The following is a 72089-nucleotide window of genomic DNA, read 5'->3' on the forward strand; positions in this document are numbered from 1 at the left end:
TGAAATATGTCCCTATCGTAAGTGAAGCACAGTCAGTGACAGGGAGCCAGATAGCATTCGATGATGCAGATATCAAAAAAAATAAAGTGTGTTTCTTGAGATTTCTGGAGCCAGCAGAGTACACCTAACACTGTCCCTGGACGCCAAATGCAGTCTTTCCCTATCGTAAGTGAAGCACAGTGACAGCGAGTCAGAAAGCATTACATGATGTAGATATCAAAAAAATAAAGTGTGTTTCTTGAGATTTCTGGAGCACAGAACACCTAACACTGTCCCTGAACGCCGAATGCAGCAGCCTTCCCCTATCATGAGTGAAGCAGAGTGACAATCTGTGCTGTGTGCCTCTTTCTAATATAGAGGCTGGTCACATGATAGGTCACATGCTACACTGGCCAATGACAGCCATGCCATAAGCAGGCATGGCTCTGATCAGTTCCCAGTCACAGTTGTAAAACGAATGGCGATTGGCTGCCGTGCAGCGCGCCAAAACATACCCGAACTCCGAACCCGGACTTTTTCCAATTATTCTGGTTCGGGTCCGGGTTCGGGAAAAACCCAAAGTCCGTACCGAACCCGAACTTTACAGTTCGGGTTCGCTCAACCCTATACAACATGTATCTCCCACACATCCTATCACACAGATATACTCCCAACACCAAACCTCCACACATTACCTCCGGATCTTCGCCAAGATAATCCAACTGGAGTACACCTACCTTTTCTCCCACTTCCCGGCCTCAGAATAGATTGAATAACCTACTTTCATTGACATACCTCTCGGGTCCCGTGGCCTTATCCCACCCACGAGCAAACAGGTATAGAATACACTCATTAATTATCACTACTTATACACACCAACAGTATAACAACTCCAGACGGGGTACAGTTGTGGTCCACGCTCGCACGTCCCACTCACCCCCAAGAGTACAATTTAGTTCTTAATATTTAAGAAACTACCTAACTCACCACCCTTCGGGTGTGTATTTGAGTACAACTCACCCCTACCCCTACTTTTCACACCTCCCTTAACCTCTTATCCCTCCATCCCCTCTTTTCTTTCTCCCCCCTCCCCCCTCTTACCCACCCCACACCCCTCCCACCTACTACACCTAAGCCCACTTAGAAGGACAAAAATGGCATACGCCTTCTTAGGAAAGTCACCCTCCCTCATATCACACAACATCAATGGGCTGAACATCCCTGAAAAGAGGACAAAAATGCTCAGGGAACTGAAAAAGACCCGCCCCTCCATTGTCTTCCTACAGGAAACCCACTTCAAGGGCCAGAATATACCCAAAATTACAGACAACCTTTTCACAACAGCCTTCCATGCCACCAACTCACTGGCCAAAACTAAGGGAGTGTCAATCTTACTCAACAAGGACGCACCCTTTGTACTACAACACCAGATTTCAGATCCAGAAGGCCGCTATATTTTTTTGAAAGGTACCTGGAGGGGATCCCCCATCACTCTTGCCAATGTCTATTTCCCCAATTCGGCACATATTACATTCTGCCGTAAAATAGTGGACGAGCTTAAATGGTTTGCAGAAGGCTGCATATTACTGGGGGGCGATTTCAATATTTCCCTTTCCCCACTGAAAGACACCTCAAATGGATACACCCATGTTTCCTACAAAATACTAAAACGTATCAAAATTTTACTTCAATCCCTCACATTAGTCGACACATGGAGGGCAATGCACCCTTCAGAGAAAGATTTTACTTTCTACTCAGCGCCCCACAAGAGATACTCTCGACTTGACATGATTTTTATAACTCAGAGGGACTTAGGCAATGTGCTCAGAGCTGAAATTGGCATTACAGTAGGTGTTTGTGATATTGTGCTTTCAGCACGACAGCGTCGCGCTGATACTCGGCGACAGGGTGCCGAGATCTCGCCGACATCTCACACTCACTGGAATAGTGACAGCACATCCCAGCAAGCGCGTCATAGAAGCGACGGGAGATCCGACTTGGATTCCCGCCAATTCTACACGTGTGCGGCGTTTGTTATGAATCCTGAGGGGGAAGTCCCCGCCGGATTTTAAATAAAAATCCGGCATGGGTCCCCCCCTCAGGAGCATACCGGGCCCTTAGGTCTGTTATGGGTTGTAAGGAGAGCCCCCTCTACGCCGAAAAACACGGCGTAGGGGTCCCCCTACAATCCATACCAGACCCGTATCCAAAGCACGCTACCCGGCCAGCCAGGAAGGGAGTGGGGACGAGCGAGCGCCCCCCCCCCTCCTGAGCCGTACCAGGCTGCATGCCCTCAACATGGGGGGGTTGGGTGCTCTGGGGCAGGGGGGCGCACTGCGGCCCCCCCACCTCAGAGCACCCTGTCCCCATGTTTTTTAAAAGCCAGCCCCCCCGGCGGTGGAAGAGAACCAGACGGCGGCCCCCACCCACCCGAAGACGTCAAAGAAGAAGCCCCCCTGGTAAAAGAGCTAATAAAGAAGACAGGGGGCGGCCTCCGGAGCAGACTAATAAAATATTTTAATACACTGTGTGGTTTATTTGTGTTTTTACCACTTTTCTTGCAGGTGAATGGGTAGGGGTACGATGTACCCCATACTCATTCACTTAGGGTGGGGGGCCGGTATCTGGGGGCCCCCTTATTAAAGGGGGCCCCCAGATTCCGATAAGCCTCCCGCCCGCATACCCCGACAACCAACGGCCAGGGTTGTCGGGAAGGGGCCCTGTCCTCATCAACATGGGGACAGGGTGCTCTGAGGTGGGGGGGCCGCAGTGCGCCCCCCTGCCCCAGAGCACCCAACCCCCCCATGTTGAGGGCATGCAGCCTGGTACGGCTCAGGAGGGGGGGGGGGGGCGCTCGCTCGTCCCCACTCCCTTCCTGGCTGGCCGGGTAGCGTGCTTTGGATACGGGTCTGGTATGGATCGTAGGGGGACCCCCTACGCCGTTTTTTTCGGCGTAGGGGGGCTCTCCTTACAACCCATAACAGACCTAAGGGCCCGGTATGCTCCTGAGGGGGGGGGACCCATGCCGGATTTTTATTTAAAATCCGGCGGGGACTTCCCCCTCAGGATTCATAACAAACGCCGCACACGTGTAGAATTGGCGGGAATCCAAGTCGGATCTCCCGTCGCTTCTATGACGGCTCTGTCTCCATCGCGGCAAGCCAGCTCGGCGCTGGCTCCCGCGATGGGGCTCGTAGGTGCTCAATCTCGCCGAGAAAGAGAGCGAGATTGACACAAAATCGGGTTCACCTACTGTATGTCCCTGTCGGACCATGCCCCCACTGCCATTTCCCTTTCACTGAATTCAACCAAGCGTACCGCGTATAACTGGAGGCTTAACGCCTCCTTGCTAACTGATCAGGAGATCAGGGATGACATACACCAGACAATCACAACATACTTCAAAGACAACTTGGACAGTGACACAAATCCCCTAAACAACTGGGAGGCACACAAAACTGCAGTCAGGGGAGAACTAATAAAATGGGGGGCGAGGAAGAAGAGGGAGAGAGAAGGGGAAATAACTTGATTGTCTCAACAAATAGCTAATCTGGAAACCCAACATAAGCAGTCCCTCTCAACTGCAGTGGAAGAGGAGTTGACAAAATGTAGATCCTCCTTAAAACAGACCTTAGACTTAAAAGTTAGGAAGGCACTCTTCTTCAAGAAGAACATCTTCTACGAACAAGGGGATAAAAGTGGGAAACTACTTGCTAAGGCCCTCAGGGACGCACAAACAGCGAACCACGTCCATGCCTTTAAAGATAGGCTGGGGGTACCAAACCATGACCCGGAGAAAATAGCTGAACTTTTCTCAAAGTTCTATGACAAACTCTATAATCTTCCTGAACAACATAAATCCCACTATATCATGGGTTCTAAAAGAGAAGCCATTAGAATTCCTAAAAGACAGTGAACTTCCCACACTGAACCATGAAGACGCGTCCAAATTAGAAGAACCTATTAACTTGACAGAAATACAAGCAGCTATCTTAGACCTGAAGGCCGGGAAAAGCCCAGGTCCCGATGGTTTCACTTCCCAATACTATAAGACCTACACAAATATCTTATGCAAGCCACTTATGTCCGCCTTCAACCATTTAGCCAAGACCAAGCATGACTCCAGCTCCTTCCTACTGGCCCACATTGCAGTGATCCCCAAACCAGACATGGACCACTCAGATTGCGCCAATTTCAGATCTATATCACTATTGAATATTGACTTAAAGCTCCTAGCAAAAATTCTGGCCAACAGACTAAAGCCCCTTCTCAGCAAAATCATAGGCCCTGAGCAGGTGGGTTTCATGCCTGGAAGGGAAGCACGTGATAACATCACGAAAGCACTCAATCTGATCTACTCTGCACAAATTTCTAAAATGAATGGGATGTTACTTTCCACCGATGCCGAAAAGGCCTTTGATAGAATCTCCTGGGACTACATGTTCTCCACCTGCTCACACATAGGGTTGGGGGAGGGCATGTTGTCTTGGCTGTCAGCCTTATACCAACATCCACAAGCGAGAATTAAAGTCAATAACACGCTATCCAACCCGATAAACATAAGAAATGTGACCTGCCAGGGCTTCCCCCCCATTCCCCCATCCTTTTTATTATCTCACTAGAACCCCTGATCAGAGCAGTCAACCTGTCTAAGGACGTGAGAGGTTTTAGGTTAGGCAGGACTGAGTACAAGGTTGCCGCATACGCGGACGACCTCTTGTTCTTCCTTACAAAACCCTTTTTCTCCATCCCCAACCTACAAGAACTATTTGAAACGTTTGGGTACATCTCAAACTTTAAAATAAACAAATCGGAAGCTCTGAACCTGACCCTAACTCATGACCAGGTCGCTCATTTGAAGTCTAACCACTCCTTTCATTGGGTCCCCTCTTCCCTCAAATACCTAGGGATTCGCCTGAAAAACACCATAGACTCCCTCTTCCACGCCAATTACACTCCACTACTCTGCTCAATCTCCACTGACCTCCAGAAATGGTCCCCAAATTATTCTCATGGTTCGGAAGAGCCTCGATACTGAAAATGACAATTCTTCCCAGGCTCTTATACATTTTCAACGCCCTACCAGTAAACATACCAGAATCGTTATTTACCAAACTTCTTAAATTACAGAGGCGATTCCTATGGGCTGATAAGTACCCCAGAATTAACATCAGACTCCTCATCCTACCCAAAAGCAAAGGCGGAATAGGCCTCCCAGACTATAAAAAGTACAACCAAGCATCTCATATCACCAGAATAATAGACTGACACTGCCACAGTAAAGACAAAGATTGGGTCAAATTAGAAAGGCAAATGGCACCACACCACACCCTATTCTCACCCTGGACCACACACTCCAAAACACCCAACTCCACGAGGCATCCCCTGATAGCGAACACACTTAAAATATGGCACAAAATTGCAGCAAAATATGGACTGGCAACAACCCCAGGCCCACTCACTCCTATCTTTGACAATCCTGATTTCCCCCCGGGCACTCAGGGCAGAGGGGTTCTGGACCTTTTAGCCTTTGACTGCATTTCTGGGGGCAAAGTGAAAACATATGCTGAGATGAGGGCAGAGTACGGCGAGACTTTCCCGGGTCTCTGGTTTCATCTTCAACTGCGAAACTTCCTGACACTAGATCTCTCCCCTCATATAGCCATCCCATGACTACCCTGGAAAGATTATGCTACAAACGAGAACAAGTCCCACACACTACCTCACTAGCCTACTCTTTGCTCATCCAGCCACCGCAAACTGATGTTAATGGACATAAACTATGGTGGGAGAGAGACTTGGGTGTTAGCATAGACGATTCACAGTGGGAGAGGGCATGCATTTTTTCGCACAAATGCTCCTTGAGCACCAGATATCAGGAGATCTCCTACAAGATACTCACGCAATAGTACATCACACCACAAAGAACCAAAAAATGGTTCAACAAAGCTTCAGACACTTGTTGGAGTTGTAAAAGAGGAGTAGGCTCCTTCCTACACATATGGTGGGAGTGCCCTGGTATCTGTATCTATTGGCAAAATGTGATTAAATTAGGGATGAGCTTCAAGTTCGAGTCGAACTCATGTTCGACCCGAACATTGCCTGTACGCCTGTTCGGCGAACAACGAACAATTAGGGGTGTTCGCGGCAAATTCGAAAAGCCGCGGAACACCCTGTTAAAGTCTATGGGAGAAATATAAAGTGTTAATTTTAAAGGCTAATATGCAAGTTATTGTCCTAAAAAGTGTTTGGGGACCTGGGTCCTGTCCCAGGAAACATGTACTGTATCAATGCAAAAAAAAGTTTTATTGGACGGATGGATCTTCTCATCGCTGGACTGGACCGCTGATCACCCATTCGTCGCTGGAGAGATCATCCGTCGCAGGATAGAAGACAACTTTGGAGTGGGGCCCGGGCCGAGAGTGGATTCACATCACTGGATTTTTTTTTTTTATTATTAATAAAGGATTTTTTTCTACGGTGTCTGTGTGTTTTTTTTAACTATTTACACTTCCTTCGTGAAATGGTAGAGGTACAGTGTACCCCATTACCAATTCACATAGGGGGGGCCAGGATATGGGGGTCCCCTTTGTTAAAGGGGTCTTCCAGATTCTGATAAGCCCCCCACCCGCAGATCCCCACAACCACCGGGCAAGGGTTGTGGGGATGAAGCCCTTGTCCCCATCAACATGGGGACATCCTCCCCATATTGAGGGCATGTGGCCTGGTGAGGGGGGGCCGCACTCTGTTTGCCCCTCTTTTCTGCGGCCGGCCAGGTTAACGTGCTCGGATAAGGGTCTGGTGTGGATTTTTGGGGGAACTCCACGCCATTTTTTTTTAAATTTGGGGTGGAGTTCCCCTTAAAATCCACACCAGACCTGAAGGGCCTGTTAATGGAATTTGGGGGGACCCCCAGCTTTTTTATTTTTATTTTTTATGAATGAATCATCTCTGTAATTGCCAGAGCCGACAATTCATTAGAGCCGCAAAGCCGGTTTTAAATGCCTTTTTTTCTTTCAGAAATGACACTTTGTGCTTGGACAGTTCTAGGTACGGGAAACATGCGCTTTTTCAGAAGCTGACTTTACACCCCCCCAGGTACGAAATTTAAAGTAATATTACACTTTTATTGTTTCACTTTTAGCATTATTAAATTCACTGCTGCTGAAAAAACGGCAGTTTTTAAAACTTTTTTTGCATTGATACATGTTTCCTGGGAAAGGACCCAGGTCCCCAAACACTTTTTAGGACAATAACTTGCATATTAGACTTTAAAATTAACACTTTAGATTTCAAATGTTTGAGTCCCATAGACTTTAACGGGTTCTAAATTTCACACAAACATTTGGTGTGTTCGCAAGTTCTGATGCGAACCGAACAGGGGGGTGTTCGGCTCATCCTTAGATTAAATGGATACGACATATCACTGAAACAACGATTACACTTGATGCAGCCGCATGCCTACTCCATATAAACCATCTCCCAATAAGTAAATACAAAAAAACCTTTACCAGACATTTACTAAACGCAGCCAAAACCCTCATTCCCCTTCATTGGAAATCAACCCAGGCTCCAGGGATTAGGGACTGGCTAGACAGGGTTGCATACATACACAAAATGGAGGAAATAATTGCCATGAAACACGAGAGAAGCTCTAACTTCAATGACTTATGGCAACCATGGTTCATATTTACCTATTCTGCTGAGTACCAAACACTGTACCAATGATCTTGTTTTGTGCCTTTCTCATGCTTGTAACGAACTCAAATGATTGTCTTTACCATTTACCTGCCTGTTCGAAATTCTGGGTGACGAGTCACATTATATCTAATAAGCTTGGATGACTTTCCTCTCAAGCGTCCTTTCCCCTCCCCCTACCCGCCCCCCTACCCTCTTTCTTTTTCTACACCTTCATTCCTCACCCCCCCCCCACCCTCTCCAATATTTCCCACTCTTGTATTCACAATTGTTCAATATGTGTTTTAAATTGCATATTTAAAGCCCTGTCAGTTCTTACCATGTCTTTGTGTCCGCTGACATATATAGTTATTATGTTTACTTGTTTTGACAGATTTTACACTCTGTTACAGATATGTCTTCTGTATACTTTGCCTAATCTTTAATAAAAACCTTTGATTGAGAAAAATAAAAAAAAGCTTGTACCTGTGATATACCACTATATAGTTACATTATTTGCACAAATGTCATAACAAAAAAGTTGAGATGTAACTGTGACTGTTTTCTGCTGTTGATGTATTTAAGTGTGCAAAAATTTGAAAAATAATTTCTTTCAATTTACAGGTTCATACCACCAAGAGATAAGGGGAACTGCCATGGGAGCTCCATGAGCACCTGCATACGCCTATTTGCACCTGGGCTACTGGGAAGAAGAGGTGGTCTATGCCTCACCTATGTACCTGGGCCAGATTCGGCTGTGGCTCAGGTACATAGATGACGTGTTGATGTTGTGGTTGGGACCAGATGAAGATCTCTTTTTATTTCTGGATGAGCTCAATAACAACTCAGAAATATTAGGTTAACCTATACAGCGGATACACAATTGTTTTCCTTCCTGGACCTGTTGATCCATCTGGAAAATGGCTACCTGAGTACCCAAACATTTAGGAAAAGCATGGCGGCAAATACACTGATCCATGCCAGCAGTCACCGCCCTAAGTCTCTGATACGAGGCATCCCTGTGGGCAAGTTCCAGAGAACGTAACTGCAGCGTAACTGCTCAAATTAACTGGGCTATAGACAGGAAGCCAAAGAAATGTACCAGAGATTTCGAGAGAGAGGATACTTACATCAGAATCTGAGAAGAGCCAAGAAGCTAGCAAGCAGTAAATGTAGAAACAACTTAAAGGGTCACTAAAGGAATTTTTTTTTTTTAGCTAAATAGCTTCCTTTACCTTACTGCAGTCCTGGTTTCGTGTCCTCATTGTTCGCTTTTTGCTCTGATGTTGCTGTAATTCTCCTCTATTCTGAACACTTCCTGGTTGTCTGTTTCCTGATGAAAAAAGTCATGGGAGCTTTCTCTCTGTGGTCACTAATCAAGTAGGTGTAAAAAATAAAAAATACACAGGCGCTGAAACAGGGATAACAAAGTTCCTAATGAAAACAATTACTTGGTTAGTTCATAAATAAGGTGTAGAAAAGATGAACCAGAGCTGCGAAAATAAAGGCACACGAAAGTACCAACACAACAGAAAATACTCCAAAAATCGCGCTCATAGCACTCTAGTGTTCATAGAGACAAGGATTTGAAATGGTTGTATATAATAACATGGTCCATTTATTGTAAGAAAACTCCAGATGTGTCTAAAAACAGTCTGTGGATATATAGCCTCAAGGCTACCTACATATATAATTTTTAATATTTGTTTCATCCATTTGCATTAAGATTTACTCCTCCACTTCTATTTTTGACTTCACCATTTAACATTTTAGCTCAGGACCTACGGTTCACCACCAGAGGGCAGCAACAACTCCGTATGCACTCTGACAGTTTACTTCCACACTGTCAGCCTTGGCTTGTGTTCTGATCCGACAGGAGATCGGAGTCTCAGACGTGCGACGCCACCTCCGACGGATCGAACCAAGCAGCCATACGTCTCCCTCCAGACCCAGTGGTGACACATGACGCCATCCCCGACGGACGGAATGAGCAGCTGTACGCCTCCCTCCAGACCTAGCGGTGACGCCATCCCCCGATGGACGGAACGAGCAGCAGCACGCCTCTCTTTGGATCCAGCCGGGCTGTGGTCCCGATCGGTCCATTCCTCGGATGACTTCGATATCCCCTCCATTCGGGTATCTAACAGCCGTGTGGAACGCTCAGATATAGGTTCCACCTGAGGATCCCACCGCCCTCTCCCCGTCACGGCCACTTCACCATCTGCCTCTAAAGGTATTGTACCAGCTACTTTTACTAGAGGGACTGTTCTCTGGAACTATGAGAGCCTAATCTCTTGAGCTTTAGGATATATGTTGTGGAGCCAGTATTTTTAACTTTTTTATATATCCACAGACTGTTTTTAGACACATCTAGAGTTTTCTTACAATAAATGGACCATGTTATTATATACAACCATTTCAAATCCTTGTCTCTATGAACACTAGAGTGCCATGAGCGCAATCAAGTAGGTGTGATTACTGTGTGTCTAAAACCCCTCAACACCAATCAGTTTCGTTTTACAAACCATCACTGCCCTGTATTGGCTCTGAGTCTCTGTACATCACAGAAGCAGGAAACAGCATGCAAAAACGAAACTGAAACTGTAGGTACATTATATGATTGATTTTTATCTATTTTAATCATTTTTAAAAGGAATCAGTTAACTCTTATGTCTCTATACCCTGTAAACAGTCATTTCAGCAAAAAGAAAAAACGTTTTCCTTTACAACTTCTTTAATAAAGCACCAGAATATACAAAAAACATAATAGAGGAACCTGTAAGGATTCTCACAAAATTTGGTGCACAATGGAACACTCTGAATAAAATACTAAAAGAACATTGACATATCCTTACTACAGTAGTTAATTAATAAACTAATCTGATTTGACTAAGTATTTAATTTTTCCTCCCTCTTCCTCTCCTCTCCCCTCTCTCTACCCAGCTCCTGTATATCTCGTTGCATTCTCTGATGTCTCTCTATCTCAATGGCAATTGATTGAAAGAGTCAGGGATGATGTCTGGTTTTCTCTGTTCGTAAAACTAATTGATATGTCAAAATATCTAGTTACACTGTATTTAGAAATGCTTTCCTTGTCATTTACTAAGTGACCACTAGATGCCTCCATAGAGGCTTTTCCAGATGTGACACTCTGTAATTGGGGATTCCCCAGGCTTTAAAACAGACGTCTGGTTAACGTCTCAATTAGGGATGAGCCGAACACCCCCCCGTTCGGTTCGCATCGGAACCTTCGAACGGACCGACCGTTCGCGCGAACATTTAGAACCCCATTGACGTCTATGGGACTCGAACGTTCTAATTCAAAAGTGCTCATTTTAAAGCCTAATATGCAAGGTATTGCCGTAAAACGTCTTTGAGAGCCCGGGTCTTGCCCCAGGAAACATATATCAATGGATTTTTTTTTTTAAAACTGTTGTTTTTTCTGGAGCAGTGATTTTAATTATGCTTGAATTAAAAAAATTAAATTCCTTTAAATATTGTACCTACTGGGTGTCTATAGTATGCCTGTGAAGTGGCACATGTTTAGAACTGTCCCTGCACAAAATGAGATTACTTAAAAAAAAAAGTAATTTAAAACTGCTTGCGGCTTTAATGTAATGTCTGGTCCCTGCAATATGGATGAAAATCATTGAGAAAAATAGCACAGACACAGACAGTACACACACCACGTAGCTTTAGGTGCACACTGCAGAGGACATGGGAAGTACACACACCACGTAGCTTCAGGTGCACACTGCAGAGGACACGGGCAGTACACACTACGTAGCTTTAGGTGCAAACTGCAGAGGACAAAGGCAGTACACACACTACGTAGCTTTAGGTGCAAACTGCAGAGGACAAAGGCAGTACACACACTACGTAGCTTTAGGTGCAAACCGCAGAGGACACGGGCAGTACACACCAAAAAGCTTTAGGTGCACACTACAGAGGACAAAGGCAGTACACACACCACATAGCTTTATGGTGCACACTTCAGAGGACACAGGCAATACGCCACGTGAGAATACTGCAGCTAGCACAATCACCTGCCTGCCAGTAAATTAGGAAGAGCTGATCTAGCTAAACTATACAGTGTATAAATATATATACAACACCTGGGATGCATATATATCCTCTACACACTGTAACTTTATCTGACTAGCCTGTCTGCCTGCCTGCTCTATCTACCTGCAAAAAATGACACTCTCTCTGTCTCTCTCTGTTCTCTCTTAACCACCGCAACACACTACAAAAGGCCGACCTGCAGGCGGCCTTTTATAGTGTGGGGCGTGTACTAAACCCCCTGAGCCTAATTATGGCTCTCCATTTTTTGCAAGTTGTGATTGGCCAAGCATGCGGGTCATAGTGCATGCTTGGCCAATCATCAGCCAGCAATGCACTGCGATGCCGCAGTGAATTATGGGCTGTGAAACGTAACTCGAATTTGGCGCGAATGGCCCAAAACGTTCGTAATTCGACGGACGATCGAACATACGATGTTTGAGTCTAACATGAGTTCGACTCTAATACAAAGCTCATCCCTAGTCTCAATGTCCTGATAAAGCAAACGTAACGGTCCGTGAAATGCATTGAAGTATAGCAGAGACCACAGGATGCCAAGTTGCATGTAGTATACCGCTGAGCCGCAGCAACACAGAGCGCAGCTCTGATACATCTGAGACGTGACATTGCCGATGTCTTTCCAAAAAAGTCCTGCTCAAACCTGTGAGGACTGTGACTGATACCCTTTCTATTTGAGGACAAAATGCCTAAGCAGCTGTAGGAGGGGAGTTCCACTGAGTTAAAACTCAGAAGTGACCAGACTCTAAAGTGACCTGCTACTGTTATCCCTAACTACCTATCCAAGACAACTGGAAATGGTATGTACAGCGGTCTTCCATTGAACTTGATTACCCCCGATGAATCACCAACACTGATGCTGTTTTAGCCCTGGTTCACACTGGGCTGCGGGAGTGAAGCCGTGCGAGTTCTGCTGAACTCGCACGTCTTCACTCCCGCTGGCAGTCCCGATTTCAGCCGCGATTTAAGAGACATCTGTGCAGGTTTCTGCACAGATGTCTATGTAAATCGCGGCCAGAAATCGCAAAAAGTAGTACAGGAACTACTTTTTGAAATCGGTGCAGCGCCGCAGATGCGGCATCGCACCGATTAGGACAGTGTCATTGCCGACAATTGCCAGCAAATGCCGCCGATTTGAGATGCGATTTCACATGTGAAATCGCATCTCAAATCGAAGGAAATCGTACCCAGTGTGAACCTGGGCTTAATGTCAGTATCTTCTGGGTGTAAGAATAACCAAGGACCCAACCCGAAACCAGCTGCTACGTCAGGAATCTGACACAATATGATCCAAACAACGCCAGTTAGTCTTGCTTTTTGTGACCTGGATCCAATATGTTTGGACAAGTTGGAAACCATACCCTTTATTTATTCTCTGGCTATCGGGGACATATCTAAGGAGGACATTATTTTCAACTGTGTTTGACTGCTACACTGTTTCATTCCACTGGATTGATTTAAAATGTGATGCCTGTTCAGTGAAACACAATTGCGGTACTATTTGCAATATTTTCTAAGGACTGGATTGAGTCGCTACACATTTGACAAAGTTTGTTATACAAAATTAGCTCCAAGCAATTGTGGTATCCAGTGGTGTAATATTTCCCTCTTTATCGTTAAAGCCTAGGTCTCTGCAAACAGAGTGTGCCAGCTTGTATTTAAACTGGCCGCTCTGTATGTAGCTTTTGACAGGCTGCAGTGCATAAGGAGCCCCAAAGCTCCGGAACTATAGGTGGCAGGAGCACCACATTTTGACCATTTCCCCTGGCTGCACATCCCTGTTATCTGCATACCTGAGAGTTGTACTGTAGCATCATGCTGCAAACACATGGAATTCTCTGCATACTTTTTACCCACATCTCTTTTCATCTTTTAAATTGCCATACCTGTATGTTCAATCTTAATGTCATCTGGCCATAATTTATTGAGTTTTTATTACATATATTCACACAAGTCGTTTTAATTGTATGACAATTTAAAAATCTAAATTTCCTTTGCTTATAAATGCATGTGAAGTGAATTATGTAAGAATGAATGACACTTACCCTAAGAAACTCATCTCCTTCCTCATTAATAGCCTTCTGTTGCCCTCGGCCACCACCCATGCCTACCAGTTGAAGGCTCGGTGGGAGACAGATCTGGGGGGGGGCTGGAGGATGAGGAGTGGGGTGAGGTCCTGGAATCCTGTAAAAAGGTATCCCCTAAATGATCTGATAGGCTCACGCACCTCTATATCCTCCACAGATCATATATAACCCCTTCCCGTCTTTCCAAATACAACCCGGACACTAGCTCAGCCTGCCCTAGATGTGACGACTCTGAAAGGACTTTTTACCACCTAATTTGGTTCTGCCCACCCCTCCAGCAATAATGGTCACAAGTCGTTAAAATCCTGCATGATCGCATGGGCTCCCCCCTGTCACTCTGCCCACGCCAATGCCTGCTCGGCCTCCTCCCCATTCCAGAGGAGGAAAAAACACTTAACCACCTTTCTACAGGAAACCCTCTTCATGGCTAAGATGCAGATAGCCCAACTCTGGCTTAGAGCCACCCCCCTACTATCCAGCAATGGAAAAGGGCAGTAAACATTACCCTCCCATACAACAAAGTTTTATACTTATATAGCACTACCCCCGAAGGAGCTGCTGAGTAATTTTGGGTGGCACGTTACCTCTATCTTCTCGCCGTCCAGGGTGAAGTGAGAGTCTGAAGATTTCCAATGTCCACACAATACTCTTTTTCTGGGATTTATTTGTAGAACTTAGTAGAAAAGAAGTTGGAGGGGTGGAAGTTTAATTAGGAAGGTTCAGGTGTATAGTCACAGATAGGAAACACTCCTGCTTCCAAAAAACAGTTCTCGTCACCACTCTAGCCAGAGTGGGTATTGCTCACCTGGATAGGTCCCTCTTACTGACCTAACAGCCAGGATGGCGCACGGAATAAAGTACAGTCTCTGCCACAGACCTTCCTTTATGAGGAGACACTTTTGGTCCAGAATCCCCTGCCACAGGATTCAGCACCCGGATCTCTCCAGCTTTGTTTTAATAGAACTTTAGACCCGACAGGTGACACTGTCAAGCCTCTCAGTGCATGGTGCATCCTTCAATAAAGTTTCCAGGCCTTCTCCCAAGATATCAGCCTCTTGCATGGCCCTCTCCAGGATAGGCCTTCCCCTGGATTCCTTCATCAAGTGGCTTCCTCCCGCAGGACAGACAGCACAGGATCACCTCTGAAAAAGGCAGGCCCCAGTCTGACTACTGGGCCTACCAGGCAAAGCCGTGACCCCGGACCAACGTGGTCCCGTAGTCAGGATTCAAGAACACGCACCCCAGGCCAGGCGGCCATGAGGCGCGAACAACGGGCCCCCGCCAATGGCGTCTGTCCCTTAAGTACCCCTCCCCAGCATGCACAGCGAGGCAACTGCTCCCACTGATTTACTGCCGAGGGGGACACCCAATACACCCTGACTTTGCTGCTTCCACCCTTGGCCTGGGGTGGTAATAACACCCCCAAGCAAGCAATGGTGGTTACTCCCAGCACAGCCATAGCTGGAACAGAGGCTAAATTGCCCTCAATCATATTTGTCTGAGCCAAATAACGTTTCAGACCCCCTCTAAATTTACAGCAGCACCTGTTCAACAGGAGCAGGGCGCTACACTTACATAGGGTATGCCCAGACAAGTTCAATAAAATCTGGGACAGATGGGTTGATGATTCCTCTACCTGTATGGAATAAGTGGAGTTCCCAACCCTTGCACTAGGCTTTGACAATGCTTTTCACTCTTGATTTTCCAACCTCTCTCAGGCAATAAGATGTACCTTTTACGGTGAAAGTTGTTCCACTCTGTTCTTCGTCATGTTGGTGCGGTGTGCCCCCAAGCACAATTAATATCCTCACCTGTTGTGTACCTGTAATGTTATGGCTGTAAGAAAAAATAACAATGACTGGGACTATCACAGCTGCAGATGTGACATATCAGACGTTTTACTCTGTGTGGTGCCTGTTGCACCCTGTTTTATGTATGTAAACTCTGTTTTGACTATTATGCTCAATAAACATTATTTTTGATAAAAAAAAAATGAATGGCACTTACTGTATATACTCGAGTATAAGCTGACTTTTTCAGCACATTTTTTTTATGCTGAAAAAGTCCCCCTTGGCTTATACTCGAGTTACGTCTCCCGCTGTGTCATGCAACTGTTCAGTGGTGTTTTGTCAAACAGTGGCCGTCCACTGTAACAAGTGATATAGGGAACACTGATAGAATGCTGGGAAACTGAATCAGTGTTCCGTCTATCACAGTGTACAGTGCATGACACAGTGGGAGACAGTAAACAAGGTGAGGCTGCAAATGGGCTCAGTGAGGCTGCAGATGGGCACATATGGACACAGTGAGGCTGAAAATTGGCACAGTGAGGCTGAAAATGGACACAGTGAGGCTGAAAATGGGCACATATGGGCACAGTGATGCTGCAGATAGGCACATTGAGGCTGCAAATGGGCACAGTGAGGCTGCAGATGGACACAGTGAGGTTGCAGATGGGAATTGTGTACCCTAGGCTTATACACGAGTCAATGCGTTTTCCCATTTTTTTGTGGTCAAATTAGGTGCCTCGGCTTATATTCTGGTCGGCTTATATGAACCGATGGATTTTTTCATCAGATATCTGATGAAGTTGACTTTCATCAGTCTTGCCTACACACCATCTGTTAAAAATCCGATCATGTCCAACGTGGTGACGTAAAACACAACAATGTGCAGAGAAAAATGAAGTCCAATGCTTCCGAGCATGCGTCGACTTGATTCTGAGCATGCATGGATTTTTGACCAATGGATTTCCCCACAGACGATCGCTTTTTTTTCTATCAGTTTTTTAACCATACGAAAATTTAAAAATAGATTCTATTTTTTTTCACTGATGGTAAAAAAAATGATGGGGCCCACACACAATCGGTTCGTCCGATGAAAACGGTCCATTGGTCCGTTTTCATCAGACAAACCGATCGTGTGTACAGGGCATAACTCTATTACTGTTAGCCAATGGCAGGTATCCCTGACTTCAACCTATAAAGTGTCAAGATGCATAGACCTCTGGGACTTTACATTGGTATCTTACACCATGGAGACACGGCAACTCCTCTGGTTCACTATTGCATATACTCTGGAAATGCAAACACCTCACCAGCTTTTGGCAGAAGGTATTTCAATTAATATCAGAAATCACAGGCCTTATCACACTTCCATCTCCCACATTAGCAGTGTTACACTTAGGTTTTGAAACTTTCCCAGTCCAAATATGCAAAATAGTAATGCATATTCTCCTAGCCACTAAATTAGTGATTACTAAGCATTGTAAGTCACACTTGGCTTTCTACCCCTCAGAAGTGGTCAAGCTGATCAAAACCAATTGCATGTTTGAGAAATTGCTTGCTTTGAGATTTGATGAATACATGGTTTGGGAAAAAGCTTGGAATCCATGTGGTTGCGTAATGCAAGTAAAAACAAGTAAACTTTGATCCTGTAAAATTAACAGAGACCTATGTGCTGATTGATGCCTTTCTTGTCTAATTCTGTGATCTTATTTTTACTGCTTTGGTAGACATTGTTTATTTGTATCCTTTACATCAAAATTAATAAAAATGTAATGATAAAACAAGTGTGTATTGCGGGACCCAGTGTTGTTCACATGGTTGCATTAGCATTGCATTGTGTCTCGTCAAAATTGACCCAACATGATTTGTTGCTTTACAAACGCTTCCATTGATGTCAATTTAAATGTGCCGCAAACGCACTGCCAATGCATCACAAACGACCCTATGGCATTTATAGCACATGTGAGATACATTTAGAAAACATTACTAGCTAAGATGATAACACTCCATTCTATACAATAACAAAAAAAAACACAAAGGGGGCTCCTGGCAAGTGTTTTTAAACACAGCAAAAATACATCAAAACCCACCAAAAACACATTTAGGTGGATTAGGTGCATTAATGGGCGCTTACATTTCTTTGCATGTCTAAATCAGCCCTTACTGTGAAGGTGTAAGGTTATATCTTATGATCCCATTGGGAAAGTTAACACAAGCCAATTTCCTGAAATGTAATTGACGTTATTTGAAAGCAAATAGACTATTCACCTTCCAAGGGAATGTTCACATTGCAAGGGAATATTCCCTCAGTTCACATAATTTGGGGAAAATTCACTTTGCAAAAAATACTTAATCATGTTTAAGGACAATTTAAAAAAATATATTTTTGCTTGCACATGATTGAATGATGAAAGTCAGCAATTAAAAGAAAATTTCCTTTCTGACGAGAAAATGTCCTTGCATAGTAAATGTGTAGAAGTATTCCAGGAAACGAGTGCCTTGTACTTTAATATATATTCCTAGTGTGTTTCATGCAAGAAGTGCTCCTCATTAATTTGAGAGATACAGAAAAATAAATGTAAACACAGGACTTTTTGCAGCCAGAACATAGTAGAATATAGTGCTGCTATCTTCAGCAGCCTTGTCCTCTCCAACCTGTCACTTAACACAGAAGTTGGTAGAGGACGTTTTCTGCAAAACTCACTTCCTCTCCTGGCTTCTGTGTAATAGCATCAGGAATCCAGGGCACATGTCACAAAACTGCTGGTGTTTCAAATGTGGCAATTTGATAGGTGGTGCCTGTCCCTGCCTGTCACCAACACTCAGACATGTAGCACAGAGCCAAGTGAAATGCTCTAAAACTCATACCAGGTTCTGTGTTACAGTTGTGATAGGTGGAGATCTCCAAAGAAGACCGTACTGTGCTAAAAAAAAAAAAAAAAAAGTCCATGCATACCTAATAGAGCAGTGCAGGCTGCACCACTGTATGGCTTTTCTGAAGAAGTGAGAGAGCTGTGGAGGGAAAGGGGGTCGTTGTGCAAAGAGGCAGATCTGGAAAGGTTGAGAGTTTGGTGCAGAAAATTGGATGGGGGTGTTGTGCAGAGAGAGAAATCTTGGGGGATTTGAGCAGAGAGGAGATCTAGGAAAGAGGGGGTGGGAGCTGGGAAGGGGGAGACTTATGCACATGGGATAGCTAGGAAAGGGATATTTGTATAGAGGTAAAAGCAGAGAAGGGGATGGATTTGTGCAGCGGTGAGCAATGGGAAGAGGGGACTTGTACAGAGGTGAGAGCTGGGAAGAGGGCATTTGTGCAGAGGTGAGCGCACTAAAGGTTGGATTTGTGCAAAGGTGAGAACTGGGAAAGGAGGGATTTGTGCATAGATGAGAGCTGGGGGAGAAGAGACGTGTGCAGGGGTGAGAACTAGGAAGAGGGGATTTGTGCAGAGGTAAGAGATGATGAGGGCAGAGAGCAGGTTGTAATAAGTGAAAGTTGAGGGAGTTTGTACAGAGGTGAGAGCCAAAGGAGGGAGTTGGGGGTGCAGAGGTGAAAGATGTGGCATTGCATAGGTAAGAGCTGGGAATTGGGGAGGGCTGTATATAGGGATGCAAAAGTGAAACGTGAAAGAGGGCAACAATAAGCTATGTTTGGGGGTGCAGTAGGGATTTGTGGACTGAAGGTGTAAGCTGTGAACACAGGGGTGCTGAGGTGAGATATTGACAGGGGGTGCAAAAGTAAGTTGTGGATGTGAGGGTGCTAAGATAAACTGTGGACAGGGGTGCAGAGTTGAGCTGTGGGCAGGGGGAAAAGATATGAGCTGTGAATTGGGGAGAAAAGGTAAGTTGTGTATGGGGGAAGAAGAGGTTAGCTGTGGATGGGGTAATAAGAGGTGTGCTGTGAACATAGAAAATTAGGGCGAGCTGTGGATTGGGGGGGGGGTACATAGGTGAGCTGTGGATAAGGGTTACAGAGGTGAGCTATGGAAGGGGTGCAGAGGTGAGCTGTGGATTTGGGGCACAGAGTTAAGTTGTGGAGGGGGGAGCAAAGGTAAAGCAAAGAGGTATGCAGAGGTGAGCATTCAATGGTTACTTTGGAAGGGGTATACTTGATGCAAGGGCGTTTTTTGCTTAAGGAGGACAAGGGAAATTTGCTGGGGTACAATAAAGCATACAGAGTTCAGTGATCAAGTGTATGTAATGCATGGCATGGCATGCAGGGTGCAGTGGTCAGGATTTTATAACATATCTTGTACATTACATACTCAGAACTGCTATATTCTATGTTTTGCTATATGTTTCATAACTCTTACAATTGTTTGTTACATATGATGAAAACATTTACAGGAAATTGTGCTAGGTTTTTTTTTTGGAGCTACCTAAGAACCAACATAAAAAATATAAAAGAATAATCAACTTTATTCAAGTCTATAAAGCATATAGTGAATTAAATACAAATGCACCAAAATAATTGTTACAATTTAATCATGCACTGATTCCAAATGGAAAATACTCCTCATACAGCATAATTGCCAGAGAGAGATACATAATAAAGACTCCATGTGTTTCATGAATTACAGTTCACTTTTTCAGGAGTTTTTCTGTTACTGACAGGGTGTAAAATAGTCAATCAAAAATGTATTTAAGCAAGCATATCTTCCATATTGGATGGTTACCATGAATAGAAAGTCTTTACCACAGGGTTTGAAGACATGGGGGGGGGGGGTGGAAGTAAAGTGGTGCACCGGTGACAAAGGGAAATTACCAGGCAGGGTAATAGCCCAGGGAGCAAGCTTTTTAGACCATAAATGCTTAAAGCGGGAGTTCACCCTAAAAAAAAAAAAAAAAAATGTTTTTGTCTACCATGCCATCCAGCATACTAGCATCAGCTACAGTATGCCTTTATTTTTTTTTCACTGTACTCACAGTTTAATCCATTAGTTAAGTTTCAGACTCCCTCGGGGAGTAGGCGTTCCTATGAAGAGGGAGTAACATGATTGACGGCTGGCTATGGCGCGTCACGCTTCCCGAAAATGGCCGAAATAGGACTTGGCTCTTCACGGCGCCTGCCCAGTCAGCTCCTAGTCTGTGCGCAGGCGCCATATAGCGCTGTGAAGAGCCGAGTCCTACTCCGGCTATTTTCGGGAAGTGTGACGCGCCATAGCCGGCCGTCAATAATGTTCCCCTCTTCATAGGAACGCCTACTCCCCGTGGGGACTCTGAAACTAAACTAATGTGAGTACAGCGCAAAAAAATAAAATAAAGGCATACTGTAGCTGACGCTAGTATGCTGGATGGCATGGTAGAAAGTTGTTTTTTTAGGGTTAACCTCCGCTTTAATGGGGTTCCCTTACAAAGCCATGTGGTTAGTCCAAGAGCCTTCTACTGTAAATAAAAAAAAATGTTTGTGTATTGTGAGCTTCCAGACAATTTGTTATCTTTGCAAAAATAACAGATTCTTAGAATCTTAGAATATTAAATTAAGAATTATTTAAACAGGCCATTTTACAACAACTAGTAAAAAATACCCAACATTAAAATTGCAGAACAGGTAAAAATCCAACATTAAAATTGCAAAAGAGTTAATTGTGTTTAATTAAAAAACAGTATTTGCTTACTCCTGTGAGGTGCAAGAGTTATACAGTATTATTCAAAATAGGCTTCAATAACTATGGGAAACTCAACTGCAGTGAATTTCATTGTTTGCAGTTTCATGTATGCACATGCATTTCAAGCATACAGTTTGTACATGCACTGTGTTTACCTTTTAGTAAATCAGAGTATGATGCCCCTGTTGCATCTGCATAGGCTGATGACCCAGAGAGAAAGCTTTCAACCTTAGTAAATCAGACAGGCTAAATTGTTCTCCTACAATTTATTTTGGATGACATTAGGCAACCCAGTGTTTAGATGATTCACTTGAGTGTAGTTAACTGATAATCTTGTGCAATTACTAGCTGAAGATTTAGGATCAGCATTTATATTCAAAGTGAATAGAAAATGCTAAAAGTCACATTGATTTTTTAATCCAGGGTTCTTTTACAGTTTTTGTTAAACAATATGACTGTGAATTATATGTAGAATCTCTGGAATTAAAATGTAGAAGAAAACATTTACTGTAGCTGTCAATGATACTTAAATGATACGTAAATATTTTATTTAATTTCCCGCCCAAGGACGTCATATGACATCCTGGACTTTCAGTGGGGATAGCTGAATGATGCCTGCAGCTACAGGCATCATTCAGATATCACTATTTTTAGCCGGCAATTCTGTGCACCATAAGAATGATCACAGCGGCAGTTCCACCGCTTGATCGTTCTTATAGGTGACGGGAGGGGATGTCCCCAGCTCCTGCCACCATCCGGTGCTTCTCCGGGCTTTCCCGTGCCATCGGGGACACGGAGAAATGATAGGCCGGCACGGGATGAGAAGCATAGAGATTTCTGGTCACAAGTCATCTCTAAGACTGTCGGAGTCCCAGGCGCGACGTTAGGATGTTATGAGTCAGGGGATGAGAGAGATAGAGTGACTCAGTCAGTCTGAGAGAGAGACAGACAGTTGCCAGGGCCTGGCCCAGGGAGTATATGAGACTGAGAGTGAGTGACTTAGTCTCAGAGAGACAGTTAGGCAGGCCGCAGCCAACAATCCCTTCCCAGAGCAAGCTGACGGTGGAAGTGGACTGCATGGTGCTCTGCAACAGCACAGTAAAAGGGGCACAGGAGGAAGGACACTGACGTAGAGAAGTATGGTAATATTAAGGGGGATAGAGGAGGAAACTAGCATGTCCACAGTCTCTGACCATTTCCTTTATCCTGTCTGCAGCCTCTGACCATCTCCTGTAAATTTTTTGATTAATTCATCACATTTTTTTCACATATATTTATGGTACACATATGTTTTTTCACAATTTAAGATAAGGTGTACACAGGCTTATTTGTAGGAGTTTTTTTCACACTTATTTGTCACATATTATTTGGTTTGTCGTAATAGTTTTTTGCAGAGTTAATTATGACACACATTATTGTTCATGGTTAAGAGAGTTTTACTTTCAACACATTGAATACTGTGCTATCACGGATATATATTTAGGGCTAGATTCAGCAAAGAATTACGCCGGCGTATCCATAGATACGCTGCGTAAATTCAAAGCTGCGCCGGCGTATCTACTTTCTGTATTCAGAAAGCTAGATACGCCGACATTAGCCTAAGATCCGACTGGCGTAATTCTATTACGCCGTTGTGTCTTAGGGTGCATTCTCACGCTGGCCGCTAGGTGGCGCTTCCGTTGTTTTCGGCGTAGAATATGCAAATTACCTAGTTACGTCGATTCACAAACGTACGTGCGCCCGGCGTTCATTTTTTACGTCGTTTGCGTAAGGCTTTTTCGACGTAACATTGTGCCTGCTTCTATGAGGCACACTCAATGTTAAGTATGGACGTCAATCCCGCTTCGATTTTTTTATTTTTTACGTCGTTTGCGTAACTCGTTCGCGAATAGGGCTGGACGTAATTTACGTTCAAGTCGAAACCAATGACGTCCTTGCAACGTCATTTGGAGCAATGCACACTGGGATATGTACACGGACCGCACATGCGCCGTTCGTACAAAACGTCAATCACGTCAGGTCAACACACATTTGAATTACGCGCGCTTACGCCGTAATGGCCGTAATGGCTACTGTTCAAGTCTTTCAAATCCTCTCCACAGAATTTGCAATTCCCCCATGGAGATCAAAGTGATCTCTAGATGGTGCTGCAGCTTTAACTAATGCCTTTCCAATATGCATTCTCTCTATAACTAAATATTTAAGTATTATTGACAGATAAAACTTCTACATTTTAATTCTAGAGATTCTACTCATATTTAGCAGTCACATTGTTTAACTAAAACTGTAAAAGTACTCTGGATTAAAAAAAATCAATGTGACTTTTAGCTTTTTGTATTGACTTTAAATTAAAATGCTGATCCTAAACCTTCTGCCACTAATTACCAATGAATATCAGTTAACTACACTCGAGTGAATTATCTAAACACATCTAATATCATCTGGAATAAACTGTAGAAAAAAAAAATGTTGTATGTCTGATTAACAGGTCTTTATTTTAATCAGTGCTCCTATTTCCTTCAAATTTCAGTTGTGGCAAAAAATGATGGCAAATCGCTCCAACAGTGATATAGAATGCAAAAAAAAAAAAAAACTTTTTTTTTCAATAAAATTGGGATAGGTCAGAGCATCTGCCAGGCTATTATTACTGTCTGTGACTTATTTTCCTGGTGATAACTATTTCTTTGTCAGATAGACAGGAAGTAATGTACCAAAACAAGATCACACAAAACTAGTACAACATTTTACAGACTATGGCCCGGATTCACATACATCGGCGCATATTAATGCCGCCGTAGCGTATCTAATATACGCTACGCCGACGCAGCGCAGAGAGGCAAGCACACAATTCACAAAGCACTTGCCTCCCAAACTGTGCTGGGTTTCCTCTGCGTAATCCAGCATAGGTGGAAATGGGCGTGAGCCATGCTAATGAGGCGTGACCCCATGCAAATGATGGGCCGAGCGCCAGACAGATACGAATAATGAACGGCGCATGCGCTGTCCCGTGGACGTATCCATGTGCGCATGCTCAGAATCACGTCGGAATTACTCCCTAAGATACGACGGATCACTGCCTACGACGTGAACGTAACCTACGCCCAGCCCTATTCACGTACTACCTAAACGACGTAAAATACAACGGCTGTGTTCCCTGGTCCATACCTTAGCATGACTTGCGCCTCCTATATGGGGAATAACTTTACGCTGGACGTACGACTTACGCAAACCGCATATATTATGCGCCGGGCTCAAATAAGATCGTGAATCGGCGTAGCTCCCTCATTTGCATATGTGCATAGAAAATCAATGGGAGTGGAAAATGCGCCCAGCGTAAATATGCGCCCAAGATACGACGGCGTAGGATAGTTATGTCGGTCTTAAGAAGCCTATTTTCAGGCGTATCTAGTTTTATGGGCACGGCGCACAGATACGACGACGCACATTTACACTTACGCCGCGTATCTCGAGATACGTCGGCGTAAGTGCTTTGTGAATCCGGGCCATACTTTCTGTAATTCATAAAATGTATCTAAACATATGCAAACCATATGAAGATTCACATCCTGTTTGTATTTAGACAAAATTTGCTTAGTTTCGCATTTCAACATTTTACAGGCAATACAGCAAGTACATACTGATCTTGCCAGAAAATAATTTTGGCCTTAAACTTTTACTTTTTTTTTCCTTAGCTCAGCTCCCTCATCCCTACAGTGAGTTGTAAGCCTGTCAGCCTTCTAAACACAGAACACTAGAAGAGGGGGGGGGAGTGCTGAGACCCAAATGAAAGAACTTTATTGCTTCTTCTATGAACTTTGAGGATTCATTCTGCACAGTGTCAGTATCAACATGGTTCAGTGGAAATTATTTTATTTTCCAATAGTTGTTATTGAGATGCACCACATGGGATACAAAAACTGCATTTCCCCACATTCAAAATGTACTTCCAATACAGAAAAAACAGAGACCCCCACATTGTCTCCTCTCCAAAACATAGCTGATTACAAACATGAATTATAGTTTGACAGGAGAGTGAGTCAGCCACTATGGCCACCCCTCTGAGAGCTAAAGTTGGTGAAACTCAACCCTCCATTTCCCTAGCCATGAGTAAAAATGAATAGTGCTGGCAGGAAAAAGAAAATCTGCTAAGAAATTTGTTGCTGTTACAGTACTTTATGAACTTAATAACAACCGATACATGAAGAAAAAAAAAATACAATACCACATATGGGGGAAATACATCCCTTTCAGGGATTGTGGGAGAAAACCAACATGGTAAAGGTAGGGTAATAAAGGAAAAGAAAGAAAAATAGCATGACCAGGAACTCTGCTATTTTAAAGAATTTCTCGGGGGTCTCCTGACAAGTATTTAATTCAGGGGTCCCAGGTTTCATCTAATGCCGCGTACACACGTTCGGTTCGTCTGATGAAAACGGTCTGATGGATCGATCGTGTGTGGGCCCCATCGGTTTTTTATCCATCGGTGAAAAAACTAGGAACTTGTTTTACAATTATCTGATGGTTAAAAATCTGATCATCTGTGGGCACGTCCATCAGTTAAAAATCCATGCATGCTCAGAATCAAGTCGACGCATGCTTGGAAGCATTGAACTTAATTTTTCTCAGCACGTCGTCGTATTTTATGTCACCGCGTTCTAACACAATCGTTTTTTTAAGGACCTGGCTATGGAAACTTGCCACCACAAAGATGTGGGGACTTTTTCAAATTAACTCGGGTAAGGGAATTGATAACGTTATATATGCATATCCAAAAACATCTCAGCTTTGGACAATGCCACCTTATATGAAATGCCATCCCCTCCTGCCTGTAGCCTCTGAAACAAAGTGGAGAAGCCCCGGAAAAAAAGAAGCAATCCTAGCCAGGACCGTATGCCATCTCAACAGCACCTCATAATTTGCTTTAATGATTGAGGTATTGATGAGGAGCCTGGATGGATTTTGCGCCAATGTGTTCCACTTATCAGATTCCAAGGTTTTACCCAAATCTCTCTCCCATCTCTCCATGTAATGTTGTTTAGCTGCTACCAATGCTAAAATGGAATATATGTCTGATATGTACCCTTTGAGTTTATAAAACGTATTACACAGAAATTCCATAGATGTCATGGAACTATATCTGAGTTGCCTTTCAAGGAGTTTAGATAATGAGCTAATTAAGTACAACAATACAATTCTGACCGATCCAAAATGTCTTTGTCATTACACCCTTATTGTCATATAAATCTGCTATGCACAGTAAACCTTTATTGATCCACCATCCAAAGGTTCGGGGAACAAGACCTGGGGTGAAAGCCCTGTTTCTGCAATGTATAATGTGTATTTATTTAATTTTGATAGCATGGGGTTCAAGGGCCAAAATAAACAGTAGCAGAGAGAGGGGGAAAACCCTGGTATGTACCCCTATGGATAGTAAGTAGGGATGAGCCGAATACCCCCCTGGTTCGCAGCAGAACATGCGAACCGGTCAAAAAAAATTGTGCGCAAACACCATTAAAGTCTATGGGACACGAACATAAAAAAACAAAAGCGCAAATTTTAAAGGCTTATATGCAAGCTATTGCCATAAAACATGTATGGAGACCCGGGTACTGTCGCAGGGGACATGTATCAAGGCAAAAAAAAGTTGTAAAATCTGCAGATTTTTCAGGATAAGTGATTTTATTAATGCTTAAAGTGAAACAATAAAAATGAAATATTCCTTTAAATATTTGCTGGGGGGTCACATTAGTCTGCCTGTAAAGTAGTGCATCTTTCCCATGTTCATAACAGTACCACAGCAAAATGGCATTTCTAAAGGAAAAAAAATAATTTAAAACTGCTTGTGGCTATAATGTATTGTCGGATCTCTGCAATATAGATACATTTTTTTTAAAAAGTAGCATGGGTTCCACCCCAAGTCCATTATCAGGCCCTTCACATCTGTTATGAATATTAACCACTTGACAACTGGGCACTTAAACCCCCTTAATAACCAGACCAAATTTCAGCTTTCGGTGCTCTCACATTTTAAATGACAATTACTCATACAACATTGTACCCAAATAAAATTTTAGTCCTTTTTTTCATACAAATAGAGCTTTCTTTTGGTGGTATTTAATCACCATTGTGTTTTTTATTTCTTGCGCTATAAGAGAAAAAAGACTGAAAATTCTGTAAAAAAAATAATTTTTTTTGGTTTCTGTTATAAAATTTAGCAAATTAGGTCCAGATTCACAAAGCACGTACGCCAACGTAAATCATGTTACGCCGACATAAGTGCAAATGTGCGCCGGAGTATTTGTGCGCCAGAGTCACAAACCAATATACACCTAAAAACTGGCCACCTTACTCCGACGTATCTTGCACACGCCGGCGTAGCGTGGGCGCAAATATGGTCTGGACGCATGTTGCTTCTCCCATTGATTAGGCATTAAAATATGCAAATGAGGGAAATACGGCGATTCATGAACGTGCGTGCGCCCGGTGCATGCTACGCGGGTCGCGCGTAAGTTGTATGTCCGGCGCAAAGTTATTCCCCATAAAGGAGGTGCAACCCGGCAACAGATGTGCACAGGTCAGCTGGAGAGCAGCTGCAGCAGCACCGTTACAGACGAGCTGAGCAACCACACTTGCAGGACAACACATCTGTATGCCAACATGCCAGGGGCAGCCATGGTCATAGCACTACTGCGTCCACAGGCATGGAGGAGGGCACAGGAGAGGATATACCAAATGCGCATGAACGTCTTTGGCATGGGGGAATCGGAGGTGTATCGCATCTTCAGATTCAGCCATGATGCCATCCTGGAATTAGCCACAGCCCTGCATGATGAAATCACCAACCAGACAGAACGCTCACATGCAGTGCATCCACTGGTCAAGGTACTGGCAACACTCCATTTCCTCGCCAGTGGATCTTTCCAACGTACAAGTGGAGTCATGTCTGGGATGTCACAATCCACCATGAGCAGATGCGTGCACCAGGTTGTCCCCGCAATCCTCACATGCATGTCCCACCACATCATCAAACCCACCCATGAGCACCTGCGGCAGAAGGCAATGCAGGATTTCTACAGAATTGCCGGATTCCCACGCACCGTGAGGGCCATTGATTGCACACATGTGGCACTACGGCCCCCCCCCGTGCCACAGAGCACATATACCGCAATCGTAAGCAGTGGCATTCCATCAACGTACAGGTGATAGCCGATGCCCATTGCCTCATATGGCACATCCGTGCCAAACACCCCGGGGCAAGCCACGACAGCTACATATACCATCAAAGCAACATCCCAACGGAATTTGAACAGAACGTGTACAGGGACAGCTGGTGAGTGACATGGGTGTCAGGCATGACTGTCCGACCCCATGATGCAGACATCACGAGGGGCACATGCATGGCTAACATCCTCCTGTCTTTTCCCTTCCAGGTGACTCGGCATATGCACCTGGGCCCCATCTCCTGACTCCATACCGGAATCCCCAAACCAGAGGCCAGAGAAGATACAATGCTGCCCACATACGCACCCGTGCAGTGGTGGAGCGCACATTTGGCATCCTGAAGTCCGGTTTCCGATGCCTGGATAAGTCCGGTGGGGCCCTGTTGTATTCCCCAAACTTTGTGTGCCAGATCATCGGTGCATGTTGCGTGCTGCACAACTATGCCATGAGAAAGGGCCTGGAGATTGACATATGTGATGACCTGACCCCCGAACAACACAGTCCCCCCCTGCCCGAGGCTACCCTGTCTGCTGAAGGAACAGCAGTCAGGAGTTGCCTTGTGGAACGCATCTTTGCACGTTAAACACACACATTCATCATGGCACACGGACAATGCACGCATGCACACCACTGTGGTCCCTAGCTCACACACCACATCCACCTCACATTGGTTTAGCCCAAGTCCACCGCGTGGGACTTGGGAGCAGCAACGACACACAAAGGCCCCATTGATGTTGCTGTCCATTCATACCACATTCACACGGTCGTGGGGATAACATCTCCCAGACGATCCAAGGTGACATGCCTTGCTGGCAGGAATGTCACACACACATACACACCAGTCACACTGTAGCATCACCGGGCAAACCCTGCCCCTGCAAACTGGTGTCCAGTCACCACTTCTGCACTCCTGATCGTGTGCAATGGTGCTGTGACTAAAAATAAATAAATAGGGAACATGCCATTGTCCAACATGGCATGCCCTTACAGGAGGACGGCACATGCGTCTGTGCACGTCACACAAAACAAAAATAAAGCTCATACTCTGAGCTACAATCGTCCAGAAGACAGTCATTTGCCCTCTCGTGGTCCAGGCCTCATGACAAGGGTTCTGCTCCTCAGTTTTCGTGGTAACAACTCGGGTGGGGGGGTGGGGCATCACAAGGAGGTTCATCCCCTGGGCTGTCGCTCCTGGAGCTGATGGCAGATGTTGCCTACATCCCCTCCAAGGCAACGGCAATGCGTGTCAGCATGCTATTGGTCTCTGCCTGCATCTGAATCTGCCTGGCGTTGGTCTGGCACTGTGGGCGCCTGTTCTGGCGACCCTCCATCTGGATGGCGGCAGTGTTGGCCTGCACAATCTCCTCCAGGCTCCTAACCTCTGCCAGGATCCCTGTTGCTTTGGCCTGCAGCTCCCCAATAGCCGCGGTGTGCTGGTCCCGGGTGGCCTGCACGTCCCCAGATCCCTGGTCCACAGATGTTGAGGGACCCCCTGCTACCATGTGGCGATGCATCGCATCGAGGGTCTGGGATTGGTTGCAGAGGCAGTTGGCATTCACCTCCTGCAGGCAGTCCGAGATGGCCAGGGTATGTGCAGCCTGTTGGGTGAGGCACTGCTGCACAGCGGCTGCGGTGCCCTGCACAGCCACTGTGCACTCAGCCTGGGTCTTGGCCGAGGACCCAACAAAGGAGGCCAGGCTGTCAGCCACTCCGTGCAGGTCACAGGCAATATCTGCCATGTGGTGCATCTGGTGGACCTGTTCCCTCTCAAGCCCTTCTTGGAGGGATCCGGCTACACCCCTAGTCTTGCACAGAGCCTTCCTAGGAGAAGTAGCTGGTTGTGTCCATATGGACGGGGTAGCCCTTGAGGGGGTTCCCCTGGATGGGATAGCCCTTGAGGGGGTTCCCCTGGATGGGGTAGCCCTTGAGGGGGTTCCCCTGATGGGCGTAGAGGACGTCAGGGGTTCCACCATCTCAGAGGGACCGGAAAAGATGGAATCCTCTTCAAGGTAAACACATTCCTCCTGATGGATGTCCACCTGCTCCTCCTCAACGACCTCAAGACCAGATGTTACGTGGCTTCCCAGGGGGTCAGACTCAGGAAGATGATGTTCCCTGGATGGCGTGGGTCATCCAGCAGCAGAGGATGGCCCAGCTCCCTCCAGCACATCTATGGATGACACAAAGCACTCACATGTTGGTGGACCCACACACTTGTCACATGTTCCCTTGCACCCCCTCACATGCTACACACCGGATGGGGGATGAAACACACGTACCTCTCCTTAAGTCCTGTTCACTGGAGTCAAAACCCTCCAGGCCCTCCACCTGCTCCTGCTCCAGGCAGCTGGCGATCACCTCCTCCTCAGCTGTCAGCTTGACAGTAGTAGCTGGTCCGCCTCCCGTGCCCCTGAGGTGCCTTCTCATCCCTGGAAAAAGTCAGTATTTTGACGAAACGGCGTAGGGAGGAGCGGCGTGCTGACGTCACCATTGTTCACCTCGCTGCTATCTGGAAGGACGGGCTGATAGTAATAGCCGGCCGGCTACAGCAATTTTAACACACACTATTTATTCCACCAACATGTGAGTGCATCCTTTTAATTTTAATAAAACATTTGAGACGTTATTACACTATGTCAGCATTTTCCTTTCTGGGTCATCTGCACTGAGGAGACATGCTTGACAACACTAAAGGTTGAATGCAAACACATACAGAGGATAAGGGATCCCAGGAAATCTTGAGCAGGGCTGCTGGCCACACGCGCATATGATCTCCTTACCGAGATCAACTTGTTTTGGTAAGCAGTTAAGACATAAGTGGTGGAGGCTATTCTCATCTGTCTTGCTGGTTGGCACGATTCCCTTTGGACCTGTTCAGCACCTGTTTGGATGTGTTTGCACTTTTTTCTACCTCATCTTTCTGAACCTCTTGGGACTAATTGAATTCATATGGACTCTTTGTCATTTATCACGTGTATAAAGAATAGGTTCACGCTTATTTAGTTACTGTTTGCACAGGTGATTTTTTGTGCTCATTATTGTGTATCAAATTATTCATATGTATTAATTTTTATCTCACATCACTAATGGTGATGTGATGTATCTACTGATACGCCGACCTAACTCTTACTGAATCTGGCTAATTGAGTTTCTTCCCTGGTGTCAGGTTATTTTCTATTTCTCCCCAGAGTGCGGTAGGTGTCTTAGACATCCAATCTTTCAGTTGGGATAGTATTGTAGCTAAGTAATAGTCTGTCAAGTCAACAAACCCCATGCCTCCGCATTTCTGTGTTTGATAAGCTTAGCGTGATTACTCCTAGGTTTCTACCCTTTCCACACAAAGTGGCTGATCACGGATTGGAGTGACTGTAGGTAGGAATAGGTGAGAGGTATTGGAAGTGTTCTAAAGATGTACAATAATTTTGTCAGGACTAACATTTTGAATGCTGCCAGACGCCCAGACCAGGAGAATTCATGTTTGGACAATTTAGTTGTTTCTCTTAGAAGCATTCGTTTGGCTTCAACATAGTTTGCAGCAAAAAGACTTCTCGTGGATTTAGTGAGGGTAATTCCCAGGTAAGAGATCCCATTGTCTGCCCAGGGATAAGGAAAGCTATTTCTGAGTAAGTTGGAGGTTACTGCATCTAGACCTAGATCAAGTATGTAAGATTTGTTTTCATTCACTTTATAATATGATACATTACCAAATCTGTGCAACAGTTGTTGTCCCGAAGTCAGGGAAGATAAAGGGTTAGTGACCATAATTATCACATCGTCAGCAAATAGGTTTATTTTATGTTCAGTGGCTCCTATTTTATATCCAGTAATTGTTTGGTTTTTCCTTATGTGTTCCGTGAGAGGCTCCATCATTGGATTGAAGATAAGTGGTGAGAGTGGGCAACCTTGCCGGGTACCATTGGTAATTTGGAAGGGTTTGGACAGCATTTCTGAAGTGTATACTTGTGCCGATGGGACGAAGTATAGTGCTAGTATAGCTGACAATATAGTTCCCTGGAATCCGAATTTGGATAGGGTCGCTTTTAGATAGGACCAGTGGACCCTATCGAACGCCTTCTCCGCATCCAGTGAGAGAAGCAGAGAAGGCGTCCGAGATGCCTCAGCCGAATGGATCAAATTGATAAGTCTGCGTGTAGCATCATATGATTGTCTCCCTAACGTAAATCCTGATTGAGCTCTATTAATTAATATGGGCATCAAGTTCAGTAGTCTTGTGGCTATGAGTTTTGCATACATTTTTGTATCTATATTGAGGAGTGAAATTGGGCAGGAATTTTGTGGAACCGTGGGGTCTTTCCCTGGCTTCGGCAATGTGATGATTAACACATTTAACATTTCCTGGGGGAGAGAGGAGGAAGAGGCAGCGTCATTGCAAACCCTGGTCAAAAAGGGTGATAGTACTGCTCCAAACTGTTTGTAATATTCGCCTATAAGGCCACCCGGGCCAGGAGATTTGTTAGCAGGTAGGTCATTTATGATTTTCATAATTTCTTTTGTAGTGAATGGAGCATTCAGTTTGGGGAGTTGTTCCTGAGTCAATTTGGGGAGGTCAATTTCTTGTAGGAATGCTTCTATGTTGTGTGTGGAGGGTTGTGTGCAATGAGGATCATCTTTTAGATTGTATAGCTTACTGTAGTAGAGGCTGAACGCATCAGCTATAGCTTGTGGTTCTAATAATTTATTTTGCGTGATAGGATGGTATATATGTGATATTTTGGATTTGGCATAGTGACCCTTCAATATGTTGGCCATGGCTTTCCCAGCTTTGTTACTTGTGGAGTAGTGCAGGGCTTTAAAATGGGTTTGGGCTTTTTCAAATTTATCTAGAAGGTGTGCTCTTAATTCCTGTCTGAAGTGATTCAATTCCGTTTTAAGACTAGGGTTCGGAGATGTTTGGTTTTGTGTCTCTAGGACTTTAATGCGAGAAGTGAGTGTGTCTAGACACTGTGATCTCTTCCTCCTATCTCTAGCACTCAACTGTATAATGGCCCCTCTTATGAATGCCTTATGAGCATTCCACAGAGTGGCAATGTTAGGTACAGTCCCCTCATTTAGTTCAAAGAAGTCTTTGAGGTTCTTTTTGATGCAGGCTGAGTATTCTGGTGAATGCAAGATCTGAGGATTGGCTCTCCAGATCGTTGGGCGTGTCCTGGTAGGAGTGTCATCTGTTGTTATGGTGACCGGGGCATGGTCAGGCCATGTTATAGTAGATATGGTTGAATCTGATATTTTAGGTAAAAGCCATTTGTCTACCAAAAAATAGTCAATCCGTGTGTACGAGTTGTGGCAATGCGAGAATAAAGAGTAATCTCTCTCGGTGGTGTGGTGACACCTCCAAACATCGTAGACGTCATTTTACCTTATAAAGGACCCCATAGGAGACATGGGTCTGGTTTTACGGGAGGAAGTGTCAATGGTGCTGTCTGGTACGATGTTGAAATCTCCACAAAGAATGAGGTGGCCGTGGCTGAAAGCATTCATTTTTTTCATCAGTTTATTTAGGAATCTGATTTGGTTTGAATTGGGTGCGTAGATGTTAACTATAGTATATCTGACGTTGTTTAGGGTACAATCAAGTGCAAGGTATCTTCCGTCCTCATCCACTAAACTATTATGAAGGGTGAAGGAGACAGAGTTTTTTTTTTCCTCCATTTAGTAATTTATTTAATACTTCAAAATACCAGCGGCCTTTAAATCCATTATGTACATTTTATTAACTGGGAGACATATCAAAACAAGGCAACTGAGGCACTTGAAGTGTACCTGTCCCTTCCAAACCCAAAAGGAGGCCATTTTTTGGGGTAGGCTCGCTTTTCAAAAGGTAGGGAAGGTGGGGCTTTAAAACAGTGACATGATGTATTGCAAAATGCAGCATATATTTTAAATCCTAGTCTCACTGCCTCGACTACAGGTGGACTGGTGTGGGACTTTTACAGGCTCCAGCTCGTATTAATTTACAGAGGTAGGCGCTGCTTTGTGGTTAAGGGTGGAGATGGGTGTCTGGTTGAAAAGTATTCCATACAAACCTAGCTGGTACAGGCCCTCTCTCTTCCCCATTATACCTCAGCACCTAACTCCTGTTGCATGTACAATTGGTTGTAGCATACAAAGGCTTCCTCACAGACCTAGTACGCCACCTAAAAAGGCAAAGAGTTATTCTGCTGCATTTAACACCATTTTGTCACCATTTTCAATAAATTCCTTTAAATTAAATGCGAGCTTCCAAAAATAGTCTGCCTTTGGTGTAAGGGGGACAGATAAATGCTAAACTAGCTTAACAATAACTGTTGCTTGTCACGACTTTATCTAGGTTAGTGTTATGGAGACATGTATACATAACTGGTTCCCATGTATAAAATTATCTTAATTAGGAACTCCCTGTGCGGTCAAAAGTGAACAGACAAATTTTCAGGTACCAATTAGGATTTGGAATTGGCTAGTCTGAATACAACTGCTGATCGTAGGCAACACAGGAAATGTCTATTTAACAAACTTTTGTTAGGTCCATAGTAAGACCCTGTGGTGTATACTTGTTGGGGTCATCTCTGATTGTTGGAGAAAATTCTTCATGGAATGCCATCTGATCCCAATCACACAGCTTCATTCATATGCTAGTTCCTTTCATTCTGTAGTTCAGTCCTTACAGCCCAGGTATTTTGCCTCTTTTCCAGTCTTCTTCAGGGTCTCCAACAATTGATCCGCTGAGTGTTGTTCAGATTGTATCAGCACTTTCTTGTTCAGCAAGTCAATTTCATACTTCACATCTGGAAGTCGGGAGAGAACCCGCGTCACAGCTTTTGAGCAACCTTCACAGGTCATGTCCACAAAAAACTCCTCTTTCGGCATGATGCAGAGCGGAGATGTAGGAGACAGAGTTTTTAATGGCTATCATGACTCCATTTTTCTTCGAAGGTCCAGAGGCTTTGAAAATTTGAGTGAAGTGTTTATTGGTACAAGCTGGTTCTGCTCTCATCATAAAGTGAGTTTTCTGAATGCACAGAACCTCACTATGTGACTCCAGTGCGGTGCACCACATAGACTTCCGCTTAACTGGGAGGTTCAGTCCTTTAACATTTAGTGATAGTGATAGTGATTTTGGCATCTTTAGTAGGTGAGTGCAGCTGGTGTGTAATAAGTGGTCTACTTACAATTGGATGAATGGATTTCCTCAATCAGATTGGTTGGTAGGATTCTGTCAAGTGCTCGTCCAATACGTTGAGGAGTTGATGATGGTAAAATCTTGATTAATCGTTTCCTGTGCTCTTAGAAAAAGAATAGGTGAATTGCAATTGCATTTTCGAGTAAGGTGCTGGAAGGTTCCCAAGCTGTTGCGCTTTGGCCAGGAGCAGGTCTTTAGCTTGGCAAAAATGTACACGCATCAAGACATCTCTAGGAGTCTCAGTGGGAAGAAGAGGAGGTTTGGGGAGGCGATGTATATGGTCTATAATGGTCTCCATCGTGGGCAGATCAGGCAGAAGTGTGGTCATTAACTTCCTGGCATATGTATTGAGGTCAGGAGGTAGGATTGATTCCGGGATGCCTCTTATTTTTACGTTATTCCGCCTGGACCTATCCTCTAAGTTCGCCATTTTGGCTCTAAACCAGTGTTGTTCATCATGAGTGTGGTCGTGAGCGTCTACTAGGTCATTAACTTTCAGTCATTGCAGACATTTGATGTTCAATACGAACAACTTTCTGATCCATGAGGGACATTTCATATTTAATTTTTGTAAACATAAGTGATATTTCATTGTGGAGCAAGTTGTGAAGGGACATAAGCATCTCCTTCATTGTGGTGTCTAGGACTGACGTGTTGGATGTAGGAAACACCGCTATAGGGGACGTCTGGGCCTGCTGTGTGAGGATAGCATCCAGAGCAGGGCTTACCTCATGATGTTGTGGACCAGAATCCAGGCACATCCGCGCCTTAGCAGGGCTGTTACTAGCCGAGGATGTTGTGTGGGTGAGGGGGAGGTTGTAGGGTCATCTGGTGTGGATGTTTCATCTCCATCTGCATCTGGGAGATCTGTATATGCAGCGGTGCTGTGTGATGGAGAGCTGCGGGCGCCATCTTGGGATCTTCCACCGGACGGCACTGTGAAGAAATCAGTAAGTTTCTTCGCTTGTCTGTACTCCTTTCTTTTCCTGGACATATTGGGCTGCTGTCCCAATGTACGGGGATCATTAGTGTCCATTCTGTGGTCGTAGATGTGCGGTGTCACCAATCGTTTCTCCGTTCTGTGCTGGAGCTGTGTGGTTAAGCGTCCATACTGCTCAGCGATAGCCATGCCCCCCATGATTGGGAGTCTTCTTAAAAAGGTGGTAAACTTGTATGTATTGGTAGAATTCGGTAGCCGGAAGGTTAAAAATAATTTGCAGGTCCAGAAAGGGGCGAATGGAGTTGTTCTCCAATAGATCTTTGATTTGGTGTATGCCTGCATTTACCCACGAGGATAAAGAGCTAGTGCTTTTGCATATATTTTTAGGTCTGAATTTAAAAGAGAGATTGGTCTGAAGTTTCTGGAGAGGGATGAATCTTTATCTGGTTTAGGGATGGTGGTAATTAAAGCCTGGAGCATTTCCTTCGGAAACTGTCCACCATTTAGCTCTTCATCAAAAATATTCACTAAGTGTGGATCAAGGGAGCTTTCAAATTGTTTGTAATATTCATTGGAAAATCCATTAATTCCGGGAGCTTTGAACCTGGAGAGTCCCCTAATGACTTTAAGTATTCCTTTGAGTGTGAAAGGTCAAAATATAGTTAGATGTTGTTTGGTGGATAGAAAAGGGAGGGATAGATTGACAAGAAATTGTTTGATCTGGTCCTCAGTGGGTTGTAAGGTATTGGAGTCAAAATTGGAGGTTATACAATTTTGAAATAAAAGTTTTTCAAAACCTCTGCTATAAGGGAGGGGTCATAAATCTTTGCGTTGTTGCTGGGATTTTTTAGAAGTGGAATTATAAGAGCTACTGTTCTACATTTGATATATCAAGCCAAATGTGAGCCTGGTTTATTGCTCAGGGCATATCCATCAGCTCTAAGAGATTTGAATTTTTTTCATGATTATATAGTAGTAAGTCTCTTAATGCATTTAGAAGGTGAAGGAGCTTGGTAGAGTTGACAGAGGAGGGGTCCTTTTTATTAGCCTCTTAAATTTTGTGTATAAAACTAGTTAGATGTTCAAATTGTTGAGATCTATGTTTTGTTCTCTCAGACACCTAGTTGTATTAATATGCCTCTGAGATACGCCTTATGGGTGGTCCAGAGTGAACATTTGGAAATGTCATTGGTATCATTAAGTTCAAAGTAGGATTGAATGGCCTTCTCAATTGATTGAATGTGGTCTGGATTAGAGAGGAGATATATATATTAAGTCTCCATATGGGTTATGGTATCCTGGCTTAGTAAGCTGTGGAGTGATAGGAGCGTGGTCTGACCAAGTAATAGTTCCAATAGATGAAGAGGCAATAATAGGGAGTGTCCATCTTACTTCCACAAACATATCGATTCTCAAATAGAATCGATGAGATGTGGAGAAGAAGGAATAGTCCCTCTCGCCTGTTGGATGACATCTTTAAATGTCAAACAGACCGTGTTTATGGAAAAGTGAGTTTAGGCAGGTAGAGGGTCTTCTGGAATTATTGGTAGTGTCGATGGAGGGATCTGCAACAGCATTAAAGTCACCTCCTGGTATTAAGTGTCCCTGGCAACATTTAACAATTTGCTTAAGGATTTATTGAGAAAACAGGTCTGTTTAACGTTGGGAGAGTACACATTGATCAATGTATAGGGCACATCCTTAAAGGGTCACTAAAGGATTTTTTTTTTTAGCTAAATAGCTTCCTTTGCCTTACTGCAGTCCTGGTTTCATGTCCTCATTGTTCGTTTTTGCTTTGATGTTGCTGTAATTCCTCTCTGTTCTGGACACTTCCTGGTTGTCTGTTTCCTAATCACCACAGTACTGGGAGATTTTTCACTGTGGTGACTAATCAAGGAGGTGTGATTACTGTGTGTCAGCACCAATCCAGTTTTGTTTTACAAAGCATCACTGCCCTCTAGTGGCTCTTTGTCTCTGTACATCAGAGAACCAGGAAACAACAGCAAAAATGAAACTAAACTGTAGGTACATTATATGATTGTTTTTTATCTGTTTTTAATAATTTTTAAAGGGAATCAGTTAACTATTATGTCTCTATACCCTGTAAACAGTCATTTCAGCTAATTTTTTTTTCCTTTAGTGACCCTTTAATGTCACATATTAGAACAATATATCTACCATTGTCATCAATTATAGATTTTTTAAGCTGGGATTTAAGGGAGTCCTTGATAACTAGTAGGACACCTGCCTTCATATTATCAGCATTTGCTGTGAAAACCTGTGAAAACCGCTTCAGTGTGAGTTTTGGTGGAGAGCGCTTGAGAAAGTGAGTCTCATGTGTGAAGATGATATCCCCTTGAAGGGAAAGGACCTTTTTTTTGTAAGGCTCTTTGCTTATTGGGAATGTTTTTTTTTTAAGACCCATGTTTACAGATGATGAGAAGGAAAGTAGCTAGTCTTGATGCATATGAGTCATCAGTGAGCGAGCTTTATTTCCAGTCTAGGAGTGGAGTTACCAAGAGGATCTTCAAGATGTTTAAGAAGTCTTGGATTATACAGGTATGTTGATTGACTATGGTCGTTGAGATAGAAGCAGGGCAAGTATGTTGTGCGCTCAAAAAAAGAGAATAACTTCAGAACATCCAAGTAAAAGGAAATAAAATCACTCTGAGTAGAAACCGAGCTCCATGGGTAATAAGATGTACTTTTTGCAGCATGGGGGAAAAAACAGGAAACGAAAAGTATCCCAAAATAGTCTGCCATGTGGGGCAACAAGGGACGACAGCAAGAGAGATCCTCAATCAGGTGGTCCTCCATTTAGAGGGATGAAGGTGGAGTGACCCGCTATAGGGCAATCTTTTCTGGAATCAAGACCACTCCATAGGCTCTTTAGGCTGTGAGACCTTGCTGGGAAGTGGCGTGTATGGAGGGAGGATATTACACTCTTTTAGTATCTGGATTTCTCTGTCGATCGAGTGTACAACATGTTTCTTGCCCTGGTGTGTGATTATCAGCTTGGTGGAATGGCCCCACTTGAAGGCAATCTTGTGATTGTGTAAGCCTTTGTAAGTGTGAAGAATTGATGCCTATTGTTAAGGGTAACAGCTGAGAGATCAGCATAGAGTGCAATTCCCTTAATTTTTTTTGCAATAACTGGATTTGTTTCTTTGATAGTGTAAAAGTGAATGCTAGCCATAACATCTCTTAGTATTGCATCAGAGAGGTACGAGGGCTTAGGAATATTGTGTGCCCTGTCTATAAGGAGCTCTGTTTTCATCGCTGATTGCATAAACTCAGACAGAAGTTGGTGAAGAAAGTCATGTAATAATGGTTGTGTAACTGTTTCAGGTATTCCCCTAAACTTGATGTTATTGTGTCTCGAGCAGTCCTCGAGGTCCGCTAATTTAGCTGAGATTCTTTTTTATTTCTTCTTCATGATCGCTATAGGCATCTATAAGATCATTTTGGGCATGACAGATGTCGCCAATCTTATCCTCAGTATGAGATTGTCGGAGGGACAGATCTTGGACTGCAGAGGTTACATTTGTAAGCATAGCTGACATGTCCATGTGGAGGGATTCCTCAAGGCAGGGGTGCCTAACCGCTGGCCCGCGACGCCTTCTCATGTGGCCCACCATGTCTTGCTCTGAGATGGCGGGTCGGCAAGCCCAGATCGCGGGTTCCCGGCCCGCCATCTCTGAGCATCAGCACGAATAACGGAGCCGCTGCTATAGGAAGCAGAGCCAATGCTTCCTGTATAGCGCCGGCTCCTTCACAGGCGGAAAGTGATACCAAATGTACTCCACCTATGACAGGAAGCATAGGCTCTTTACTGCAGCTGTATGCTTCTGTCACACCAGAATGCACAGGAAGTGAACCTGTGATCTAGGACAGCAGCCAGCAGTGCCAGTACCAGCTAGCAGTATCAGTACCAGCCACCAGTACCAGCCACCAGTACCAATCACCAGTACCAGTACCTACCAGCAGTACCAATCAGCAGTACCAGTCATCAGTACCCACCAGCAGTATCAATACCCACCAGCAGTACCAGTCAGCAGTACCTACCAGCAGTAACAGCACCAACCAGCAGTGCTAGTACCTGCCATTACCAGCCAGCAGTACCAGTACCAGCCAGCAGTATCAGTATCAGCCACCAGTACTAGCCACCAGTACTTGCCACCAGTACCAGTCATAAGTACCCACCAGCAGTATCAATACCCACCAGCGGTACCAGTCAGCAGTACCTACCAGCAGTAACAGCACCAACCAGCAGTGCCAGTACCTGCCATTACCAGCCAGCAGTACCAGTACCAGCCAGCAGTATCAGTATCAGCCACCAGTACTAGCCACCAGTACTTGCCACCAGTACCAGTCACCAGTACCAGTCAGCAGTACCCACCAGCAGTATTAGTACCCACCAGTAGTACCAGTACCACCAGCATTACCAGACAGCAGTACCAATACCCACCAGTAGTACCAGTACCAGACAGCAGTAACGTACCCACCAGAATTAGCCAGAAGTACCCGCTAGCAGTACAAGGACCAGCAAGCAGTACCCGCCAACAGTACCAGCCAGCAGTACCAGCCCCAACCATCAGTATCAGTCACCAGTACCAGTATCCACCAGCAGTACCAGTACCTGACAGCAGTACCAGCAAGCAGTACCAGTACCAGCCAGCAGTACCAGTACTCACCAGCAGTACCAACCAGCAGTACCAGCCAGCGGTACCTGCCAGCAGTACCAGCAGGCAGTACCCAACATCAGCACCTGTCAGAAGTACCCAAAAGCAGTACCAGCACCTGTCAGCAGTACCCAAAAGCAGTACCAGCCCTGGAGGACAGCCAACAGCAGCCACCAGCCATATCCGCCTGGGGGACAGCAGCAACCAGCTTCAGGAATCTTGAGAAAGTAGTGAAGATCAATGTCATTTGAGGTGCAGGTAAACCCCTGTGCATTAGTGTGAAAGCAGCCTTAAGCCTCTTTCATACGATCGGTCTGATCGGATCTGCCTTTCTGTTTTTCAGGTGGACCCAATCAGACCCTCTATTTACCTCTATAGAGTGGCAGATGTAAACAGACTTGTGTCTGCTTACACCCGCCTATCTGCAATCCGATCTGCTTAAAAAAGCAATAGGGGATCTGTCCCCTTCTGTCTGGGTGAATCGGAAGGCCCTTAGGGTAGAGCAGAGTCTACAGTGTGGACACATACCAGCCATCCGCCCACTCTGCTCATTGTGGCCCACGACCGGATACCAAGTCGCTAAAGTGGCCCTTGCTCCTCAAAAGCCTTAAGGGATAGAAGCATGTCTTTGAGGTTTGCTATGGTAGCAGGTTGGGAGGAAGATGGGTACTCTTCCAGAGGCCTTGATAATAGAAGAGAGGTGAAAGGTCTCCCTGGGACCAGCTCAGTATCATCCTCACCCTCCTGCCTAGATTTTTTTTGCTTTTTGTGGGGCTGCGTGTGGTAGGAGAGTCAGGGGGTGAGCACTCACCATTTGCCTGGTTCTGTAGGGGAGCAGCGGAGTGCTGTAGAGCTGCTGCTGTGTTCCCTCTCCCAGGTCACCACACTGTTTATGTGCCCCTCATGACATGTCGGGAAGAGACAGAGGTAGCATGGTATCGAGTTTCTGCCATTGTAGGGTCACTCATGTTGCTTGGGAATGTCGCTGGGAGAGCGGTTGGATTGGAGCTCTTTCACTCTGCATCCATGCAGTCACGCGGCCAGCCACACCCCCACTTTTAGTGCACAAAAACACAACATAATACACATTTTTTGTAAAATATTAAATATTATTTTGCATTGAGTAAATAGATACCATACACGTTGTCAAGATTAAAAATTACACATGTCTGTGAAATGGCAACAAACTATAGTACATAAAACGGTCAATTGCCAATGCTTTAAAAGCCACAGGTTATATGTTTAGAGTTAATGGTGAGCTATGGCTCCAAATACCCAAGGCCAGATATAAGTCCAAAGGAGAACGGAGATTTACAGTCCAAGGACCTAGAACGCACTACCAACCAGCATCCGAATGGGGGTGAATCACCAGGCCTTCAGGAATAAACTCAAAACCCATCTATTCTGAAGGCAAAAATACACTAAGGAGTGGATACCAAGCGCCCTGAGGCGATTCAGTTTGCATGTGCTGCGCTATATAAGTTTCTCACTCACTCACTCACTTATAATTATTCCTCTCACTAAAATTTTCTATTTCAATATGTTTATTGAGATTTTTAATTTAGGTAGAAAAAAATAACAATACAGGCATTACTCCCCCCCACAGGCCAACATAGCATATCAAGAGAGACATACCGTATTTTCCGGCGTATAAGACGACTTTTGGCATGTAAAAAAAAGCTTTAAAACTCGGGGGTCATCTTATACACCGGTACCTATGTGTTCAGGTATCCATTATTCAAAAGACGTGCCTCCTCCTCCATGCTGTTCCGTGTTAGGCGGAACACTCATTTTCCCAGAAGTGCCTCCTTTTCACTGTTCCGCCTATCACGGATTCCTTCTCATCCTCGGTCTCGGACAAGAGGACATCCGTAATAGGCGGAACACTGAACAGAGGCTCTGCTGGGAAAATTAGTGAGAGAGAGAGAGAGACTTGTAAAGCGCAACACATGTGAACTGAATCGCCTCTGGGCGCTGTATCCATTTCATGAGTAAGGAACCCCTTGACCTCAGAAGAGATGGGTTTTAATCTTTCTCCTGAAGGCCAAGTGGTCCGACTCCAGTCGGATGGTGGTTGGTAGTGCATTCCACAGGCGGGGTCCTTGGACTGCAAATCTTCGATCTCCTTTGGACTTGTATCTGGCTTTGGGTATCTGGAGGAGGTTTTGATTGGTGGATCGCAGAATGCGATTGGGGTTATGGGCTTTTATTTTTTTGCATAGATATTGAGGGGCGTTCCCTTGAATACACTTATGTATTAGGCAGAGTGCCTTGAAAGTGATTCTGTCTTTTACTGGCAACCAATGAAGGGATCTCAGCGAGGGTGAGATTGATTCCCATGTTTTTTTCCCAGTCACTAGTCGAGCAGCCATATTTTGAACGACTTGCAGACGAGTGATTTGGTATTTGGGGAGTCCTAGATAGAGGGCATTTGCGTAGTCGAGTCTGGAATTGATGATTGTTCCCACCACGACTGCAATGTCCTCTTTTGGGATAAAGGGCGTGAGTCTGCGTAGTAGGCGCAGCAGATGGTGGGATCCGCTGACTACTGACCCTATTTGTGCATCCATTGTCATGTAGGTATCGAAAATGACTCCGAGACTTTTGACTTTGGTGCTAGGGGTGATAGTTTTACCCAGAATGGGTGGGGGAGTCCATGTTGACGCGGGGTGATTTTTCCGGTTAGCGTGAAACAGGAGAAGTTCTGTTTTCGAACCATTGAGTTTGAGATAACTGTTTGTCATCCAGTTATCTATTAGGCCTCGTACACACGGCCGAGGAACTCGACGTGCCAAACACGTCGAGTTCCTCGTCGAGTTCAGGGATGAAGCCGCCGAGGAGCTCGGCGGGCCGCCTTCTCCCATAGAACAACGAGAAAATAGAGAACATGTTCTCTATTTTCTCGACGAGTTCCTCGGCGGCTCCATCGGGCCAAAAGTGTACAGACGACAGAGTTTCTCGGCAGAATCCGGGTTTGACCGGGTTTCTCGGTGAATTCTGCCGAGAAACTCTGTCGTGTGTACGAGGTCTTAGAGTGAGGCATTTCTCTAGTCCAAGAGAATGATCCTTTTTGTTGCAGATGTGGAAATACAGTTGTGTGTCGTCTGCATAAGAGTGATAAAGTAACTTCTGGTTACTGATGATTTCAAAGAGAGGGCGAAGATAGATATTTAACAATACGGGCGATAAGGGAGATTCCTGAGGGACCCCGCATGACACTGTACGTTTTTCAGAAGTGAAAGACCCCAGTTTCACTATTTGTGATCGGTTTTCCAAGAAAGAGAAGAACCAGGGTAAAACACCTTCAGCGACTCCGGCTACTTCAGCTAGCCTAGCCAGTAGTAGTCCGTGGTCTACAGTGTCAAAAGCCGCGCTTAGGTCCAGCAGTATCAGTAGACAAGATTCTCCTTCGTCTGCGGCCTCTAGAGCGTCATCCCATATTTTAAGCAGCGCCGTTTCTGTTCCGTGACCCGGACGGAAGCCTGATTGAAACGGATCGAGTAATTTATGGGTGTCTAAATGCAGTTGCAGCTGTTGTACAACTACTTTCTCCATTACCTTGGAGAAGACATTTAGAGCTGTTATGGGCATCCAGGTCTTTGGGGTCGAGGGTAGTTTTTTTTTTAGAATTGGTTTTATTGTACCTTGTTTTAGCAAGGTGGGCACCATGCCCTCCTTGAATGATTGGTTCATGAGCTGCGTGATAGCCTGTGCCAGTATATCGGCACTTTCTTTCAGCAGTTTAGTGGGGATGATATCATTGGGTGCTGTGCTATTACGCAGAGTCCCGATGATGTTTTTAGTGGCATCGATGGAAATGGGTTTTAGAGTGAATTTTGGTGATTGCGGCAGATTTATGTGGGTATTAGGTTTGTGATTTGGGGGGGAGTTGTTGACGGTTCCATTTTGCTGAATACTTTCACGGATTTTTTAAATTTTATTAATGAAATAATCCGATAATTCGTTGCAAAATTCTTTTGAATCAGAATTGGGGGCCTCTAAACAAGCTGGATTCATAGTCTGAGTGACCAGCTTGAAGAGTTCTCGGGGGCGGTTAAGGGCATTTGCGATGATGTTGGAGAAATGATTTTGTTCTGCTGTGAAGATTTCTTTGTGATATTTCTTTGTTATTATCTTGTAAATGGTGTGGTTTTTATCTGAGGAGCACCTTTTCACGCAGCTTCTGCTCTTCTACGCTCTTGTTTTAGCAACGTCAGCTGGTCATTAAACCAGCTGGAGTTGTTTTTCCAGATGCAAATTTTGCGTTTTGGTGCTACTAAGTCAGCCCGCCTATCACGGAACAGCATGGAGGAGGAGGCGCGGCTTTTGAATAATGGACGCCCGCAGCCTGACAAACCATACAACCAGGAGAAGGTAGGGAGATTGTGACAGTGAGGTCGGCAATGGCACAATGGGGCATGTGTAATGGCACAGTGGGGCATGTGTAATGGCACAGTGGGGCATGTGTAATGGCACAGTGGGGCATGTGTAATGGCACAGTGAGGCATGTGTAATGGCACAGTGAGGCATGTGTAATGGCACATTGGGGCATGTGTAATGGCACATTGGGGCATGTTTAATGGCACATTGGGGCATGTGTAATGGCACAGTGGGGCATGTGTAATGGCACAGTGAGGCATGTAATGTAATGGCACAGTGAGATTTGAAAAAAGCTGAAAAAAGCCTGTTTCTGTCAGCGGTTGTTCCTGTCAATGGTTGTTCTGGCTACCCCTCAGCTTCCAGACAGACTAGTAGGAAGGGGGTCATCTTATACGCCGAGTATATCCCAAAACCAAAATTGTACCTGGAAAATTAGGGGGTCGTCTTATACGCCCAGTCGTCTTATACGCCGGCAAATACGGTACATGTGCAGGTTAAATATTCAATAATAAATGCTTGAAATAAGACTGTGTATACATTTCTATGTATAACTCAATAAGTTCACAGGATATCTGTATAATGATGTGCATAAACATCTCATTGTCCCTGGTAAATTCGCAAAATGCGAATGCGATATTTATTGCGCAATTTCGACAAATGCTGTAGGAGCACTCTGATTGGCTCAGAATATTCGTTATATTTTATCGAAATTTCGCAATATTGCGAATGCGATAATTATTGCGGAATTTCCCCAAATGCTGTAGGAGCGCTCTGATTGGCTCATTCTGAAATCGAATATTCGAGATATTTTAGCGCAATTTCACAAAATGCAAATGCGAAATTGATTGCAGATATTTCGAAAACTGCTGTAGGAGCACTCTGAAATCGAATATTTGTGATATTTTAGCGGAAAAAATATCGCGCGAACAACACGCGCCCAACACGCGACCATTTCCTGGACCCTTGCCAGTTTCCTACTTTATGATCGCATCGCAATATCAGAATGGTTGGAAGCAATTACACACTCGCTGAGGAAAAGATGCTGATTAGTGTAAGTATTTTGACTACTGTTATTTCATTATCTTTAACTGCATTTTAGTCTAGTTTAAAAGTTAGTATATAAGATCAGATATTAGTATTTCCCAAACAATGTGTTTCCTGTTGTTACAAAACTACAACTCCCAGCATGCCTGGACAGCTGCAGACACCCTGGTTGGTAAATGTGTATTTAGGCACTTTCCTTGTTATTTAGCATAATGAATTTAAAATTTTTTTGGACATAGGACGTATGCGAACGTCCTGACTTCAGGGTCCTCAAGGCCAAAGGACGTTCGAATACATATTGCCCTTTAGATGTTGCAGAACTACAACGTCCAGCATGCCTGGGAATGCTGGCACTTCTAGTATTGTAAGTTCTGCAGGCCCACATTTTTCAGACCTTTATGCACGGGTCTCTAAACTGTGGCACCCTAGATGCAGCAAAAGTAAAATTCTTAGCATGCACTGACAGACCGTGGCTGATGGGAGTAGTAGTTTTGCAACAGCTGGAGGTGGACTGGTCTTGAAACCCTGAGTTAGGTAACAAACTCGTAGTGTTTTGCAACCATTCTGCCTCCAGCTGTTTTTTTTTCTGTTGAAAAGCCTGTGGCGTGCAAAACACAACCCAAAAACTCCACCCGGTGCAGGGAAAAATGTGCACACACATAAAGAGTGACATCACAAAAAACTGCGACGGGTGCATACGTCAGTGGTCCTCCGAAAAGGACCCGTCTCTGATCCCCCGGGGCGTTAGGCTCCTGACAGGGAAAAGAGTTACTGTGGTCCATACAGCCAAAGCCATATGGACCCATCTTGGTCCAAGCAGCCGAAGCCACAAGGACCCAACATCCTCGGAGGGACTGCCGAAACAGAACCCTCCTCGGTGAGGCTCCCCCGAAGGAAGACCCCATGAGAGCCGGTGAACCTAACCAGAAGGCCGAGTCTACCAACTCCCAAGACTTTCAGAGACCGGCCCGAGGACCAGCACCCTACTCGCCACACATAAAGTGCAAGCACCAAAACAAAAAGAGTGACAAACAAAACAGAACACGGGGAAAAATAATAAAAGAAAGTGGGGAAAAGGAAGATGGGAGAGTGAGGAAAGTGACCAATGTGAAATAATTCTGCCTCCAGCTGTTGCAAAACTACAACTCCCTGCATGCAACTGGCTGCAATTACCCCCCCCTCTCCCCCAATGTGAATGTACAGGGTACATTCCCATGGGCTGTGGCTTACAGTGTGCTTCTAGCTGAAGCAAATTTGGCGCTGCAGCTCAAACCCTCAGCGGGAAACTACTGTGAACCCCATGCCCCTCTGACTGTACCTTAAAAACACTACACCACACTAAATATAAATGAAAAAACAAAACATATACACATACCCCTACATAGCCACCCTCACCTCCACATTAAAAGAAAACATCTTGTACGGCACTGTTTCCTAAACGGAGCCTACAGCTGTTGCAAAACAACTCCCCGTTATTACCGGACAGCCATTAACTGTCCAGGCATGCTGGGAGTTAAAGTATAATTGTTGTACAGCTGGTGACGGTGAGCTACATGGTGTATCAGAGCAAGCTGGTAGTTGTAGTTGTTAAATAACATCAACTCCATTATTTATTCAAAATTAATTCATCAAAAAGTCAAAAGAAACAAACATATTATTGTTCCTATATAAAGATAGGGATGAAAAAAAATAATCTATTGTACAGGCCCATTATAAGTGTCCAAAAATAATTATAGCGGTCAGATGAATAGCAACGCATATCTCCCCTATACGTGTATCCTGTGTTTTTAATCATATATACATAATTATGCAAATGATAATGGCTGCTATATTTATGCAAAAAAGGTGGCGACCGAAATGGCAGGATATAAAATCTGTCATGTTACCCCTGTCATTGATTAATAAGGCGAGAATGCTTCCAATTGTTGAATACCATACATTTACGTCATATATCCATAAGGCTTTAAACAAAAGTATTACAATATACTTTGTTCTTCATCTTGCAGAGGTTCCTAGAAAAGGGCTACGATCAGCTGCGCAGGCAGCCTGATAAAAAGGCCGTGGTCAGCGCCCTAATGACCGACTTAGGCGGCCAACACAATCGCCTGGCGATTGTCAAGAAATGGTCTGACCTGAAGAGGCGCCACATGGACCAGGTCAGACGTATTCGGGATAAATATCATCCAGGTAAGTCATTGGTGACAGTTATGTTTTTTTTTCCAAAGTGTATTTTGTGCGTGAACTCGAGAGAGAGGAGCCGGCCTGCAGGAGTTGGGAGTAGGCAGGCCTCCCCCAGAGGCAATCTGCCACCTTTCTCCATGCCCCGGGTGGCAATGGCGGGTGTGAGGGGGTCCTCCCACACAGACCGTCCTACCTGCTCCGCTTCGAAGCCCAACGGGGCAGAGGGACTCCCTATAAGGGAGTGAGAGGATTTGCCCGCTCAACCAGCCCCGTTAGTCCTTCGCCTCTCTTTTTAGAGACCGCGTGGTCAGAGTGCCTGCATGTTAACCCAATATCGAGTGCGTGTGTAATTGTGGTGGTTTTTGTGGGAGGAGGGTGGGCGTACTAAGCGCAGGCTTACCTCGCATAGCACACCCACCGGGGGCCCCGGCTGAGACCACCAAACTCAACTCACATGTAGCCGAGAGCGGGATCCGAACCCCTAGCTGCAGAGGTGAATCGCTTGTCAGCGCAGTGGCAATCGCGTTGAGCCACCGCAGCTCCTTTGGTGACAGTTATGTATGGTCATATGTAATTAATGTAAGGTCAGATGTTGTTAACCCAGACGCCATGTTGTGGTAACATATATCACCACCAGCCAAGGTATTCATAGTACTGTTGAAAAAAGACATGGGACAGCAGACAGGAACACAGAAGTTATGTGGGAACATACTTTTCCCATTGCTTTGCATGGGACTTTAAACAAAAACCCCGACCCTCACCAATGGGGGTAGTTAAGGGATAAATTAACGATCCTATACTTTAAGTGGACGTATAAGTAACATGTGACCAAGTGTTATCGAAATATCTACAGCTGTTATGAAGTAACATGTATTTCCCATAGAGTTGAATGGGACTTTAAAGAAAAACCCCGACCATGGCAAATGGGGGTGGGTAAGGGTTAAACCACCTATCCTATGTTTGTGGCTGACATATAAGTAACCTGTGTGCCAAGTTTCATGTAAATATCTTTAGCCGTTTGGACGTGATGCTGGAACATACATACATACATGCACACACACGTTGAGTTTTATATATATAGATTCCCACTAAATTCCTGTGTTAGGCGTGGGGTTGTTATAGTAATCCCATGTACTCCATCAGGCCCTTTTTTTAACATGAGATCGTCTGAACAAAACAAAGGAGACAAAAACAGCTCATTTTACCATGGTAGCAGCCCAGCTCACGCTCAGTCCCCTGTAGTGCCCACAAGACCCTTTAATATAACATTGTCCCATTGGTTAACTGTCTATATAAATTAATTTGTATTCATATACAATACAGCAGAGTACACAGAATTTGCATACGTCATTAGAAAACATTTTTACATATATGAACATTGTGTTATTATAGGAGCTCCTCTACCAGCTGTGCGCCCCAAGCGCACAAGGCGACAGGCCGCAGAGGAGGAGGATGAAGAGGAGGATGCGGCAGAGGAGGATGCGGCAGAGGAGGAGAGGGATGAGGAGGAGCAGCCAGGGCCCTCCCACTCGCCAACCCCAGCTCCTGCTCAAGTTGAGGTGCCTGATGAGGAGCTTACCCCCTCCCCCCAAATTTCTGGTCAAATCGCGGCTGCAGGGGAGGTCGAGGAGGTGGAAGAGACCGTTGCTATGAGCCTCGGTCAGGAGGGTAATTATGTGCACAAAGCTTAATAACATTTTAACAATAAAATGTAGATATAAAAATGGACAACATTTAAAGCGCACCCGTCAGATTTCAGAACCATAATATGGTATTTATGATAGAAGTATACAGGTAGTGCAGAATTATTAGACAAGTTGTATTTTTGAGGATTCATTTTATTATTGAACAACAACCATGTTCTCAATGAACCCAAAAAACTCATTAATATCAAAGCTGAATATTTTTTGAAGTAGTTGTTTTTTTTTTTTTAGTTTTAGCTATTTTAGGGTGATATCTGTGTGTGCAGGTGACTACTATTACTGTGCATAATTATTAGGCAACTTAACAAAAAAAATATATATACCCATTTCAATTAATTATTTTTACCAGTGAAACCAATATAACATCTGAACATTCTAAAATATACATTTCTGACATTCAAAAACAAAACAAAAACAAATAAGTGACCAATATAGCCACCTTTCTTTGCATGGACACTCAAAAGCCTGCCATCCATGGATTCTGTCAGTGTTTTGATCTGTTCACCATCAACATTTCGTGCAGCAGCAACCACAGCCTCCCAGACACTGTTCAGAGAGGTGTACTGTTTTCCCTCCTTGTAAATCTCACATTTGATGATGGACCACAGGTTCTCAATGGGGTTCAGATCAGGTGAACAAGGAGGCCATGTCATTAGTTTTTCTTCTTTTATACCCTTTCTTGCCAGCCACGCTGTGGAGTACTTGGACGCGTGTGATGGAGCATTGTCCTGCATGAAAATCATGTTTTTCTTGAAGGATGCAGACTTCTTCCTGTAACACAGCTTGAAGAAGGTGTCTTCCAGAAACTGCCAGTAGGACTGGGAGTTGAGCTTGACTCCATCCTCAACCCGAAAAGGCCCCACAAGCTCATCTTTGATGATACCAGCCCAAACCAGTACTCCACCTCCACCTTGCTGGTGTCTGAGTCGGACTGGAGCTCTCTGCCCTTTACCATTCCAGCCACGGGCCCATCCATCTGGCCGATCAAGACTCACTCTCATTTCAGCAGTCCATAAAACCTTTGAAAAATCATTCTTGAGATATTTCTAGGCCCAGTCTTGACGTTTCAGCTTGTGTGTCTTGTTCAGTGGTCGTCGTTTTTCAGCCTTTCTTACCTTGGCCATGTCTCTGAGTATTGCACACCTTGTGCTTTTGGGCACTCCAGTGATGTTGCAGCTCTGAAATATAGCCAAACTGGTGGCAAGTGGCATCTTGGCAGCTGCACGCTTGACTTTTCTCAGTTCATGGGCAGTTATTTTGCGCCTTGGTTTTTTCACATGCTTCTTGCGACCCTGTTGACTATTTTGAATGAAACGCTTGATTGTTCGATGATCACGCTTCAGAAGCTTTGCAATTTTAAGAGTGCTGCATCCCTCTGCAAGATATCTCAATATTTTTGACTTTTCAGAGCCTGTCAAGTCCTTCTCTTGACCCATTTTGCAAAAGGAAAGGAAGTTGACTAATAATTATGCACACCTGATATAGAGTGTTGATGTCATTAGACCACACACCTTCTCATTACAGAGATGTACATTACCTAATATGCCTAATTGGTAGTAGGCTTTCGAGCCTATACAGCTTGTAAGACAACATGCATAAAGAGGATGATGTGGTCAAAATACTCATTTGCCTAATAATTCTGCACTCCCTGTATGTGCTAGACACATAACAAGTGTAGAGACATGATAATGATTGTTTAATAAGCAACATAAATATTTTTTTTATTTGGTAACGGTCTTTGAAATCACAATGTTTTTTTCTTATATCCTAACAGTTGCAAAAAAAATGCTGCGGAGGCAGGCTTTGATCCAGAGAACGAATGACAAGATCCTCTCGAATCAGAAAAAAAATTGTTATCTGGACCAGCAGAATCGGCAGCTGGAGCAGCAGCAATTAATAAATTATTCAAAGATGGCAGAGCTTCAGCAGCGCATGCTTAATTACGTTTATTTTTTTTTATGTTAATAAAAAATGTTATTTTTTTGAAATGTTTCCTTTCTTTTTGAGATAGATTTTTAGGTTTTTCAACACATCTACCTTCACATCTAACACATCAACATCAACATCAACACATCTAACTTCCTAATAAGCAAAAACAAATGTATACTATTATTTTATGTAACACAAACCTTGGACAAACTAAAGTTTGCGGACACAGACACGACGAACACAAACTAAACTGTTGAAAAATGAACATAACAAAAGCAACAATATATATATATATATATATATATATATACAGAGAGAGAGCAAGAAAGAGAGAGAGAGTGCAGATCTGGTCTGGTAGCTTGTAGCGGAGGCTGTTGGTGGATCCGCTGTGCCAGAGAGGTCATGAAGCATTACTCAGCATGGAGGCAGCAGCAGTAGTATTAAAATGTAATGTAACTAGAAAAGATACAATTTCAGGGTAAATTGTGCTGCGTGGTCTTGCCTCCACCAATACTACTGACTGGAGACGGTGCCCCTGGAGATGTAAATGTGATCCAACCGTGTGTGGATCCAGTTCGGTCCATTGCCCCATCAAAAACTGCTCCATCCAAAACTAGCCCATCAAAACTGCACCATCAAAACTAGTGCTGCGCATCTTCACCCGTCTCACGATTCGATGCGATTACGATTATCAAGTCCACGATTCGATTCGATTCGATTCCGCGATGCATCACGATGCATCACGATTGCAGCGCAAGTGCGCATGTCTCTCCCCCCAAAATACTAAAGGAGATTATCAGAGACTGCAGACATAGTACAGGAGATGGTCAGAGATTGCAGACATAGTACAGGAGATGGTCAGAGACTGCAGACATAGTACAAGAGATGGTCAGAGACTGCAGACATAGTACAGGGGATGGTCAGAGACTGCAGACATAGTACAGGAGATGGTCAGAGACTGCGGACATAGTACAGGAGATGGTCAGAGACTGGGGACATGCTACACGAGATAAGAGACTGCGTGCATGCTACAGGAGATGGTCAGAGACTGGGGACATGTTACACGAGATAAGAGACTGCGTGCATGCTACACAAGATGATCAGAGAATGCGGACATGCTACAGGAAATGGTCAGAGACTGCGGAAATTATACAGAAGATCAGTAGGTAAGTATGATTTTTATTTTTATTTTAATTTTAAAGAAGAAAATAATACCCTTTAGTATCACTTTAACAAAGCCATTGAGTCTTTTGGCAGCAACTTGCATAGTAAACAGGTCAACATCACTGCACAAATAAAAAAAGGGAGACATTCCAATCAGCAAGAAATATACTGCTTGCAGATCAGTAGATGGTTCCAGAGGGGAGAGATGATAGGGAAATCACAGCAAGAAATTAGACAGTAAAAGAGTTTGCCTTACACATTGGGGGCTGCACAAACAGTACACACACACACAGAGGATCGCTGCAGCAGGAAGGGGGGGGATGCTGCCACCTCTCTACACTCACCCATATATCACGCATGACAGGCTTATCTCTCACCTCCGGAGCACTTCCATCCCCCCCTCCTCTCAGATCGTTTGTAGTTTGCAGAAGCCAAATTTATGGCTCATCGCACGGATGTTACAACAGCTCCGTGCAGTCATGATCTGTATGCCTCTGCCTCTCAGCTCCTCGTGCGGCTCGGCACCGCCCATCGGGGAGATGTTGCAAAACTACAAGTCCAATGAGGCATTGCAAGAATGACAGTTACCAGCATGACTCCCACAGGCAGAGGCATGATGGTAACTGTAGTTTTACAACAGTTGGAGGGCCACCAGTTTGAGACCCTTGCTTAACAGAGGAAAGTTCCCTCAGCCTTGTGTGGGAGGAACCAACTCACCTCACAACTGTTTGTGAGGTGTTATTAAACTCCTCAGCTTTTCCTAGGAAACCAATTTTTGGGTTTGCAGGCTCTCTGTAAACACAGCATAAATTGAGGAATGTTTTTTGAATACTTGTCCTTCAAATTGTTCGATCTTAAAAACTATAAATCTCACAGTGAATATCTTTATAGTTTACGAATCACAAGACCCAGACCTACATTTTGATGTATAGTATGTCTCTGAAATAATAAAATTGAAGGCACAGTCAAAGTTTACAAATTCAACAGCAGATTTTAGTTTTATAAACTTTGACCTCCATTGACTTCGATTGAAATAATGGATGTCGTTGGTTGCAAACAAATTATCATATTGTGAAAACCGTTTGATCATTCGCTTAGCCGTAAACACGTGTGATGGCAGCAGGGAGAGCTGAACTTTTTGATATAAGATTTGTGTAGGTCGGCTTGAAAATGAGGGAGTGGTCCCAGTTTACAAATCATGTGCTGATTTTTCCGGTTTTTACATTCCACACTCTAGCTCTCCCCATTCACTCCTATGGGAAAATTTTGCCGCAAAAATGACGATATTTCATGAACGATTAAGCGAAACGTTCCACAAAGTAATAGCACACCATTCTGGAACAATCCACACGTTTCGATATATTACTTGTCTATGTAGTGTAAAAACTGTGGGAGGAGATACCGTTTAAAAGTTGGCTATAATAAGAATAATATATATGTGAGATAACAATAAGTGCTCTTGCTATGCAAGACCACTTAACTCTCACACAGGCATCATTTACAAGGAGTATTGGTAATATTACTAGATAGCATCTAAACACGTGGGCAGGACTTTACAGCATCAGTAGTGACCATAGTAGTCAATAGTGTCAAATAACTTGTGACATAGGTGTCGTGAGCAGCAGCAGTATTAGTAACAGTAGACAATATAGTGTCAAATCACTCGGGAAAGAGGTGCCATGAACAGCAGCAGCAGCAGTGGTAATAGTAGTTTAGAGTGGCAATTAACTTGTTACATAGGTGTCTTGACTGAGCAGCAGTAGTAGTAGTAGTAGACAGTGACAATACAGAGTCAAATCACTTGGGCAGGAGGTGCCATGATGAACAGCAGTGATAATCGGAGTATAGAGTGGGAAATAACTTCTGACATAGGTGTTTTGACTGAGCAGCAGTAGTAGTAGTAGTAGTAGTAGTAGACATTGACAATACAGTGTCAAATCACTTGGCCAGGAGGTGCCATGATGAACAGCATTGTAATAGTAGTTTAGAGTGGCAATTAACTTGTGACATAGGTGTCTTGACTGAGCAGCAGTAGTAGTAGTAGTAGACAGTGACAATACAGAGTCAAATCACTTGGGCAGGAGGTGCCATGATGAACAGCAGTGATAATCGGAGTATAGAGTGGGAAATAACTTCTGACATAGGTGTTTTGACTGAGCAGCAGTAGTAGTAGTAGTAGTAGTAGTAGACATTGACAATACAGTGTCAAATCACTTGGCCAGGAGGTGCCATGATGAACAGCATTGTAATAGTAGTAGAGAGTGGTAAATAACTTCTGACATAGGTGTCTTGACTGAGCACCAGCAGTAGTAGTAGTAGTAGTAGTAGTAGATACAGAGTCATATCACTTGGGCAGGAGGTGCCATGATGAACAGCAGTGGTAATAGGAGTATATAGAGTGGGAAATAACTTCTGACATAGGTGTCTTGACTGAGCAGCAGCAGCAGTAGTTGTCACGTACCTGGTTATGGAGCTCAACATGCAGGGAGCGGCCTCTCGTAAGCCTCCGACTCAGGACCTCCTGGTAGAATGGACAGAGGGTCAAGAGTCCGGAGGGGCACAAGTGCCTGATGGTAAAGCTGGGTAGCGGTCCGGAAGCGATAGCAGGCAGGTGTATGCTGGCCCAGGAGAAGCACCAAGCAGCAGGCAGAGGCGGTGGTATGGCACTAGCAGGTACAGGAATCAGGCAGGTGAGCGAGCTGGACAGGAGCCAGGTAAGTGGTTCAGAAATCAGGGTAAGTCCAGAGAGTAGTCGATAGTCCAAGCCAGGTCGGTAACATAGGCGGGCAGAGACAGAGCCAGGGGTTAAGCAGGAGCCGTAGTCAGGTTAAGCCGGGGTCATAGGCAGGTTGCAGGCAAGGAAGGTCACAGGAAGCCGGGTCAGGTACACAGAAGATCAACAGGTAACAGGTGCAGATTCTTAGGTAAACGCTGTAGACTGGTCAGCAAGATAGAGAGGCACCAGGCAGTTTAAATAGCGTTTCTTGGCGCCAAAACACCGTCACCGTGCATGCGCGCTGACGCGCGCACGCCGCGCTCGCCGCGGCGCGCGCCACGTACACCGGCGCGGGCAACAGGCACATTGATGGGCACATGCGCGCGCAAACGCGTCCCAACGCGCATGCGTTGGGGGAAAACGGAACGTCTTTCGTGACATTGCCCCCCCCCTACGGGCAGCCTCCGGATGCCCAACTGGGCCAACTTCCGTGGGTGAGTTCTCTTAAAAGCCAGGATCAGTCTTTCTGCATGAATGTTGGCCTCCGGCTCCCAGGAGTTCTCCTCTGGGCCATGGCCCTTCCGTTTCACCAGGTATTGGACCTGGTTACGTCTCTTCCTACAATCAAGGATAGATTCCACTTCAAATTCCTCGTTACCGTCGATAAGTACCGGTTCAGGAGGGCTGGTATTCCGGTTGATGAAGGGATCCGGGACAGTGGTTCTGAGCAATGCCACATGAAAGACTGGGTGAATCCGGTAAGAGGGAGGTAACTTCAACTCGTAGGCCACTTCGTTGATCTTCCTGAGTATCGGAAAGGGCCCCACAAATTTGGGACCAAGTTTCTTGGATGGACAAGCCAACTTTAAATTTAGGGTGGACAACCAAACTTGGTCTCCTGGAGCAAGGTCAAGTTCCCCCCTCCTCCTCCTGTCGAACACCTCCTTATTGCGTGCTTGGGTCTTTGCCATTGTTTCCTGCAGTAATTTATTATTAGCAGAGAAAAAGTCCAAGGTTTCTTGTACGGCCGGTACTGAGCATTCTGGTATGTTATTGGATAGGAACAGAGGGTGGAACCCATAGTTAGCAAAAAATGGAGACTGGTTGATAGCGGAATGGATAGAGTTATTATAAGCGAATTCTGCAAGGGGCAATAGAGAGGCCCAATCGTCCTGAGCAAAACTAGAGAAGCAGTGCAAATATTGCTCCAGCGTCTGGTTAGTGCGCTCGGTCTGACCGTTAGACTGCGGATGATATGCGGATGAGAAAGACAGTCCAATCTCCAGGGCGCCACAGAGTGCTTTCCAAAATTTTGAGGTGAATTGCACCCCCCGGTCGGACACGACGTTTGCGGGTACACCATGGAGCCTCACTATCTCTTTAATAAAGATTCTTGCCATCTCAGAAGCGGAAGGTGTTCCTATCATAGGCAGAAAGTGGGCCATCTTGGTCAATCTATCCACCACCACGAAGATGGTGGTATAGTCTTCTGAGGGTGGTAGCTCGACAATAAAGTCCATGGATATCATCCTCCATGGTTTCTCCGGAACAGGCAATGGTTTTAGTAACCCTCAGGCTCTGGTTCTACTGCCTTTATTTTGGATACAGGTGGTACAGGATTCCACATAGCTTCTGCAGTCTTGAAGTAACTGTGGCCACCAGAAGGTATGCTGGAGAAGCTCTGACGTCTTGTGAATCCCAAAGTGGCCGGCTAGTTTGTGGTCGTGACAGGATTTGAGAACCGCTACCCGTAGCTGCTGGGGGACAAAGATCCTATCCTTATTCCAAAGCAGGTCGTCTTTTAGCAGTAAAGCCGGATCCGATGATAGCGGAGCGTTTGAAGAGGCCTGTTTAATCTGAGACAGGAGGTCCTCCTGTAGCATGAGGAAGTTACCGGGTGCTAGGATGGTGTCTGGAGATGCAGGGGCTTCAGGCCCAATAAACATCCGTGAAAGTGCGTCCGGTTTAGTGTTCTTAGATCCTGGTCTATAGGTTATGTGAAAAGAAAATCTGGTAAAAAAAAGTGCCCACCGGGCCTGTCGTGGCTTCAGTCTCTTAGCAATCTTCAGGTACTCCAAATTTTTATGATCCGTATAGATCAGAATGGGATGTGCCGCGCCCTCCAAGAGGTACCGCCATTCCTCGAGGGCTGCTTTAATCGCCAAAAGTTCTCTGTCGCCGACATCGTAGTTTCTCTCGGCTTCCGATAGTTTGCGTGAGAAGAACGCAACTGGGTGTAGTAACGACTTGGGACCTTGTCTCTGAGAAAGCACTGCACCGACAGCTACCTCGGAGGCATCGACTTCCAAAATGTAGGGTAAGGCTGGGTCGGGGTGTTTCAGTATAGAGGCCGAGACGAACAAACCCTTCAGGGTAGAAAAGGCAGCCTGAGCTTCAAGGGACCACCGGAACCGAGTGCCTTGCTTGGTTAAGCTTGTGATGGGGGCGATGATGGAAGAGAAGCCTTTAATGAACTTGCGGTAAAAATTTGCAAAACCCACAAAGCGCTGAATCGCTTTCTTGTCTGTGGGGGCAGGCCAGTCCGTAATAGCTGTGACCTTTTGAGGGTCCATTCTGACGCCTTCTACTGAAATTATTAATCCCAGAAATTGAATGCTTTCACGTTCAAACTCACACTTTTCGGCCTTGGCGTAAAGGCTGTGTTGGCGGAGTCGGGCTAATACCTTTTGGACATGCTTCCGATGGTCAGGCAGAGAGGAAGAAAAGATCAAGATGTCATCTAGATAGACTATAACGAACAAGTCCAGGTAGTCTCTGAAGATATCATTTATGAAGTGCTGAAAAGTGGCAGGGGCGTTACACAGGCCGAAGGGCATGACTAGATACTCGAAGTGTCCGAATCGAGTGCGGAACGCGGTTTTCCACTCGTCGCCGTCTCTAATGCGGACAAGGTTGTAAGCCCCGCGGAGGTCAAGCTTGGTTAAAATGACAGCGGTTCCAAGTCTCTGGAATAGTTCGGGAACCAAAGGAAGGGGGTATCTATTTTTGATCGTGATTTTGTTCAGATCCCGGTAATCTACGCAGGGGCGTAGAGAATGGTCTTTCTTCTCCACAAAAAATATACCGGCTCCAGCAGGGGATGAGGAAGGTATTATGAAGCCCTTCTCCAGATTTTCGTCTATATAAGACTTAAGGGTGCCTAGTTCCAGCTCGGTTAAGGGGAATATTCTTCCAAATGGGATTTCCGCCCCGGGGAGAAGTTCAATTGGGCAGTCATAGGGCCTATGTGGTGGTAAGGTCTCAGCGCCCTTTTGAATGAACACATCCAAAAAGTTGTGGTATGACTCCGGAACTAGTTGGCGGTTTTCGGTCTCGGTTTCCAGGCACAGCAGAGGGGAAGGAGCGGCTGTAGGTTCTTGGAGACAATGTTGATGGCAGTAGGGAGAAGAGAAGTGGATCTTCCCAGACTCCCAATTAATCTGTGGGTTATGAACCCTCAACCAGGGCATGCCCAAAATGATGGGGAACATCGGGGATTCGATAATGTCCAGGCATAGTAGCTCCCAATGGTTATTAAGGATGAGGGCGTAGAATGGAACTGTCTCTTGAGTCACAGGGCCGGATCTAATGGCGGATCCATCGGCTAGGTGGACGGCGAGTTCCTGGTGCCTGGGTCGAAGAGGAACTCCATGTCTGATGGCAAAAGATGCGTCCATAAAACCGCTGCAGGCACCCGAATCAATAATGGCGGGGGCCCGGACGTCCCTTCCTGGGAGCTGCAGAAAAATGGAAATACCCAAGTGAGTATTATTGTTACACAGGGTGGAAGAGAGAGCAGATGGGAGAGTTGAAGACTTACGGAACTTGGCGGGGCAAGTCCTTACGTAATGCCCGGATTCCCCGCAGTACAGGCAAAGGTCGTTAGAACGGCGCCGTTGGCGCTCTTCCGGGGTCAGTGATGGCCGAAACACGCCCAGTTGCATGGGCTCTGAGGTGTCAGCGGAGGCTGGTACAGGATTTGGAGGAGGTGGATAGGGAGAATTTGATACTCGTGGCATCATCCACACTGGTCGTGCGGGGCCGGATGCACGCTCCGCCCGTCGTTCTCCTAAACGTCTGTCAATTTGGACTGATAGAAGAATTAGAGCTTCCAGTGTTGCAGGGATGCCCACTCGGGCCAGTTCATCTTTTAGTGGTTCTGACAGACCCATGCGGAACTGGTGGCGCAGAGCGGAATCGTTCCAGTTAGTATCGGAACTCCATTGCCTGAACTCGGCCACATAGTCCTCTACCGCCCTGCGCCCCTGTTGTAGTGCGTACAAGGCCGCTTCTGCGGAGGCCGCTAATTGGGTATCCTCATAGATAAGGTCCATGGCCTGGAAGAATGTATCCAATTGATTAAGGCTTTCTTCCTTCCGTTCCAGAAGACGGTGTGCCCAGGTTTGGGGCTCGCCGGTTAGTAGGGCAATGACGAAGCCCACTTTCGTGGATTCCAGTGAAAAAGTCCTGGGTTGCAGGGCGAAGAACAGCTGGCAGGCATTGCGAAAGGCCCTGTATTTGCTGCGGTCCCCGGAAAACCCTGGAAAACTCTGGAGTAGGGACCCTGGGTTCTGGTGGCAGCATTACTACTGATGGAGGAGCAGAGGATCCGGATGCCGTGGGGGCTGCCGCAGCCAGGGTCTGGACACGTCCTTCCAGACGGGTGTATCCCTCCTGCAGGTTCCTCACAGGAGTGGTGAGGCCATCCGGATGGCGGCATAAGTCCTCCATGGGAGACGCTCCCTGCATGGGCTCAGTCATGGCTGACCAGTACTGTCTAACGTACCTGGTTATGGAGCTCAACGTGCAGGGAGTGGCCTCTCGTAAGCCTCCGACTCAGGACCTCCTGGTAGAATGGACAGAGGGTCAAGAGTCCGGAGGGGCACAAGTGCCTGATGGTAAAGCTGGGTAGCGGTCCGGAAGCGATAGCAGGCAGGTGTATGCTGGCCCAGGAGAAGCACCAAGCAGCAGGCAGAGGCGGTGTTATGGCACTAGCAGGTACAGGAATCAGGCAGGTGAGCGAGCTGGACAGGAGCCAGGTAAGTGGTTCAGAAATCAGGGTAAGTCCAGAGAGTAGTCGATAGTCCAAGCCAGGTCGGTAACATAGGCGGGCAGAGACAGAGCCAGGGGTAAAGCAGGAGCCGTAGTCAGGTTAAGTCGGGGTCATAGGCAGGTTGCAGGCAAGGAAGGTCACAGGAAGCCGGGTCAGGTACACAGAAGATCAACAGGTAACAGGTGAAGATTCTTAGGTAAACGCTGTAGACTGGTCAGCAAGATAGAGAGGCACCAGGCAGTTTAAATAGCGTTTCTTGGCGCCAAAACACTGTCACCGCGTATGCGCGCTGACGCGCGCACGCCGCACGCTCCCCGGCGTGCGCCACGTACGCCGGCGTGGGCAACAGGCACATTGATGGGCGCATGCGCGTGCAAACGCGTCCCAACGCGCATGCGTTGGGGGAAAACGGAACGTCTTTCGTGACAGTAGTAGTAGTAGTAGTAGTAGTAGATACAGAGTCATATCACTTTGGCAGGAGGTGCCATGATGAACAGCAGTGGTATTAGGAGTATATAGAGTGGGAAATAACTTCTGACATAGGTGTCTTGACTGAGCAACAGCAGCAGTAGTAGTAGTAGTAGTAGTGGTAGATACAGAGTCATATCACTTGGGCAGGAGGTGCCATGATGAACAGCAGTGGTGATAGGAGTATATAGAGTGGGAAAAAACTTTTGACATAGGTGTCTTGACTGAGCAGCAGCAGTATTAGTAGTAGTAGTAGATACAGAGTCATATCACTTGGGCAGGAGGTGCCATGATGAACAGCAGTGGTAATAGGAGTATATAGAGTAGGAAATAACTTCTGACATAGGTGTCTTGACTGAGCAGCAGCAGCAGTAGTAGTAGTAGTAGATACAGTGTCATATCACTTGGGCAGGAGGTGCCATGATGAACAGCAGTGGTAATAGGAGTATATAGAGTAGGAAATAACTTCTGACATAGGTGTCTTGACTGAGCAGCAGCAGCAGTAGTAGTAGTAGTAGTAGTAGTAGTAGATACAGAGTCATATCACTTGGGCAGGAGGTGCCATGATGAACAGCAGTGGTAATAGGAGTATATAGAGTGGGAAATAACTTCTGACATAGGTGTCTTGACTGAGCAGCAGCAGCAGTAGTAGTAGTAGTAGTAGTGGTAGATACAGAGTCATATCACTTGGGCAGGAGGTGCCATGATGAACAGCAGTGGTAATAGGAGTATATAGAGTGGGATATAACTTTTGACATAGGTGTCTTGACTGAGCAGCAGCAGTATTAGTAGTAGTAGTAGATACAGAGTCATATCACTTGGGCAGGAGGTGCCATGATGAACAGCAGTGGTAATAGGAGTATATAGAGTGGGAAATAACTTTTGACATAGGTGTCTTGACTGAGCATCAGCAGTATTAGTAGTAGTAGTAGATACAGAGTCATATCACTTGGGCAGGAGGTGCCATGATGAACAGCAGTGGTAATAGGAGTATATAGAGTGGGAAATAACTTTTGACATAGGTGTCTTGACTGAGCAGCAGCAGCAGTAGTAGTAGTAGTAGTAGTAGTAGTAGATACAGAGTCATATCACTTGGGCAGGAGGTGCCATGATGAACAGCAGTGGTATTAGGAGTATATAGAGTGGGAAATAACTTCTGACATAGGTGTCTTGACTGAGCAACAGCAGCAGTAGTAGTAGTAGTAGTAGTAGTAGTAGATACAGAGTCATATCACTTGGGCAGGAGGTGCCATGATGAACAGCAGTGGTAATAGGAGTATATAGAGTGGGAAATAACTTCTGACATAGGTGTCTTGACTGAGCAGCAGCAGCAGTAGTAGTAGTAGTAGTAGTAGTAGATACAGAGTCATATCACTTGGGCAGGAGGTGCCATGATGAACAGCAGTGGTAATAGGAGTATATAGAGTAGGAAATAACTTCTGACATAGGTGTCTTGACTGAGCAGCAGCAGCAGTAGTAGTAGTAGTAGTAGTAGTAGATACAGAGTCATATCACTTGGGCAGGAGGTGCCATGATGAACAGCAGTGGTAATAGGAGTATATAGAGTGGGAAATAACTTTTGACATAGGTGTCTTGACTGAGCAGCAGCAGCAGTAGTAGTAGTAGTAGTAGTAGTAGATACAGAGTCATATCACTTGGGCAGGAGGTGCCATGATGAACAGCAGTGGTAATAGGAGTATATAGAGTGGGAAATAACTTCTGACATAGGTGTCTTGACTGAGCAACAGCAGCAGTAGTAGTAGTAGTAGTAGTAGTAGTACATACAGAGTCATATCACTTGGGCAGGAGGTGCCATGATGAACAGCAGTGGTAATAGGAGTATATTGAGTGGGAAATAACTTCTGACATAGGTGTCTTGACTGAGCAGCAGCAGCAGTAGTAGTAGTAGTAGTAGTATTAGTAGATACAGAGTCATATCACTTGGGCAGGAGGTGCCATGATGAACAGCAGTGGTAATAGGAGTATATAGAGTAGGAAATAACTTCTGACATAGGTGTCTTGACTGAGCAGCAGCAGCAGTAGTAGTAGTAGTAGTAGTAGTAGATAAAGAGTCATATCACTTGGGCAGGAGGTGCCATGATGAACAGCAGTGGTAATAGGAGTATATAGAGTGGGAAATAACTTCTGACATAGGTGTCTTGACTGAGCAGCAGCAGCGGTAGTAGTAGTAGTAGATACAGAGTCATATCAATTGGCCAGGAGGTGCCATGATGAACAGCAGTGTTAATAGTAGTATATAGAGTGGGAAAAAACTTTTGACATAGGTGTCTTGACTGAGCAGCAGCAGCAGTAGTAGTAGTAGTAGATACAGAGTCATATCACTTGGGCAGGAGGTGCCATGATGAACAGCAGTGGTAATAGGAGTATATAGAGTGGGAAATAACTTTTGACATAGGTGTCTTGACTGAGCAGCAGCAGTATTAGTAGTAGTAGTAGATACAGAGTCATATCACTTGGGCAGGAGGTGCCATGATGAACAGCAGTGGTAATAGGAGTATATACAGTAGGTGAACCCGATTTTGTGTCAATCTCGCTCTCTTTCTTGGCGAGATTGAGCACCTACGAGCCCCATCGCGGGAGCCAGCGCCGAGCTGGCTTGCCGCGATGGAGACAGAGCTGTCATAGAAGCGACGGGAGATCCGACTTGGATTCCCGCCAATTCTACACGTGTGCGGCGTTTGTTATGAATCCTGAGGGGGAAGACCCCGCCGGATTTTAAATAAAAATCCGGCATGGGTTCCCCCTTCAGGAGCATACCGGGCCCTTAGGTCTGTTATGGGTTGTAAGGAGAGCCCCCCTACGCCGAAAAAAACGGCATAGGGGGTCCCCCTACAATCCATACCAGACCCGTATCCAAAGCACGCTACCCGGCCAGCCAGGAAGGGAGTGGGGACGAGCGAGCGTCCCCCCTCCTGAGCCGTACCAGGCTGCATGCCCTCAACATGGGGGGGGTTGGGTGCTCTGGGGCAGGGGGGCGCACTGCGGCCCCCCCACCTCAGAGCACCCTGTCCCCATGTTGATGAGGACAGGGCCCCTTCCCGACAACCCTGGCCGTTGGTTGTCGGGGTATGCGGGCGGGAGGCTTATCGGAATCTGGGAGCCCCCTTTAATAAGGGGGCCCCCAGATACCGGCCCCCCACCCTAAGTGAATGAGTATGGGGTACATCGTACCCCTACCCATTCACCTGCAAGAAAAGTGGTAAAAACACAAATAAACCACACAGGGTATTAAAATATTTTATTAGTCTGCTCCGGAGGCCTCCCCTGTCTTCTTTATTAGCTCTTTTACCAGGGGAGGCTTCTTCTTTGACGTCTTCGGGTGGGTGGGGGCCGCCGTCTGGTTCTCTTCCACCACCGGGGGGGTCGCTTTTAAAAAAGCCCCCACCCCCCGGCGGGTTTCCTCCGGCGTCTTCGGCGGGGGGGCTTCTTCTTCCGCTATCCCGACGGGTCTTCTCCGCTATCCGGGGGGTCTTCTCAACTCTCCGGGGGTCTCCTTCTGTGTTCGCCGCTCTCCGCTGTTGACTCGGCGCACTCCGGTTCTTCGTCTCGCTGTCCGGTGCCTTCTTCCGTGCTGTACGTCTTCTTCTCCTTCCGTGCTGTGAGTTCTTCTTCCGTGCTGTGACGTCATGTTCTTCACTTCTCTTCTTCTCCCGATGTTGACACGCCGGTTCTTCTCGCTGAAATGACGGATGCGCGCCTTGCATCGGACCTATATAGGCCTCACAGTCCCATCATGCTCTGTACCTACCCATGTGATACCTACCCACGTGGGTACTGTAGGTATCACATGGGTAGGTACAGAGCATGATGGGACTGTGAGGCCTATATAGGTCCAATGCAAGGCGCGCATTAGTCATTTCAGCGAGAAGAGGCCGGCGTGTCAACATCGGGAGAAGAAGAGAAGTGAAGAACATGACGTCACAGCACGGAAGAAGAACTCACAGCACGGAAGGAGAAGAAGACGTACAGCACGGAAGAAGGCACCGGACAGCGAGACGAAGAACCGGAGTGTGCCGAGTCAACAGCGGAGAGCGGCGAACACAGAAGGAGCCCCCCGGAGAGTTGAGAAGACCCCCCGGATAGCGGAGAAGACCCGTCGGGATAGCGGAAGAAGAAGCACCCCCGCCGAAGACGCCGGAGGAAACCCGCCGGGGGGTGGGGGCTTTTTTAAAAGCGACCCCCCCCGGCTGTGGAAGAGAACCAGACGGCGGCCCCCACCCACCCGAAGACGTCAAAGAAGAAGCCTCCCCTGGTAAAAGAGCTAATAAAGAAGACAGGGGAGGCCTCCAGAGCAGACTAATAAAATATTTTAATACCCTGTGTGGTTTATTTGTGTTTTTACCACTTTTCTTGCAGGTGAATGGGTAGGGGTACGATGTACCCCATACTCATTCACTTTGGGTGGGGGGCCGGTATCTGGGGGCCCCCTTATTAAAGGGGGCTCCCAGATTCCGATAAGCCTCCCGCCCGCATACCCCGACAACCAACGGCCAGGGTTGTCGGGAAGGGGCCCTGTCCTCATCAACATGGGGACAGGGTGCTCTGAGGTGGGGGGGCCGCAGTGCGCCCCCCTGCCCCAGAGCACCCAACCCCCCCCATGTTGAGGGCATGCAGCCTGGTACGGCTCAGGAGGGGGGGGGGCGCTCGCTCGTCCCCACTCCCTTCCTGGCTGGCCGGGTAGCGTGCTTTGGATACGGGTCTGGTATGGATTGTAGGGGGACCCCCTACGCCGTTTTTTTCGGCGTAGGGGGGCTCTCCTTACAACCCATAACAGACCTAAGGGCCCGGTATGCTCCTGAGGGGGGAACCCATGCCGGATTTTTATTTAAAATCCGGCGGGGACTTCCCCCTCAGGATTCATAACAAACGCCGCACACGTGTAGAATTGGCGGGAATCCAAGTCGGATCTCCCGTCGCTTCTATGACGCGCTTGCTGGGATGTGCTGTCACTATTCCAGTGAGTGCGATGTCGGCGAGATCTCGGCACCATGTCGCCGAGAATCAGCGCGATGCTGTCGTGCTAAAAACACAATATCACAAACACCTACTGTAGAGTGGGAAATAACTTCTGACATAGGTGTCTTGACTGAGCAGCAGCAGCAGTAGTAGTAGTAGTAGATACAGAGTCATATCACTTGGCCAGGAGGTGCCATGATGAACAGCAGTGTTAATAGTAGTATATAGAGTGGGAAAAAACTTTTGACATAGGTGTCTTGACTGAGCAGCAGCAGCAGTAGTAGTAGTAGTAGATACAGAGTCATATCACTTGGCCAGGAGGTGCCATGATGAACAGCAGTGGTAATAGGAGTATATAGAGTGGGAAATAACTTTTGACATATGTGTCTTGACTGAGCAGCAGCAGTATTAGTAGTAGTAGTAGATACAGAGTCATATCACTTGGCCAGGAGGTGCCATGATGAACAGCAGTGGTAATAGGAGTATATAGAGTGGGAAATAACTTCTGACATTGGTGTCTTGACTGAGCAGCAGCAGCAGTAGTAGTAGTAGTAGATACAGAGTCATATCACTTGGCCAGGAGGTGCCATGATGAACAGCAGTGGTAATAGGAGTATATAGAGTGGGAAATAACTTCTGACATAGGTGTCTTGACTGAGCAGCAGCAGCAGTAGTAGTAGTAGTAGATACAGAGTCATATCACTTGGCCAGGAGGTGCCATGATGAACAGCAGTGGTAATAGGAGTATATAGAGTGGGAAATAACTTCTGACATAGGTGTCTTGACTGAGCAGCAGCAGCAGTAGTAGTAGTAGTAGATACAGAGTCATATCACTTGGCCAGGAGGTGCCATGATGAACAGCAGTGGTAATAGGAGTATATAGAGTGGGAAATAACTTCTGACATAGGTGTCTTGACTGAGCAGCAGCAGCAGTAGTAGTAGTAGTAGATACAGAGTCATATCACTTGGCCAGGAGGTGCCATGATGAACAGCAGTGGTAATAGTAGTATATAGAGTGGGAAAAAACTTTTGACATAGGTGTCTTGACTGAGCAGCAGCAGCAGTAGTAGTAGTAGTAGATACAGAGTCATATCACTTGGCCAGGAGGTGCCATGATGAACAGCAGTGGTATTAGGAGTATATAGAGTGGGAAATAACTTTTGACATAGGTGTCTTGACTGAGCAGCAGCAGTATTAGTAGTAGTAGTAGATACAGAGTCATATCACTTGGGCAGGAGGTGCCATGATGAACAGCAGTGGTAATAGGAGTATATAGAGTGGGAAATAACTTCTGACATAGGTGTCTTGACTGAGCAGCAGCAGCAGTAGTAGTAGTAGTAGATACAGAGTCATATCACTTGGCCAGGAGGTGCCATGATGAACAGCAGTGGTAATAGGAGTATATAGAGTGGGAAATAACTTCTGACATAGGTGTCTTGACTGAGCAGCAGCAGCAGTAGTAGTAGTAGTAGTAGATACAGAGTCATATCACTTGGCCAGGAGGTGCCATGATGAACAGCAGTGGTAATAGTAGTATATAGAGTGGGAAAAAAACTTTTGACATAGGTGTCTTGACTGAGCAGCAGCAGCAGTAGTAGTAGTAGTAGTAGATACAGAGTCATATCACTTGGCCAGGAGGTGCCATGATGAACAGCAGTGGTAATAGGAGTATATAGAGTGGGAAATAACTTTTGACATAGGTGTCTTGACTGAGCAGCAGCAGTATTAGTAGTAGTAGTAGATACAGAGTCATATCACTTGGCCAGGAGGTGCCATGATGAACAGCAGTGGTAATAGGAGTATATAGAGTGGGAAATAACTTCTGACATAGTTGTCTTGACTGATCCAGAGGAGTCATGGGAGAAAGTCATGTGGTCAGATGAGACCATAATATAATTTTTTGGTCATAATTCCAATAACCGTGTTCGGAGGAAGAAGAATGATGAGTACCATGCCAAGAATGCCATCCCTACTGTGAAGCATGGGGGTGGTAGCATCATGCTTTGGGGGGGGGGGTTTCTGCACATGGGACAGGGTGACTGCACTGTATTAAGGAGAGGATGACCGGGGCCATGTATTGCGAGATTTTGGGCAACAACCTCCTTCCCTGAGTTAGAGCTTTGAAGATGGGTCGAGGCTGGGTCTTCCAACATGACAATGACCCAAAGCACACAGCCAGGATAACCAAGGAGTGGCTCTGTAAGGAGCATATCAAGGTTCTGGCGTGGCCTAGCCAGTCTCCAGACCTAAACCCAATAGAGAATCTTTGGAGGGAGCTCAAACTCCGTGTTTCTCAGCGAGAGCCCAGAAACCTGACTGATGTAGAGAAGATCTGTGTGGAGGAGTGGGCCAAAATCCCTCCTCCAGTGTGTGCAAAGCTGGTGAAAAACTACAAGAAAGGTTTGACCGCTGTAATTGCAAACAAAGCCTACTGTACCAAATATTAACATTGATTTTTTCAGGTGTTCAAATAGTTATATTCAGCACTGTAAATACATCAGGTCCGGGGCTCCATCAGGGAATGCATGACAAGGGACCCTTCAGCGCCCTGAACCGACGGCGGGTGCCAGAAAGTCACCGCCGATCCAGGACTCATTCATCTTTATGAATGTGAGTCTGTCCACGGAGTCTGTGGACAGACGGGTCCTCTTGTCCGTGACCACCCCACCTGCCGCGCTGAATGTCCGCTCAGATAGTACGCTGGAGGGGGGGCAAGACAATAACTCCAGCGCATACTGAGCGAGCTCGCGGCAGGTGTCCAATCTGGCAACCAAGTACTCCATGGGGTCGTCGGTGTTCATACTCTCAGAAGCACCGACGGACGCCATGTAATCTGCCACCATGTGGGCCAGCCGCTGGTGGTGACTGCTGCTGCTGGTGCTGGTACTGGGTCGCTCCGATTGGAAGAACGTCCTCATCTCATCCATTAGGTCCCCTGCTCGGCTGCTCCTGGGTGCAGCCACCTGCTGGGTGAGATGAGGGGGGGACAACTGGAGGCCGGGGAGTTGCCTGCTCCAACCGGCTGACAATGCCTGCCTGCAGTTCCTCCATCCGGCGCTGCCTTCGGCTGGCTGTGATGAACTGCTCCAGTTTCCCCTTGCACCTGGGATCCAAAAGGGTGGCCATCCAAAAATCATCCCTCTCCTTGATGGTCTTAACCCGGGGGTCCCTCCTGAGGCATCTCAGCATGTGGGCAGCCATGGGGAAGAGCACAGCCTGCTGTGACTCCTCACTGCTGCCCAGGTCAATGAGGTCCGACTCTTCATCCCTGAGGCGCTGCTGGTCACGCTCAGAGATGCCCAACCCCCGGACTATCGGTGCCCCCAACACCGGCTCTCCCTCCTGACCAGGCCCTGACTCCGGGACGACACCAGCAACCTCCTCATCATCATCATCCTCCTCCTCCTCGTCCTGGCCCTGGTCTCGGTGGAGCATTGCTGCCTCCTCCTGCTCCACCAGGCACTCTCCCCAGCTTCGAGCAGGCGATCTAGTGTCCTCTCCAGCATGAACACTATTGGCAGCACGTCATTGAGGCCGACATGCTCACTGCTGACCATCTTGGTCGCCTGCTCGAAGGAGGATAACACTTGGCAGACCTGGTGTATCTGCCCCCACTCCGCACAGGTGATGAAAGGGAGTTGTAGTGAAGTCCTCTCAGTGCCTAGGTCCAGCAGGTACTCCTTCACCGCCCTTCGCTGCTCCCACAACCTCTTCAGCATGTGGAGGGTGGAGTTCCACCGCGTCACACTGTCCACAATCAGCCTGTGAAGGGGCAGCCTGTTGACCCGCTGCAACTCGGACAGGGACGCGGTAGCGGTTGGGGAGCGCCTGAAGTGGCTGGCAATCCTACGCACCTTTGGCACAATGTCACTCAACCCGGGATAAGTGCGCAGGAACTTCTGCACCACCAGGTTGAGGACATGTGCCAGACAGGGCACGTGGGTCAGACTGCCAGCATGGAGGGCGGAAAGTAGGTTGCTGCCGTTATCGCAGACAACCATACCTGCCTGGAGCCTTCGGGGTGTCAGCCACTTCTGGACCTGAGCCTGAAGTGCTTTCAGCACTTCTTGTCCAGTGTGTCCCCGGTCCCCTAAACTAACAAGCTGGAGCACGGCCTGACAGCGCACGTGCCCCACACTTGAGTAGCTACGGGGGCGCTTGCTGGGAGGCTCAGCAGCTGCGAAGACAGTGGCTTGAGGGAGACCAGCAGTTCTCCCCTGGACACCCCGGGGCGGCACCACAAAATCTGTTGCCGCCGATCCCTCCCCGGCGCCTCGGAGGGAAACCCAATGGGCCGTGAAGCTGATGTAGCGCCCCTGCCCATGCCTGCTGGTCCAGCCATCCATTGTCAGATGAACCCTGTCGCTGACAGCGTGATCCAGCGACAGGGTTACATTCTGCACAATGTGCTGGTGTAGGGCAGCCGCTGGCAAAGAAATGGCGGCTGGGGACACGCCATTGGGGTTGGGCCTGCTCCAACATCTGCCTGAAGGGGTTGCTGTCAACTATGTTGAAGGGCAGCAGATGTTGGGCAATAACCCTTGCCAGGAGCCCATTGAGGGAACGCACACGTCGGTCTCCAGGGGGGAAGGGAGTGGTGCGTTCAAAGGCGTCTGAAATCGACGCCTGGCGCCGGACGGCAGCGCGGGACACAGACGGGGAGGGTGCTGTCAAAGTAGAGGTCTGGCTGCCGGTACCAGTACCTCTACTAGAGGGAGCGGGGGGGCATGACCTGCTGGGAAGAGATGAAGCTGTGGCAGGGGCTGCTGTACCCTGCTCACTTGTGGTGGTGGCGCTGCTACTACCACCACGCTTCATCTCGTCATACACCCGCCAGTGGTTGATCCTCAGGTGCTGGTTCAGGGCTGTGGTACCCACCCGAGCCAAACACTTCCCTCTCTTCACCCTGACTTTACAGATCTGGCAGATGGCCACGGTAGGGTTGTCTGCCACCAGGGTGAAGTAGTTCCAGACAGGTGACTTCAGCGCCGCCCTCCTGTCAGATGGGGTGACGCTGACTTGCACCTGCTGGGACACGGTGCGCACAGGTGGAGCTGCCTGCTGCTGCTGCTGCTGACACCTCCTGCTGCCATCACCAGTGGAGACCCTGACGCTGGTCTCCCTGGTGGTGACCTGGCGCACCGTTTCCCCAGGGTGCCTACCTTCCCCGTCGTCACTGACGCAGTGAGCCGACGAGTCAGATGGCAACCATGATGGGTCACACTCTTCGCCCCCAGAGAT

At 46.1% G+C, this 72089-nt stretch overlaps 1 protein-coding gene across 1 annotated transcript; it reads right to left on the reverse strand.

The window, feature by feature from the left end:
• Window positions 1-34749: 34749 nt before the first annotated feature.
• Window positions 34750-35319, reverse strand: LOC120918961 (copper transport protein ATOX1-like). Its single transcript, XM_040330881.1, has one exon. The coding sequence runs from the start codon at window positions 35296-35298 to the stop codon at window positions 35086-35088; it is 213 nt and encodes a 70-aa protein (XP_040186815.1). The 5' UTR covers window positions 35299-35319; the 3' UTR covers window positions 34750-35085.
• Between the last annotated feature and the right edge of the window lie 36770 nt (window positions 35320-72089).

This window comes from Rana temporaria, chromosome 1 (assembly GCF_905171775.1).
Source record: "Rana temporaria chromosome 1, aRanTem1.1, whole genome shotgun sequence".
Lineage (NCBI taxonomy): Eukaryota > Metazoa > Chordata > Amphibia > Anura > Ranidae > Rana > Rana temporaria.

Coding starts and splice junctions, on each gene's coding strand:
- LOC120918961 (XM_040330881.1), bottom strand. CDS start 35,298: ATGCCGAAAGAGGAGTTTTTTGTGGACATGACCTGTGAAGGTTGCTCA.